At 47.0% G+C, this 69,239-nt stretch overlaps 6 protein-coding genes, 1 long non-coding RNA gene and 1 other non-coding gene across 8 annotated transcripts; 5 read left to right on the forward strand and 3 right to left on the reverse strand.

Annotated features, from left to right (window-relative positions):
- The first annotated feature begins 7,651 nt into the window (after positions 1 to 7,651).
- On the forward strand, positions 7,652 to 20,054 carry LOC117847320 (uncharacterized). The gene is made up of 15 exons (XM_072292378.1): positions 7,652 to 8,434; positions 9,307 to 9,450; positions 9,532 to 9,684; positions 10,433 to 10,548; positions 10,663 to 10,830; positions 11,519 to 11,749; positions 11,840 to 11,988; positions 14,481 to 14,719; positions 14,884 to 15,489; positions 15,907 to 16,204; positions 16,292 to 16,571; positions 16,806 to 16,913; positions 17,560 to 17,838; positions 18,674 to 18,817; positions 19,548 to 20,054. Exons 1-15 carry the CDS (start codon positions 7,759 to 7,761, stop codon positions 19,722 to 19,724), a joined length of 3,768 nt encoding a protein of 1,255 aa, XP_072148479.1. The 5' UTR covers positions 7,652 to 7,758; the 3' UTR covers positions 19,725 to 20,054.
- A 390-nt stretch (positions 20,055 to 20,444) lies between these two features.
- LOC117847319 (uncharacterized) lies at positions 20,445 to 22,750 on the reverse strand. Its single transcript, XM_034728508.2, has 6 exons — positions 22,398 to 22,750; positions 21,859 to 21,987; positions 21,638 to 21,758; positions 21,470 to 21,551; positions 20,867 to 21,020; positions 20,445 to 20,777 (listed from the first exon to the last, which is right to left on the reverse strand). Exons 1-6 carry the CDS (start codon positions 22,677 to 22,679, stop codon positions 20,643 to 20,645), a joined length of 903 nt encoding a protein of 300 aa, XP_034584399.1. The 5' UTR covers positions 22,680 to 22,750; the 3' UTR covers positions 20,445 to 20,642.
- A 3,708-nt stretch (positions 22,751 to 26,458) lies between these two features.
- LOC117850796 (histone H4) lies at positions 26,459 to 27,137 on the reverse strand. Its single transcript, XM_034732663.1, has one exon. The coding sequence runs from the start codon at positions 27,041 to 27,043 to the stop codon at positions 26,732 to 26,734; it is 312 nt and encodes a 103-aa protein (XP_034588554.1). The 5' UTR covers positions 27,044 to 27,137; the 3' UTR covers positions 26,459 to 26,731.
- Positions 27,138 to 28,819: 1,682 nt separating this feature from the next.
- LOC117847748 (uncharacterized) lies at positions 28,820 to 34,690 on the reverse strand. Its single transcript, XR_004638695.2, has 3 exons — positions 29,967 to 34,690; positions 29,560 to 29,613; positions 28,820 to 29,393 (listed from the first exon to the last, which is right to left on the reverse strand). It is a non-coding gene; the product is annotated as an uncharacterized lncRNA (long non-coding RNA).
- A 17,301-nt stretch (positions 34,691 to 51,991) lies between these two features.
- Positions 51,992 to 55,353, forward strand: LOC117850890 (protein NETWORKED 2A). The gene is made up of 2 exons (XM_034732775.2): positions 51,992 to 52,572; positions 52,686 to 55,353. Exons 1-2 carry the CDS (start codon positions 52,479 to 52,481, stop codon positions 55,208 to 55,210), a joined length of 2,619 nt encoding a protein of 872 aa, XP_034588666.1. The 5' UTR covers positions 51,992 to 52,478; the 3' UTR covers positions 55,211 to 55,353.
- A 2,454-nt stretch (positions 55,354 to 57,807) lies between these two features.
- On the forward strand, positions 57,808 to 59,303 carry LOC117850315 (uncharacterized). Its single transcript, XM_034732143.2, has 3 exons — positions 57,808 to 58,282; positions 58,374 to 58,550; positions 58,656 to 59,303. The coding sequence occupies exons 1-3, from the start codon at positions 57,869 to 57,871 to the stop codon at positions 59,022 to 59,024; spliced, it is 960 nt and encodes a 319-aa protein (XP_034588034.1). The 5' UTR covers positions 57,808 to 57,868; the 3' UTR covers positions 59,025 to 59,303.
- Positions 59,304 to 63,518: 4,215 nt separating this feature from the next.
- On the forward strand, positions 63,519 to 63,591 carry TRNAE-CUC (transfer RNA glutamic acid (anticodon CUC)). Its single transcript has one exon. It is a non-coding gene; the product is annotated as a tRNA-Glu (tRNA).
- A 530-nt stretch (positions 63,592 to 64,121) lies between these two features.
- LOC117846841 (uncharacterized) lies at positions 64,122 to 65,182 on the forward strand. Its single transcript, XM_034727940.2, has 3 exons — positions 64,122 to 64,370; positions 64,467 to 64,681; positions 64,779 to 65,182. The coding sequence occupies exons 1-3, from the start codon at positions 64,278 to 64,280 to the stop codon at positions 65,041 to 65,043; spliced, it is 573 nt and encodes a 190-aa protein (XP_034583831.1). The 5' UTR covers positions 64,122 to 64,277; the 3' UTR covers positions 65,044 to 65,182.
- Positions 65,183 to 69,239: the final 4,057 nt, after the last annotated feature.

Genomic DNA, 69,239 nt, shown 5'->3' on the forward strand with positions numbered 1-69,239 from the left:
TCCTGAGCCTCTTGCGCGCTGATGTGGTTGACGCGGGCGCGTCCAAACGACTGCTGGGACTGCCTCATCTGCTGGCTGTTGTTGTTGTTGTTGTTGTTGCCAGGGTTGTTGCTGCGGACGGGAACACAATTGGCTCCTGACACTGCTGCCCTTGGCCCAGTCACTGCGTTGGAGAAGGCTGATGCGGCTGGCTTGTTGGCGTAGGGGCAGTTGGCAATGAAGTGCCCTGGCTCCCGGCAGTTGAAGCATGCCCTGCCGTTGTTGGTGACCTGACTGGCGCTGTTCTGTGGGGCCTTGATAGGGTTCTGGCTTCTGAATGGGGCATTGGTCTGATGGGAACCGGAGGCTTGAGACTGGGTCCGGTACTGCATGGGAGCTTGGGACCTGGGCATGGGGTAACCAAAGCTTCTTGGTTTCTGGAACCTATCCTGCTGGTGGGTCTTGCTGTCCAGGAACCGGCGCTTGTTGTCCCTCCTTTCATCTGCCTTGGCTCTCTCAGTCAGAATGGCCATGTTCATCAGGGTGTTGAAGTCAGGGTAAATCTGAGGGGTGAGCAGGGTCCTCAGTTCTGCGTTCAAGCCCTTCTTGAACATGTCTTGCTTCTTCTCATCCTTGTCTACTTCTTCTGGAGCATAGCGGGCCAACTCCATGAACTGATAGGTGTACTCTTCCACTGACTTGTTGCCCTGGCGCAGTTCACGGAATTCATCCGCCTTGCGCTTCATGGTAGCCGCAGGAATGTGATAGCGGCGGAATTCTGTCACAAACTCATCCCAGGTGATAGTGGAGGCATCCTGGGCGGCCGTGCAGTAGTTCTCCCACCAAGCTAAGGCAGTCCCAGTGAGCTGGTGTGCAGCCAGGAGAACTTTGTCCCTGCTCTCACAGCCGAATGGTTCTAGCTTCCTCTTAATGACCCGCAGCCAGTCATCTGCGTCCAGGGGGTTGATGGACCCGCCAAAAGTGGGTGGCTTGGTGCGGAGGAAGTCTGTCAGCTTCTCATTCATACCCTGTCCGCGGGGCCTCTGGCGAGTGATGGCATTGGCCAAGGCTTCCAGCAGAAGGGTCTGGTTGTTCATGACTTGTACCAGGTCAATGACCGGTGGGGGCGGTGGCTCCTGTGCTCCCACTTGACTCTCTCCCCTGCCCTCGGGCTGATTCACCTCCTGCTCCTCATGGTGTACTATTGGTGGTGGTCCCTGCCTTTCCTGTTGTCTGTCTGCACTGGGAGTGGCACGTGCTTGACTCGGGGAGGTCCTGGTGGCACGCTTGGGAGGCATCTGCAGATTGAGCGAACTTTCATGAGACTTGGATTTGGATATTAAGGTGATGTTTGGTTAATTATTTCGAATTTTCGAAGAGACAGAATCCACCTCCTGTCGACAAGCACACAGACTAACAAACAACAAGCACAAATGATTTTATTATTTTGCCGGGGCGGTTACAACACTTGGGGTAGGGCCAAAACACGTGCTACACGACCGGTACAACGGCACAACTGGGGGGTACAAGTCTAGACTCGGGACAGCTTCTGGAGTACAACTCTGGACCACGGACCATGACGACTCCACTCCCTCGGGCAAACTCTGGGCTGGGCACTCTACTCGCGGGACGAATCTGCACACTGCGCGGAGTGGTCTTCTGGCGGAATCAGGAGGGCCAGCACCTCATCTCTCAAGGTCCCACCTGCGGGAGGGAGCTCATTGGCCACCTCAGAGTCCCTTTCCGAAGGCGGTGGTGCTGGTGTGGCATCGGGGCTCTTCCGCTTCCCGGACCCCTGGGCAACAGGGACTCCATCCAATACTGGGGCCTCGTCATCCTCCACGATCCGCATCTTCCTCCGTGTGCGGTCCGAGCGGTGGGCTTCCTTCAGGGCCTGCGCGTGCCGGTCCTCGACCTCTTTGAGGGCCTCGATGGCGAGGGCCTCATTGCTTTGGGCGGCCGCGGCTCGGGCCTCAGCTGCTGCCAATCTCACCTGGAGCCTCCTCACCATAATCTCGGCGTCCTCGGCTCTGCGGATCTGCTGCTTCAAATGAGCGGCCTGCTCATCGCAGAGTTCATCCAAGGTGAGGAGGTAGGCAGCCATATGGAGCACGGTGGGGTCATCCTCGCGCTGTCCACGTCCTTCCAAAGTCCTCACCCGGGCCAGCCAAACCGGGCGGTTCTTCTTGACAGGCGGGTAGAACCTCATCGGTGTGCGTCCGATGTGCCGCTCATAGATCTGGCACAGGTAGCGCAGGGCTTTCCGAGCTGCTGCCTGGTAAGTGTCTTTCCGCCGGAAACCAGTGGCAGACACATTCCAAGGCTGAATGTCGGGGAAGCGGCTGCTCCTGCCCACAAAGATGGTCATCTCGCACCGGAGAGTCCCACGGTCCTCATACTCCCTGCTGGAGTACTCTGGGCGCTCGTAAATTCCGAGGCGGTCCATGCAGGCGAACAGCAACCTGGGAAAACCGGGCTCCTCCAGGCAGTGGCTGTTGGTCCATCCTTCTTCGGCCATCTGGAAAGAATCGGGGTGTAAATCAGTTTTGCAATTGAGCAGGGGTAGCAAGAAATTTTGTAAATCATTTAATTTGGTCAAAAAGGCTTTTCCGGTCCTAATGGTTACATCCTACGGCCAACGACGGCTCTGATACCACCTGAAGCGTCCCCACATAAGTAGAGACTAAATGTGATCCCAATTATCAGTCCCAGGAGGCTGATAACACATTTATTCAACAGATAGTTCAGAAACCGTACAGCTCCCGAAGGAGCGGGCGGGCAAGCCACACCCAAAGCAAGACTAAAGCGATAACAACACAAATCCAAGTTGCAATCCAGTCGGACTCCGGGCTGCAATCGGAGCTAAGCGTCAGCGGAAGCATCCTGCAAAAGGGCCAACACCACAGGCAGCGTTGGGTGCAGACGCAACCTCCTACTCGAAGTCCTCGGCGACGAAGTCCGGATCCTCCTCTGGAGTAACAACACAAGGGTGAGTACAAAGGTACTCAGCAAGTCCAACCCCATCCACGGAGGGGGATACAACAGAGTATGCACAAGAATAATCAAGGGAATAAGCTATGGTTTATTTGCAGTAAAGCTAAATTTTTGACACATGCAGGATTCCATTTCAAAGAAGTTTCATGAAAACATTTTAATAAACAATATATATCAAGTGGGGTTGATCCTACACAAAGGATCCAAGTTTTATCGCTACCGGACTCCCCGTCCGCCGTAGCGCACGGCACATCTGCCGGACACTTCCAAAATTCCACGCACCCACACACGCAGTACAAAACCAGTCATCCCCAAAAGCTAGTTGTGTGACCGAGCCGTAACTCGTCCAATGCCGTGGACACGGCTACCCGGATAGGTTTTAACTCTGCAGAGGTTGTACACTTTCCCCACAAGTAGGGTACCGTATCGCGATCACCTTAGTGTCGGTACGGATCCTGACAAAGCCATTACCCACCTTAGCCAACACTGACTAGTCCACACAAGAGCGCTCAAGGGGTTAGCAACCCATCCACGGGGCCGTAACCGGGACCTAAGTCACCAAGAGCTTAGTCCTTTTCCAAGGCCTCCTGTTGCTCACCAGCACACCTGAAGCCTAGCAGTTTAGCTAGTGGGGTTTATGCTAAGCCGTTGCCCATACAACGGTCGAGTGGTTGTACAATGATGGAATTAGGCAGGATGACACATCAACTCGGTCCTTAGTCATGACAAGATGGATATCTCCCACACTGCTAAACCACTGAGGTACGAGCCTATCAACCCGGCGTTCCACACAAGAAACACCCATCCATCTCATCCACCACCTCTCTTAACACCCGAAAACCCAACTCCTCAATTAAACATACTCACACATTAATTTTCGAGTAATCAAGTGTAGTCAAGTTGAGTTTGGATAATGAGTTCCTAAGCGTTCTAGCAGTATTTATCATCTAAACAGAGCAACTCATATTTAGAGATAAATATGGGACAATCAAGGAATAGTCATAACAATCAAGGGGTGGCTATCCAACCATGTCTTGCGATAAAACAATATGCATGTTATAAAACAGGCCAATAGGTTGTGTCTGAAAAACTGGGTATTAAATATGCATCAAAGGGTGAGATTGGACTTGCCGTTCTCAAAGCCTTCCGGGAGCTCCTGCTCGCGGTACTGGTCCTCGGGCTCGGGCTCGCGGTCGAACTCCTCCTCGCGCTCCTCCTCGGGTACTCCGTGATCTACGGCACACACAAACGAGCACACAATAAATAAAAAGGAAAAAGGGTTTTACCCGATGAGCTCCGAACAGGAAACATGAACGGAAAATAGGTAGGAAGGGTATTTTCGTGGGATTTCGATATGCCTCGGCAGAAATATATGAGAGGAGGCCGTGGTCGAGTTTGGGGTTAATCGGAGGAGGTTTGGCGCATGAAATGACGGGTTAAAGGAGTATTAGGAGCTTTAAAACGGGGTTTAGGACTGAACCGTGAGAGTAGGGGCCTATCTGTAATTATTTTTGGAATGGTGGAAGGACTGGTTCGCGAATCAGGGAAATTTGTGGGTTGGGTCGCGAGGAGAGGGATTTACCCCTTCTTCTTTCTGGAGACAATCAGGAGCTTGAGAGGAAGATGGTCGTCGGCGTTCTGGTGGTGGGAGTGGAGGAAGGCAAGGTGCTCGTGGTGAGGGTGTGGAGGTGAAGGCTCGGCTCCCTCCTTTTATAGGCGGCGCGCGGGCGGGCGAGGGCCGAGGTAATGATGGCGGCCGGACTTTTGACCGGTGGCGTGCCGGAGTGGTGGAGCTCGTGGATGGCGTGGCGGCGTGGTCGACGAGGCCACAGGGGCGGCGACCGGTGACCGGCGACACGACGCGACGCACCGAGCCAAGCGCTAAACGCCAAGGCGTGAGCGGGCGCGGTACGGGCGACGTGACGCGGTGCGGGCGCGGGCGCGGGGCGGCGCGGCGCGGCGCGGCCCAGCGCGCGTGCTGCGTGGGGAGGGGCGCCTGGCGCCTGGCGCAAGTGGGGGGCTGCCAGGGGAGTAAAAGAAGAGAGAGAAGAAAAGGAAAAGGGAGGGGAGGAAGAAAGAGAAGGAAAAAGAGAAGGGAAAGAAAGGGGAGGAAAAAGAAAGAAGAAAGGGAAAGAGAGGGAAGGGAGGGGAAAAAGATGGCGGAAATTTCGGGATTCGACTGCGCGTGGTGACGGATTTGACGGGCACGCGGCGAAAAATACGGGGAGTGGAAATTGGAGAATTGACGGGCCGGGGCCAGGACGGCGGGTCCGACGGAAGAGAAAGGACTTGACGGAGCTCGGCGGGCGGAAAAAATTTTTGGAGAGCGTTTTTAGCGGGTGATTTAACTGGGTGTATTTTACGGGCGTTACAGTGGAGTAGTTACCACCTGTCGGTTAAGTCTTGTTGAGCATAGTTGCTCAGCCTTGCTTGTGGCACATCTTTCAGGTGATGTTGAAGCCCCTGAGTTTGCTACTTGTGGCACTTGGCCTCCCCAGTTTCCTCTTGGGTGGACGGTTGAGTGGGATCCCTCCTCGGACAGCGAGGACAAGGACCATTGATGTCATGATCGGCCTCGTCGTGATGTCTGACTTCGGCGCTAGCTTCCGTTTGTTTATTTCCGCTGCTTAAGAACTCTGCAAGCTATGTTTAAATTTCGAACTTGAGGTTGTAAGAAATTAATGTACTGTTTAATTTTGGATGATCTATTGTATTCTCTGAAACCACTCATCTTCGTGTGAGCTCTGCTTTCTCGGTCCTGTGTAGTGGTTTATCGGATGAAATTCAACGGACTGCCGGGTTAACTTGATTAAAGCATATGATCGTGTGTCAGGCGACTTAAGTGTGCTTTAGCTAAGTTAATTAGGGCGGTTCCGCTACATCTCTGAGGCCCGAACCTGTCTAAACCTTCGTGTTCTTGTAATTATCTTCGAGTTCTTGGTCTCGCAATCCTCCTTGCCTACAAATCTACCACTTGGGTAGCCCCTGGTGGACTGTCGAGCTACTAAATCCGACACTTTTGATATGGATCTAGATGTATGTATGTCTAGATACGTAGCAAAAGCTATATATTTACAAAAGTTAAAACAAATAGTAATTTGGAACGGAGGAAGTAGTACGTAGTACGTGCAGTCAAAGCCGTTTGTGACCAGTGTAAAGTGGTGGTGCTGGTCTTGTCATCTAGGAGGGGCAAGGTTGTATTTTGCCTTTTTTTTTATCAAGACTCATAGTTAACCTTACTAGCTCGCGAACTGAGCGTAGCTCATCAGGTAAGGTTTCTTGTGGTGGAACCTGTCCACCAAAGTTCGAATCCTCGACTTGGCACTGATGCTCGCATTTTCCTAGATTTATTACAGGATTTAACTAGCGCTATTCTTTCAGTGGTAGGCGACATGCTCGTCGACATCGATGCGCCAATGGTGACTTCGTCAATCTTGAGGATTTGCCGGAGTCTTTCAGAGGTGCTCATAGGGGTAGGGTTGCGTGCGTGTGTTCGTAGGGGTGAGTATGTGTGCTTATACGTGAGCACTTGCATTTGTACATTTTTGGAGGTGTATGTGCACCAGTATACATACCCAGAATCATCATGCAGAATATTATCATTAATACGATGGATGACTGGAAAATGATCGTGCAGATCTTTTCACGTTTGGAGCGCGTGGTTTTGGAGGAGGAAACAGGTCAGGCAAGAAGATCCCGAGGAATTCTTCAGCCTCACGCTTACCGCATTTTTCAACAACTCTTACCAACCCCTCTGATTTGACATATTTTTAGCGAGAAACAAAGAGAATAAAGAGAAGGATTACAGCTTGCGTTCGCGTGGTATTTCAAAAGGGAATAAGTGGCTTCACCACGGTGGTTAGGGGAAACCGACGAAGCGAACCCTGGTCTATGTTGAGTTTAACAGACCTTTGCCAGCTGATTAGCGTGGAAAATCAGGAGCGAAAGTGTGTGTAACTGGAAGCATCTGACTCGGTCACAAAGAGATGAAGGTAACTACGGAATCACAAGAGTTTAGGGCAAGAAAAGGCACTTTCAGTCTTTTAAGGTTATTCTCATGAAGAACATTTCAGAAAACCATCCAAATCTAAACCTCAGAGTCACAGGACACTAGCCTGCAAATGCAAACAACACTAGCTCGACATTCCAAGCCCCAACAAATTAATTCCTGACACCCACAGGTCTTCATCTTGGAATCTTTCAGGTTAAACAAATCCCTAATCACCAATACACTCGAGCGCATGTTTTTTAAATCTCGGCAGATTATCCGATTCCTCTGTCCACTCCACGGCCTGTCTGACTGTCGAGTCGAACGAAACCAGAGGTCCGTCCCGGGAGGCCGGGACCCAGTCAAACACTCATCAAACTCCCCGGCGACCGCGGGGCCCACCACGCCCGAACCCCCCGCAAGACCCCATTCCGGGCCCGCTCTCCAGTGACCCCTCGGGCTCTCGAGAGGAGTGAGAACAGCACGACGTGGAGACCTCCTCTGGCCCCACACTGCCGCGCTACGCGTACCTCAAAACCCATCCCCCACGTTTCGTCCTTACCGTTATACCCGACACAGGTCTCGCTGGTACCCTGGCCTCCGTCTCGTCCCGTCTCGGCCTCGCCTCGGCTCCCCCCCCCCCCTCTCTCTCTCTCTCTAGCTGCTTCTCTCTCTAGCCCCCCCCCCCCCTCCCCCACCTCCCCCTCCGCCCTCGGCCCTCCCCTCCTCCCCCACTCGCACAGCGCCCAATGCCGCGCAAACCCTAGTGCCCCCACTCCCGATCTCGCGCGGCAGCCATGGGCAACTGCTGCCGCTCGCCGGCCGCCGCGGCGCGGGAGGACGTCAAGTCGTCGCACTTCCCGGCCTCGGCCGGCGGGAAGAAGAAGCCCCACCAGGCGCGGAACGGCGGCGGGGCCGGCGGGGGCGGCGGCGGCGGCGGGGAGAAGAAGCGGCTGTCGGTGCTCGGGGAGGAGGGGTGCGACGTGGGCGCCGGGATCGAGGATAAGTACGCGCTGGACCGGGAGCTGGGACGCGGTGAGTTCGGGGTGACGTACCTGTGCATGGACCGGGGCACGCGGGAGCTGCTGGCCTGCAAGTCGATCTCGAAGCGGAAGCTGCGGACGCCCGTGGACGTGGAGGACGTGCGGCGGGAGGTGGCCATCATGCGGCACCTGCCCAAGAGCCCCAGCATCGTGTCGCTGCGGGAGGCGTGCGAGGACGACGGCGCCGTGCACCTCGTCATGGAGCTCTGCGAGGGCGGGGAGCTGTTCGACCGCATCGTCGCCAGGGGCCACTACACGGAGCGCGCGGCGGCCGCGGTCACGCGCACCATCGTCGAGGTCGTGCAGCTCTGCCACCGCCACGGCGTGATCCACCGGGACCTCAAGCCCGAGAACTTCCTCTTCGCCAATAAGAAGGAGAACTCGCCGCTCAAGGCCATCGACTTCGGCCTCTCCATCTTCTTCAAGCCCGGTAAGCTCCCGCCACCGAGATCCGCCCCTGATTTGGGGGAACTGCTGGCCGCAATTTTGGACTTCTTTTCGTGGATTCTGGCTGGATCCGTGGGTTTGGTCGCCGGTAGTGGTCGTTGCTGTAGCTAATTGCTTTTCTCGTGCTTGCGTAATCTGAGGCGGAATTGATTTTTCTCTTCTAGTACTGTATAAGCCTGTAACGTTAGCACTTCTTTAGATTTACTTTTTGGGAACAAGTTGTGATATTGGACATGACAGCACTTAGCAGTTCAATGTAACTTGTTGCTGTTGCTTCTGAAGGCATTCTGGATAGCTTTATTGCAGACTGTGTGGTGAGCTCAGAGATTCGAATCTAGGAGCTAGGTTCGCCTGTTGGCTCATTGCCTCACTGCTATTTTTAGAATTTGGAAATAATTAGTGGGAGCATACGTCGCATAGCTGTTGCCCGACATAGCTGACTTGTCTCTCAACCAGTACATAACCTTGTATGCTTATTCAGTTGCAACTGAGTTCAGTTATTTTGGGAAACTAGATTCTGTACAACAATAATACTAATTTGGATATATGTTTCAAGCAACTTCTATTAGACTTAGAAGTAAACATATGTAGCTTCTTATCTCCTAAACAAATGATCCCTTACTTTGGCTGCAATGCAATAATTGTCTTGGCAAATTTTTATAAATTATCATCCACATATAGTCAAAAAAACCATTTTGGTACAAACTTTCCACTGCACTATGTGGGTGTGGTGGAATTTGGTTATGGTTTAATGATCTAAATTACAAGCCTTGTGCTGTGTGCCTTTGTTTTCCTTTGTCAAATGTCTGTGTGCTATTTGTCTCAATTCATAAAGGCATTGTTTTCCTTTTTCAGGTGAAAAGTTTTCCGAAATTGTGGGAAGTCCCTACTACATGGCTCCTGAAGTCCTGAAGAGGAACTATGGACCTGAAATAGACATATGGAGTGCTGGTGTTATCTTGTATATTTTGCTATGTGGTGTTCCTCCATTTTGGGCTGGTAAAGGGCTTTCGTTTGTGAGAAACTTTTGTCCTTCAGAGTTACTCTTGTGCAAATGATCTTACCAGACAAAAATTGCAGAGACTGAACAAGGAGTTGCACAAGCTATACTTCGGGGAAATATAGATTTTAAGCGAGAACCCTGGCCCAATGTTTCAGATAATGCTAAAGATCTCGTTCGGCAGATGCTTCAGCCTGATCCAAAACTCAGGCTAACGGCAAAACAAGTTCTTGGTAAGTTGTAAATCGTGCTTTTACCTTTTCCTTTGTCAAATTGCTACATTGGCACGTTGCATAAGATGTGCTGAGGGCTCAAAACATCTGATAAAACTTCTGCATGATCTAGTCTGAATCCTTGTTCCTGTAATTGGTCCAGCTATAGTTTCTGCCATCTTTCTGGCTTCGAAGTTTGTTAACTACCTGCTTACTGCTTAGATAATCTGGCTAGGTACAGTGTGTAATTCCGTGATTTGTACAAGCGATTAATGACAGTAAAAAAGTGAAAATTGACGGATCAAAGTTGAGTAAACAGATACTGTAAATGTTTTACTGTTTTGGTGTAGCTCCTAATTCAAGACAGTGTTTGGAGGTAGATGTATTTTGTTATCGTGCCTTATGGCTAGTGCCAGATTGCAGTTACTTGTAGGTTTTGGTTTTCAAAAGAAAAGATGGTAAAAAACGGTCGCTGTTTATCTAAGAAAAGAGGGCTAACACCAATTTCTAAATGTTATTTGTTCCACGCACGGCAAATACCCAAATGAATTAGGTGCCACCACGTTTGTTCATTTTTTGCTGTTATTTCTTACACTCATAACCAAACTGTGAGTTATTTAAATTTTCAGTGTATAGATCTTAAATAATGTTGGAAGTCCATCTGGCACGTGTTACTAGGCATCATCCCATTTTGTCCCCCCTTTTTCTGTTCAGGCATTTTCTACTTCTTTCGATATAGCGCTCAGGTTCTTTATTTCTGTTATTGCAGAGCATCCCTGGCTTCAAAATGCTAAGAAAGCTCCAAATGTTCCTCTTGGAGATATCGTGAAGTCAAGGCTGAAACAGTTTTCAAGGATGAACAGATTCAAAAGAAGAGCTCTAAGGGTTCGAAACCTTCCTTTCTCATGAAACTGATTGGGTGTGCTTTACTGCATTCTTTCGCAAGCTACTATGGAAACATTTGCTTTACTGACAAACACCAGTATGGTACTTCACTAGGTTATTGCTGATCACTTGTCTGCTGAAGAGGTTGAGGACATAAAAGAGATGTTCAAAGTGATGGATACTGATAATGATGGTAAAGTTTCTTATGAAGAGTTGAAGAACGGGATCGCAAAATTTGGTTCCCATCTTGCAGAATCTGAAGTGCAAATGCTTATCGAAGCTGTAAGTACTTTCCGTCTAATGGGTTGAGTCACCATTTTCAGTTTTAGTTGATCTGAATTACACGGTTTCTGCTACCTTTGATTTCTAATATGCTGGATCGTAAGTTTCCCATGAAACCAGCAAAGTTAGCTAAAGTTGTACCAGGTGGGCAGGTGGTGCAAATGGTTTGCCTTTTCTCCTGTTCTTTGTCCTAGGGACTGTGGAGGCTAACAATATGGCATTAAGGACATGATGAAACATTTAATCCCATTTCCCTGAAGGACCTGTTTGTTATACTTGTTCTGTATGATTGTTGAAAGCTGTTAGAACCAGGGCCCCGTAGCTGACATGTCACTGAACTAATTTATTTTGTCTAGGTTGAGTATATTGCTTTAATTTAATTTGACCTTTATTTTTTCCCTTGATTGCTTGGATCCATATAAGACCATTTTTTGCAATTTGAGTGCCGACTTGAGAACTTAAGTACCCAGTTGGCTTACTCTAGTACTCCCTCCGTCCCAAATTGTAGGTCGTTTTGTCTTTTCTAGATTCATAGCTTTTGCTATGCATCTAGACATAGCGTATATCTAAGTGCATAGCAAAATCTATGAATCTTAAAAAGTCAAAACAACCTATAATTTGGGACGGAGGGAATATTAGTGAGAAGAAGATGTTTATTTGTATCTAATCTTTGTGGTTGGAATAATAGGTGGATACAAATGGTAGAGGAGCACTAGATTATGGTGAATTTTTGGCTGTCTCGCTTCACTTACAAAGGATGGCAAATGATGAGCACCTTCGGCGGGCCTTCCTATTTTTCGACAAGGATGGCAATGGTTTCATTGAGCCTGAGGAGCTTCAGGAAGCCCTGGTGGAGGATGGAGGAGCCGATAGCATGGACGTGGTCAATGACATATTGCATGAGGTTGACACGGATAAGGTGATGATTTGCAGAAGCCTTCTGAAATAGCTACTGCCTTTGAATCTTATTCATCTGTTAAAGATGCAAAAACTTTTATTGTCTCTGCAGGATGGTAAAATTAGCTATGAAGAATTTGTCGCAATGATGAAGACTGGCACAGACTGGAGAAAGGCGTCAAGGCATTATTCAAGAGGGCGCTTCAATAGCCTTAGCATAAAGCTTATAAAAGATGGGTCTCTAAAACTGGGTAATGAGTGAGGTTCCTGCTTGCAGCCGGCGCGGCTTCCTGCATTGTAGTCTGCCCCTCTGGCCCACTAAGCAGAAACCCTCTTCCATTTGCTAATGATTATTTTGTCTGGGGTTTAGTTAGGCGGAGCCTCCCTGATTGGTTCACTTGTGTAATTAGTAGCCCTTTCAGTATTGCTGAGGAGCATGTACTGAATGATGTGCGCCTGCTTGCTTGCCCATCTCCGGTGTACCTGACACTCAAGTGTTGTAAAATGTTTTGCTGTTGACCTCAAATGCAATTTGCTGCTTTGGTGTACTGGAGTTGTAGGTTCATTTGCAGCGGTAAAGAACTAGTAGTACATATCAAACAGAAGTGCTGAAGAGGAGCTAAATACGAAATTCTTTGGTGTAATCTGTTAAGGAGAGTGAAGTTCTTTGAGTTGTCGGTTCCTGTTCAGTTGTAGGCCTGACTTTCAAATTGCCAGGCATTTGCTGATACTTCAAACTGAAACTCGATTACATGGTGCTGGGAGCCTGGGACGTCAGCTTGGATGCACTGTTCTCTGCAGAAGAGCCTGGGACATCTGCTTTGGTGTAAGCAGTAGTGATTACTTGCAGCTTCAACTATACAATAACAGCATGCCGTCAGAAGAAAAGAACGTGATTCAATTTGCAAGTCCACAATCCATATACAGTGCTACGCTATGGATGCTGTTCTCTCTGCACTAGCTTACATGTACGGCAAATTGTCTGACGATATTTTGTCATATTCCAGCAGTCTGATACCGGTGGTACCAGAACTGGACGAAGTCTTCAGAAACAGGAAAGAAGATCTGGATCAGGATTCCTGTAGTTTGGTGAGGAGGTGCTCGTGAGAGGAGCCTGTCTGATCGCATTGGCTTTTCAGGCCAATGGCTTTGGCAAGATACAGCAATGCTACACGAGAATCAGACATACTTCTGCCACTACCCTTTTCCTTTCCATTTCCAATGTGTTTGGGGATTGTGGAGTAGCACCTGACGCCTGCCAGATCTACCAGACTACCATTAATTGCTTTGATCAAGAGATGAAGAAATCACCTGATAAAAAGAGAAGATCAAGAACCGGCTGGAAATGCAGCAGGGTGGACTGTTTGCATGTTCTTCCATCTTAGAGCATGTTTGGTCGCATGGCTAATATATGAAAGCGCTAAAGTTTAGCACCTTTATATATTAGCTCACCCAAAACCAAAAAAGTAAAAAATATTAGCTGGTGGGGAGAAGCTAATGATGCTAATGGCTTGTGAAAAGACAAAAGGGGGAGAGAAAGGGAGGAAGTGAGGAGATAAAAGTGACTTTCATAGACTTTAGCTGTATTCATTAGTCATGTCTCCAAACGTAAGTGCTAATAGGTGGAAGTGCTAAACTTTAGATAGGTTAAATTTTAACCCTTGCTAAACTTTAACGGTAGCACATGCAAACATGTCTTTATTCTAATATCTTTTCCGGCATGATCCTACGGAGCCCTGTACGCTGCCGACTAAATACCATTCGCATTAAATTTATAATCGCGACGCGTGCATAATTAAGCGTCAATCTAGTAGTTAAGTTAGCAGTCGATGACAGAGAAAGGAGCTGCTTTATCCCCTGTAGTCTCCAACCACCGTGACAACGAAATTCTCTAGTCCAGCGTCAGGGTGCGCCTAATCCTTTTTTGTGGTGCTTTCACACGGCGACCCGATTTGTAGTTCCAATCTTTCCCTCCAACAAATCAAACCTGAAGTATGAAAGGAGCATCCATGATTGAACACAATAGCTTAACATGAAATTGAAACTCGATCACTTCTAGTGTTTTGTCAGAATCAATTACAAATGCAGCAACTGAAGTCATTTGAAATTTCGAATGTATTTGTTTACAGAATCACAGAGGGTGATGCGTCGAGTACGAAGCCGCCTGCGCCTCGGCGGATCTGGTGTCCCCTTCTGCTGTTGGGATCCGACGCCAGCGCCAGCCACCAGCCCGTAGCGTTTGGCTGTCGCGGTGCACTCACGGGACACGCCGCCGGCCCGGCAGGCGCAGAGGATCCCATCCCCCACCTCCCCAGCGAAGCAGCGCGAGGAGAACGGCGTCCAGGTATGTTGCGGGCCCGCGCGGCAGCGACCGACAATAATGGCGGCACTCCACATCGGAGACTCCACTCCCCACCTCCCCGACCACCCACCGCATCGCCACGCGACAGCGACGCCCCGCCCCGCCCCCGGATCCCCGCGGACGCCGACGGCTGGGCCTGCCGCCTGTCTCGTCGGGGGCGGCGGGTCCCAGCACCCAGAGGCCAGAGCTACTCGCTCGCTCGCTCTAGAAGAGTTGTTGCGCGGACGCCGGGCGCGGCGGCCGTTGGATCCCGTGCCGTGCCGCCCGCCGCCTCGCCCAGCGTCTCCCTCATTGCCGCTGCCTCGTCCGCCCGCCCGCCCGCTTGCTTCGCGCTCGCTTCGCTTCAAATGGCAGCGGCGGTGCGGGCTGAGCGGCCGCGAGCTTGACCCGGGCGCGCGTGGGCTCCGAACCCAGCCATGTCGGCGCCTGGCGCGGAGGGGGCCGTGGCGGGCTTCCGCGGGGAGCACGGCCTCGTGCGCGCAGCCTCCGCCACTGAGTTCTCCGGGTTCGATGACCCCCAGCTCCCGCCGCTGCGGCTGCGCGCCTCGTGCGGCGGCGGCGTCGCGATCGCCAGCCCGTGCTCCAGCTCCTCCTCTGATACCTTCGTCAGCATGAGCTCTACGCCCTCAGGTACCGCATGCTTGCGATGGTGTTTATCCACTCTAATGCGTCCAAGCACTCACTGACACCGCTGCCAATCTCGATTCCTCTCGTGATCGGATGGTGCTTGCTCTAAGTTTGTTTACTAATTTTGGTCGGTTTTGCTGGGCTCGGTTGCTCCCCGTGGGGATCAGAAACGCTGAACTCGTGCGGGCTGTGGTCGCCGCCGCGCGCTCCGTCGGAGGCCTCCTCGTCCGAGATGGAGTTCGGCACGGCGCGTGAGTACGACACCACCGATCCCTTCTTCGGTGACAACTGGCTCCGCGACAACCACCTGCCCCACAGCAAGCCGGAGAGCGACGGCAGCGAAGGGGAGGACAAGTTCATTGTTGGTCCTGACGTCAGCTTGCGGCGGAGTGAGATGCGGGAGCTTGACGATGGCTTCGGCCGCAGGCACGTACACAGAGACCACATTGCGGATTCTGATGGGTGCGCAGAGGTGAATGTGTGCTCGTCACCGCCCTGTGGCTGCTGTTACAGGGAAAAGAAGAATGGTGAGGAGTTGGTGAGAGATTCTTGCTATGCTGTCTATGGGAGGTATCAGATCATGGACGACCATACGGAGGTGCTTGATGAGTGCGTCGCAGAAGCGTTCCGGTTCAGGCTGAATGCCTTTGTTGGCGCTGGTGATCCATTAGTGGATTTCAAGAAAGGAGAGGGCGATGGGTTGGATCTTAGTGCTCTGGAGAAGGAGCTTCAAATGCTTAGTCCGTACTTGGCTGATGCAGATGCTCTTGAGAGTAAGTAGTTCTGACCTCTTTCCTTTTGTTAAGTTCCATTTCTTGCATTTCGCAAAAAAATCAAGCAAATGTAGAAGGAACTCACTTCACGACGTTGTAATTGGATCACCTTTTCTTTTAAGCGATTGGAATTTTCATTCCTGTCTACCGTTCTGCTTTGCACATCTCAAAATATTCCAACTTTGTTTGGCGTCAAGTTCAGGATTCATGATGGTGCATTGAATTTAAAATCACTGCTCAAATTCCACACCAGTGGATATAATTGCAAAGCAAGCTGGAATCTAGTTCTACATGTCCATGATGCAATTGATTCTCATTCCAGATTTGTATGCCTTTGTAACTCTGAAATTCATCGTTCCCAATGATTTTTTTTATGGACTAAATGATTTTCTTTTTAACTGTAATTATCTCTTGCAGATGTTGGGCTTGAACATGACTTCAGAGGCAATGAAAAACTTGATGTTTGCGTGGTAACAAATGAGGAAAATGCTGATGGCGAAGAATTTCTAAAAGATAGCTACAGCATACATCCTTTTCCTGAGAACACTGACCCTTTAGATGTTTATGGGGTGGAAGATTTTGTTACAGCAGATACAAATGTTCGAAACTCTACCACTCACAAATTTCAGGAAGATCCAAAAGTGGATCCTGCACTCTCTAAGTTTCATCAGGAGTATGAGGTATTTGGCTTGAAAATTTTCCACCGGAAGAACAGGTGTGCATCAGATATTTTTCTTATTTTCTTCTGCTGCCAAATAATTCTAGGGATATTGTATGCTCATGCTATAGGTGTTCACTGCAGGACTGGCTTTGAGGAAAACAAAGAATTTCCTATTGTCATGGATTCAGTTATAACCGGAAGATATCGTGTCACCGAGTATCTTGGTTCTGCTGCATTTAGCAAGGTTGTACGTGCACACGATCTTCAAACTGGAGTTGATGTATGCCTTAAAATAATAAAAAATGACAAGGATTTCTTTGACCAGAGCTTGGATGAGATAAAGCTCCTTAAGTTTGTCAATAAGTATGATCCAGATGATGACCATCACATACTTCGTCTCTATGATTACTTCTACTTTCAGGTGTGTGATGCATAGACTCAGTGAAACTAAGTCTTTTGCTTTGTTTTACATTGAATTCAGTGTACAATCATATTGCTCTTAAGGATGCTGTTCATTCAAAGTTCTAAGGATACATTAACAATACAAGTTTTTTTTCCCTGTTCGTGATGTATACTTCAATATTTTCCCTGTTTGATATTATCCAAGCTTTTTTTTTTGAACACGCAAAATGCTAACAGTGAAACAATTCAACAGGAGCATCTCTTCATTGTCACTGAATTATTACGCGCAAATCTGTATGAGTTTCAGAAATATAATCAAGAGTCTGGTGATGAGCTATACTTTTCATTGCCCAGAATACAGGTATGTGTGACTATTTTGTGATCAAATAACTGCGTATAACTGTTATATGGAACCGTTAATTATTCTGTGAACTCTGATCGTTAAAATTCAAATAATCAGAAAAAGCATTTATAGCTAACCATGTAATATCCTACTCTCTCTGTTCCAAAATGTGAGAGGTTTTAGTTTTATCTGAAGTCAAACTTTAATTTTGACCAAGTTTATAGGAAAAATATATTAACATCTACAATATCAAATAAATGCACTACCAAGACATTCTTTGTGGTGAATTTAATGAAACTGATTTGATGTTGTAGATATTGGTTTATTTTCTATAAACTTGGTCAAATTTAGAGAAGTTTGACTTAGGAGAAAACTTTACATTTTGGAACAGAGGGAGTACTTCGTTTGGTCTTTGTTCATCAACTATCTGAGTATATATTTTTAAAAATGATTGAATAAATAGTCTAAGTGTGGTTAAATTTTATTAGGTGGAAACAATCTCTGTACTTCTGTAAAAGAAAGTTTTTTTTCGATCTTTGTTGATCAACTATCTGAGTATATTTTTTAAAAAATGTTTGGATAAATACTGTAAGCGTGATTAAATTTTATTAGGTGTAAAGAAAAAATTGTCTACTGAAATATGAGCCTTTTGTCTTGCTTTCAGGCTATTGCTCGGCAATGCTTGGAGGCTTTGGTGTTCTTGCATCATTTAAACATTGTTCACTGTGACCTGAAACCAGAGAATATCCTTCTGAAGAGCTACAGCAGATGTGAAATCAAGGTTATTGATCTTGGAAGCAGCTGCTTTTTGTCAGACAACTTAAACTTATACATTCAATCACGCTCGTACCGATCTCCTGAGGTCATCCTGGGTTTGCCATATGATCAGAAAATTGACATTTGGTCCCTTGGCTGCATCTTGGCTGAACTGTACACGGGTGAAGTAAGTTTTCATCTTGACTTCCTATTCTATGTTTTGTTTGGTATTATACTAAACTCTCAACACATTGAAATCTTGTATGCAGCGAAAGAAAATGATTCTTAGAAAAAGCCTATTGAAATTACAAATATGATCGTGCCGACAGTTAAATCCTTACGTGTCTTTTAAGCTTATCTTGCAACTGTTGGCAATTTTTTATAACAGCCCCTACTGTGGTAAATAACTGTCAGCACAACCTAATTTGTCATTGTGTTGGCATTTACTGTGGCAAATAACTTTTGGCATTTGATGTTCTCATTGTGTTATGTTACCTTGTTTTGTTACTCTCTTAATCCAGAGAAGACCAATATACAGGAACTCCACAGGTGCTTGACTCGTTTAAAAAGAACCTTAGGTGGCATTGCATTAAGAAGAAATAGGCACCCAAATTCAATTGAAGAAGACACTAACCTGGGTGGTGGCTTCATTCCTGTGGTTCCTAAAGCTTATGATTAAACATCTGAAAATTACTTGCAGTTTAGAATGCATATAATGGGGAATCATTATGTTGATATGATCTTTACTGAGTCTATTTGAACTAAAAATAGTAGTAGAGACTGAAAGCAATGAGATTGCATGGAATAATATATTGGATTGATAGAGGGATAGGTGTACATATATATAGGGGTGAGGAGATCTTGAGGTTTATGGAAACAGAACCAATCAAGATCTCCCCGTATCCCTCTAGCTATCCAGGGCCGGCCTAGCGCATACAGCACATATACATTGTCTAACAGAGACTATGTTCTGCTTTTTGAAAGAAGTCATATGTGATTGCAACCCCTTCAACATGTCACAGGTGCTCTTTCCTAATGAGTCAGTACCAATCATTCTTGCTCGCATGATCGGGACAATTGGTCCAATTGATACGGAAATGCTTGCGTTGGGACAGGAGACACAGAAGTACTTCACAGATGACCATGACCTTTTCCACAAAAATGAGGTAACCATTGGATTATATGCCAATATTATCAACATAACTTAGTTTGCACATATAGTTCAAACCAAATCTGTGATGTTATATGTGCCAATTTTTGCATTATGACCTGAAAATCCTAGTCTTTGTTTAGTTTTAAGGACCCCTTGTACCACATGAGTGGCATGGTAAATGCCACCAGCAGTACAGTTACTTTGTATTTTTGCAATAGAGGCTTATTTATGCTGCAGCACTTTTTTTAATTTTTTTATGCCATATACAAAACCTCAAATAGTGTAGAAGTAAAAGCTGATAGCTCAAATACCTGTGCCTGCGAAAATAATGTTGTACCAAGTAACATAACCAATAGCAACAAGATACTGTTTGGAAGAAGTCTCAACTCGCAAAGAAAAAGAGGTCTTCTCATTCTGCTTCATCGCTAAAGAAAGTAAGAATCTGATCTGCAGGTGCAGGCTCGATGGTTAACACCCAATCAAATAGGTTGCTGTTTACTTCGATCTGGCTCCCCTGTCAATATGTATTAGTATCCCAGTTAGTTGTACACCATCCCCGCGCATCGTTTTTAGGGGCACAAGAACCCAACAGTTTAACCCTGCACTTATACTAAAAGGCATAATTTGTTTGTTTTCACTATGAAGATCTTTGGCATAGGAAGTTAAGTTGTTTGTTCTTTGCTTAGTTTCATTCAGCACACAGTACTTGTTTTTCTTATTCCATTTCCTGTTAAAAAAATCAGGAGACAGGTCAGTTGGAGTATCTGATCCCAGAGAAATCATCTTTGAAGCGCCACTTGCAATGCCCCGACAAGAAGTTTGTTGATTTTCTCTCTTACCTGCTGCAAATAAATCCCAAAAAGAGACCAACGGCCATTGAAGCATTGCAACACCGATGGCTTTCAGTAGTATATAGTTGAGCTTGCCAATCAAGCTCTTTTCTCACAAATAGGGTTACAGTTTCTGAAGTTACTCATCTATCCTCACAAGTAGGGTCAGTTTCTGAAGTTACTCGGCTCATGGAACAACACGTTTCCTTTTGGAGCATGATTTGGCTTCGTGGGATTTTTTTTTTCAAGGTCAATCCTTGGCAATGAAACCCTGTTTTGCGACGTGAATGGATGGTGTATACACGCTAGTTGGTGCATGTAAATATGAGAAAAGTTACCTGTTGTATCTGTACAGTTGCCATGTACTACGATGTAATTGGTCCAACTCATGATATAGCCAATAAAATTGTTGTTTCAGTATTCCTTGATTTACCTTTGACGTTACTCTTATGTAATTTATGTATTCTGAGTTAACTGAATTTTGTGGTTTTTTAGTGTTGACCTACGATTTATTTCATCTCATCAGCAAATAATCAACCAAATTCTTGTGTTTAAGTTTCAATTATGGACGTGCTACGTTCACTAGGTGACAAATTGCTAAGATGCAATGAAGATAAGAGACCTGCCATGAAAGTTACTTGAGGAAGATGACGAGACGTGCAAAAAAAATTCTCATGTCACAAATATGTATGTATATGCTTGTACATCATTATAAGACCATCTAGAACTTTACTGCCTCAGGTTCGTGGAACTATTTGTTAGATCATCGAGCTGTCAATGACAGAAACAGAAAGAAGTGCTATACAAGGATAAAGTAAGAAGCACATCACAAATAAAGGTCTATAATTGTGCTGAATTACAATTCATTTTTATCCCTTACCCTCCCCTTGAACATGGTTACTCCGCATTGAACAAAATCTTCATGCATCTATACATATTGTACAAACATTCTCACATGTTGCCTAGCTGGCTTAGCCTTCCAGTAATCCTATGTGTCAGTTGTAATTCCTAAACTGCTTGTTCAATTTGTGGGATTCCTTGTCCTTGGAACCACTCTGGCATGTGAAACGTTTCATACAATGCGGGCCTAACATCTTTTTGCAGAGAAAGGTGCTTGAGAAGCGGGAATATCGTTCCCATAAGCTAAAATTCAAGAACATATTAACGGATCAGTAACATTAGAAATTATAAGTGTAGAGCCAGAGAATTATTGAAGTACCGAGTCAGTATACCTGATCATCAATAGGTTGTCCAGCTGAAAATGTAATACAAGGTATTCCATTCAATGGTTGAAGTAAGAAACTGTACGGATTGTTATCAACAAGGACAATTCTCTGGAAATCTTTGGACAAACAAGAAAGATCTTTTACATGATCTCTGTATTCCCTGAAATTGTAAACATACAACATCAGAAGACTGAACCAGTTCACTTAATGCAACAAAGAACTTAAACTCACTGAATAAGTACTTTTCCCAATCAGACTGGTACAAAAGCCAAAAGTACACAAGCAAATTACAATCAGCAAGACATGACGGATAATGGAACCATCAGTAAAGCCAGATTAGTGAGTGGTTCACAGGAAGTGATTCAATAACTACATAAGGTAGCGAAGTCAGCAGCAAATCGGAAGAAAAGGTGAATCTCCACCAGCATGAACAGAATGTTCTCAAGCTGTTGCAGAATCACTTGTGAGTTGTAAATTTCTACTTGAAACTTACCATACAATTGAATGCAGTTGAGGCCACATTTTACTATTTTATGAGCAAGAAACCTCAAGAACAGAACAGCCCATCAATAACAGTAACAGCTTATGGAAATGCGAATGATAACTTACGTAGTAACAGTTGATGGACGATAGAGACGGTGAATGAATCTGTTATGAGCATCTATCCTGTCAACTAGAGGTTTTGCATAACCTGGGTAAGAGCACAGATCAGTGGCGTGAGGTGGAATCAACTTGGCTCTTGCTGTAAAAAAATACAAATAGTTGAGAAGATCAAACCTTCCAAACCAGCTGTAAAGAGAACAAGGTCAGCAAATTCGCTAGTTCGCTGCAAAAACTCGTGCAAACCAGGACGCTCAAAGACAGTTACACGATTTACCCTCTGCCTTCCTTCAGCATCCTGTAAACATGAAGCACTTCCTGTAAGTCCCTTTCTAAGAAGTATACTGAAAACACAAATAGATAAGCAAGAGGCACAAACAACACTGCAGTATACTTGCCTTTTCAGCCGATGTGCACTCCATGTCAAAGCAACGCAATCCTGCTTCAACAGCCTGGGTGCGCAGAGTAGCAGGAAGGCTCGATGACTCGTATGCAGAAACTAGAGTTTCATCCAAGTCAAGCACCACCTGGAAATTATGCAAGTATCATAGGAAGTTCATTCAAGCAGGCTTGATGATGATAACTAAAACAGGCAAATACGTGGACACTATAAAAAATTATAGCCTAGAATCATGTTAGTACCAATCAATTAGTCAGAAGTCTTGCCAAACAAATCATAACACACACCAAATCTCAAAATTGAACTTGCTGAAAAGCTGTGTAGCGTGTAGGTAATAATCACAACTTTTCAGTTTTTACCATTCCACTCGATAGTGCCCTGCGCCCGCACGATTCCAGCTCCAAAACCATATCCATTTAGCCCGCGGTTCATTATTACGAATAATATCATAATCCCAACTGATACTTGACCTTCCCCAAACTACCAAAGTCACCATCATTTCGCGTGCCCAGCAGGCCAAAGCAGGGAGGTCCGTACCGTGAGACGCCGGAGCGGCGGAGGCGAGGCGTCAGCGGGTGCCTCGGAGGGGAGCTGCACGAAGGCCACCTCAGGCGAGGGCTGCGCCTGGGCGGCGACTGGGAGAAGCGGGTGGCGCAGGCCCACGAAGGAGAGGAGCTGCGCCCACGAGGAGGGCGTGCCGCGGACGATCCGGAGCAGGATCTGGAAGAGCAGGCCGAGCCACCCCGCCACCGCCCGCCAAACCGCCGCCGCCGCATGGCCGCGCTGCTGAACTGGCGCCACCTCCGTCGCCGCCGACATCTTTCTGGAGGCGGAGACTAGCCGGGAGGACGGAGCGGGGAGGAAGCAATCATGGAGTGGTCGACTGCTCCGTATTTCCTTTTTGTGGGGCCCGCTTCCCTGGCCGGAACGGTGAAATCCGTGACAGCCGCGTTCGAGCCGACAAAATACCCTGCCTCGTCCGAATTGGTGTTGTTTTACACGGCTGAAAAATCAAAAAAAAATGGCACGCTATAAAAAAAAGTCATTTATTCTACGAGAATAATACATTCATATGTTGATGAAAAAGAATTAACACGGGAATAGTCAGATCTGAACGCCAGGGGATAAAAATTGTTACGAATCAACACGACGGTCGACGGGATCTCATCCAATTCACAGACCTCTTATAAGGATTAACAACTTAGGAGGTGTTTGGATCCCCGAGCTAAACTTTAGTCCCTGTCACATCGAATATTTGGACAAGTATTAAACATAGGCTAATTACAAAACCAATTTCACAACCCCTAGGCTAAATCGCGAGACGAATCTATTAAGCCTAATTAGTCCATGATTTGACAATATGGTGCTACAGTAAACATTCACTAATGATGGATTAATTAGGCTTAATAGATTCGTCTTGTGATTTAGCCTAGGGGTTCTGCAATTAGTTTTATAATTAGCTCATGTTTAGTTCTCCTAATTAGCATCCGAATATCCGATGTGACACGGACTAAACTTTAGCTCCAGGATCTAAACACTCCCTTATTCAGTAGTATCAGACAGTCGATACTATCAGCAATGGAAGAGCAGTTGCCCCTCATCATAGAGATGAATTATATGCAAGTCAGGTGAAAGGATACGGGGCTCACGTGTCAGCGACTTTCAATTCATAGTAGAGGATCTCCCCCAACGCCTACGCCATTGTAAGCTTGGGATAGCAGAGGAAAAAAATCATCGTCATGGTCCTCATCCTCGTTACATGAACTAACAACGGCGCTGACGTTCGATGGGATATTTCTCGTCGGACGCTCCGACAAAATATTAAAAATTATCTAATACAACATCAGCGATTACTGTTTACAACATAAAAAATAATAAAAAATAATGTGTAAAAATAATTCCGTCGGATGGAAAATTCTTGCCGTAACATGAACACTATGTTTCATGCAATATTTACTATGAAACATGCAGAAATAATAGTTTAACTGATTTTTTTTAATTTCGGACGTCCCTTTTTTTTTGCATTACCGAACTAACAGTCGCGTGATCACATCAAAGTGGGGGCCATTTGCCGTCCACCTCATCTAGCCGTGCTCTATGATCAATCTGATGCATCCATGATGGAGCCACACGTGTCCTCGGCACGCTGAACCGCATGACAAAAACACCGCTCCTGCGTGCAGATGTTCGGTTCACTTCAGCGTCAGGAATGAACAAGCGCGGCCCCATTGCCTCTCTCAAGAACACGTGCAGCGAACGAGTTTGCCATCACCATCGATCGCAATCACGTACGGCGCAGAAATCACGGCACCGCCGCGATGGTCAACACAAGACCAGCGAGCAGGGAGGCCCCCGCCTGATTGTTTCATGCCTGCCCGTCTCCTTTTTCTAGCTGCGCGGTGGCAGAAAGGAAAGCCGAGCCAGCGCGGCGCCCGCGGACGTCCCAACCCCGCCTTGACCGTTGGCGGCTCCGCATCCCAAATCAGACGCCTCCTCCCTACCCCTCGGCAAGCGGAGCAATCGAGGGTGGTTGGTCCGCCGAGGCGGGGGAGAGCGAGCATGGTGAGGGCCCTCGACAGCTATTCCTCCATCAAGGACGTCGCCTACAGGTTCGTCCCCCGGCTGCTCCATGGGCTAGTTAGTTGGATCGAGAACCGAACCCTAGGCTTGCAGGATAGTTTTCCGAGATCTCTGTAGTTCATTTCCCTTTCTTTTTTCCAAGGAAAACGGGCCCTTTTCACTCCGCTGGTATTTGTTTCTTCACCTGGTTTGTGGCCCCAAAGCATAGTTTTTGTCTGAGTGTTCTTGGGGATTCAATCTGGGAATCAAGTTGTTCGGTTCAGGTGGTGATAGTTAGATGTTTACTCCTTTGGTTTTAGTTAGTTTTGCTTGCCTGTTATTAGTGGCCTTCTTACGAATTAAACTGGATCGATCAGATAAACGTGTTTGGTTTGCAGTATATTATGACCTGTGAATGTGACACTGAGTGGAAATCAGTGTGCGCTCATGAAAACTGGCTCCTGATGTTTACTCTAGTAGAGAGAAACAGATGATAGGCCATAATTTAGATATACTGTAGTATGGTAGTTTCAGTTGTGAAATATTGTAGCTCAATTTTGGTGACATCTTGAATTTGTTTCTTGCTGGCAGCTGTGGATACTGCGGCTATGCATTAAATTTGAGCTCCTCCACACGGAACACGGCCAACATCGGATCCAAGTATGGCAAGCAGATCAGGAAAGGTGTTGTCTCATTCTTTGCAATTGATGAGAACCGTTTTACACAAACCGATGAGGTGAGCTGCATGCCATACTTCCATTCAAGCCGTTCATGGGGCTTCTTCAGAAACAGGACACGGTTGCTCTGTCGGAAATGCAGTGGTCATATTGGTAATGCTTATGAAGATGAGGATTTCACTTTGTGCGAAGCCTCAGATGATCTGGACATGAGCTCCAAGAGCAGCAGCACATCCACTCGGAAGAAATATGTTATCAAGATCAATGCACTACAGCCCTCATCGGACGATGACTCTGGTGCTCTCTTCTCCCGTGATGGCAATCTGAATTCTGAACTGCAGCCATGTGTGCCTTGTCATGTTAACTGAACTGCAAACGGAGTCAATTGAGAACCAAGAAATGCTCAGTATTGTCAAGAACTTTTTATAGGGGAATTTGCTATCTTTGTTCTGTTTCAGACTTTCAGTCCATCTTCCTGCTCATATTCTATAGCTCCATTTCCCTTCTGCAGCAGTGTAAAGTGTATATCTTGGCAGGACTAGTGAATTTTGATTGTGTGAATACTAATGTAAAATGATAGGGTTTTTGCGTCTATTCTGTAACTTGCCTCCAGACTCCAGAGTGTTTGCACTGTGTTCTTAAAGTTGGCTGCAGTTACAATTTTGAGACTTCTAGTATCAGGTATCAATTCAATATACATGTGTTGTTGTGTCTGAATGCGCATGGGCGTGGCATGCAATTGTAGATTTCAAAGAGTAAACAATGTATCAGGATATTGTAATATGTCTTTTGAATTTTGTCCATTTGAAGGTTAAGGATATGGTGGTTTTCGCATATTTTGTGGGCAGATTTTTGGTTTATAGAAGCTATGCCAATGAACAGATTAATCCTAATGGATGTTATTTGATTTGATTATTTGATTTGATATACTCGTTTCATTCATTTTCTGATAAGTTGTGGTTGCCAAATGGATTATTCAATAGGTCTTGGAGACAATAAACATTTAAACTTATCCTGTTCATCACCACTGATGTTCCTTTTTGCTTGAGGCTGTCCGTCATCAGGCCTCAATTCCAACATTTTAAGCCCAACCCATTGTGATACTCTACTGGTAGGCACAGATCCTGAACATGTTTTTGCTAGGAAGAATAGCATGTAAACTAAATCTACATTTCTTGTTCAAAGGTGGCTCACTGCAAATCAATTATTGAACAAGGTGCAAATCTAAATGAAATTTACCTCACTCAACGAAAGTAATCGCAGGAAACAAACCAGACTTATTGCAAAACGGCAAATAAACCCCACTGAATAATTCAACTTCACAAGAAACAGAACCAGCATGCACAATTAACAACCACAGGATTCACAGAACTACTTTTGTTTGTAACTGCAAATAAGAATCACATATATCACAGAACAAGCTACATTTGCATTGAAAACGACACATTGCACAACAAGCTTGATTTCTAATATCAGATCATTTCATTACTGTCTCATGATTCAGATAAACCTACTACAGCCAGATGTGAGCTAAACAAGCGAGTCTGAAACTTTCTTAACCGCAAGACTTGTGAGCACGGCCAGACAACGTCGGAGCTGCAGGAGGGAGACAGCAGGGGACGGGCGCATCAGCCTCTAGCCGCCGAAGCCGTAGAGGGTGCGGCCCTGGCGCTTGAGCGCGTAGACGACGTCCATGGCGGTGACGGTCTTGCGGCGGGCGTGCTCGGTGTAGGTGACGGCGTCGCGGATGACGTTCTCGAGGAAGATCTTGAGTACGCCGCGGGTCTCCTCGTAGATGAGCCCGGAGATGCGCTTCACGCCGCCCCTCCTCGCCAGCCGCCGGATCGCCGGCTTGGTGATGCCCTGGATGTTGTCGCGGAGCACCTTCCGGTGGCGCTTCGCGCCGCCCTTGCCGAGCCCCTTACCGCCCTTGCCGCGCCCAGACATGCTTGCCAACGGAGCTGGATTCCTCGGAGGAGTGGATCGAAGTGAAGATGGGGATTCAAGGTGTGATTGGTGCTTGGAGTGGGGGATTGGTGGAAGAGTGGGGAGGGGTTTAAAAGGAGGCGAGGGGAGGAAGGAGGGCGGTGGCTGCCGTTCGATGCGGAGGGGATGGACGGGTGGGATGGGGGCGCGGGAGGGATGCCGCGGATCCGTGACGTGGCGCGAGGGCGGATCGGTGAGTTGGCGTGGCGGGTCTGAAATTTCGTACGAAGAGGCGGGCTTGTGAAGGTTGGGGACGAAAATTTCAACGCAGGGCCCGCAGGGGTCGTGGTTTCGTGGGCTTTTTTTCTGGAACTGCATTTGGATTTGGCATCGTTGCACAAACGAGGAACTATTACTATAAATTTACATCCTCCCAAAAAATCATATAAATTTACAGATTTCCTATCTTACCCCTTTTTTTTAACTTACAGGTTGAGAAATTTCTGATATGTTTATCCTGCTTTTACGGAAATTGCACTATTTTGTTACCGTTCGTTAAAAAGGTCAGATGTCCATTTTTTTTCTGAAGTAATGTTTTCAATGAAAAATATCTTAATAATCACAGGCTCTAGTTTGCAAACTAATTGTGTTTATGTTTATTTTAATATTATCTTGATTGGGTGCTTGCACTTTTCTAAATTTATTTTAGTATTCAACAGCATGTTATTCTTTCAGTAGGTGACATGTCGGTCAAAAGTGAGACACCTGCGCGGTGACTTCATTGATCTTGAGATTTGAGAGTCAATCTTCCAGAGATGCTCATACGCTAGATTTGTGTGCATATATTTTACATGAATGAAGGATGAGTGTCATGTGTGCTTGTAATGGTCCGAGTATGTTTCGCAAAAAATATATACAATACTAGTTTGTATCTTTATGGGCATGTAACATCAAAACAAATACACTTTTTATGAATATTATGCACACCGGAAACGGATCCAACGTGGAGACTATGGTTTGGAGCCCCTTTACCCCATGAATTTCATGCAGCCCTCAAAGCACTTATAAATTTTATAAATTTTAGCGGGCACTTATAAATTTTATAAATTTTAGCTATAGATGAAGAAGGGGAAGGAAGAAGAAGGGAAATATTAGCCCTGTAGTTTGTGGCATTGGATCTGCGTCTAATTGCATATAAATATGGATAAGGTTAAAAATGATTATGATTATCAAATTTTATAAAAAAAAAACTTGAACTGAGGATGGATGCGTGTTGATCAATCGAGGTGTCTGCGTGCTAAAAAAAAGTTATAGGCAGCAACTCTGGAGACACCTGCCATGTTCTACTCCCTCCGTTTTAATTTATAAAGCGCACATGCATATCAAAATTCAGACTTTGCAATCTTTCACTAATAATTTAACTATTAATTTTTTATTTTTATAATATACACTTTATATGGTTGGACTTGTAATCAATATTCTCTACCATGACTATAAATATATAACCATAAGTAATATAATATAAGATAAATGAATAGTCAAGGTGTTACTTGGAAGACCGTGCTAAGTCATATTATGCCTAATAAAAATAGATGGAGGAAGTAATTGCTAATTCATATTGATTTGCAAAATACAGACATTTCTTATGAAATTTGTAAAGGTTGTTAGACTTTTCGATCAAATCATTAGGAATTTACCCTTTACTAAATTGAATTAAAGAATTCTGATTATTAGTTTGGAATATTTTAGAGTAACGGCTAGTCTGAGTAAAATGCATCACTAAACTAGTACCAAATTCTCACATGAAGCACTAACTTGCAAATGCTACACGGCACGTCATCAAACTTGCATATTTGTTCAACGGAGTTTTCCAATGTGAGAATCTGGTACTAGTTTACTGATTTAAGTATCTTGCCCTTCACGCCATCCACTTAAGGTATGTTTGTTTGACCTGCAGTTTTTGGAGCTTTCTACAAACTTGTTGCTAGCCTTTTTAATTTTTAGAAAATACGTTTACCTTTTATGGACTTCTACCTTTTCGAAAGTTGCACGAGAGTTTGTTGTTTGTTCAATCTTCTAACTTTTCACGCTAAGAAGCTGCTAGAAAGCTCAAACAAATAAACCCTTTGGTACCGCTGAACATAACTTGAGGAAAGCACATTCAAAAGCAACTCTAGCTCCACAATTCCCTTAAGCTCAATGATAACAAGTAAAGTTTTGTGAGTTTGGGTGAGAGATTGGAGATTGAGTGCATCCGAGTCTTGTTCCCGTCATCTTTTAAGTTTTATAAGCACTTGAGTTACTAGGATGGCACACGCGCTTCGCCGCGTGCGGAGGAAGTCCCACAAACTGTCGAAGACCCACGCTCATCCTGCATCAAATGGAAGTCATAAACATGAACCTCTTCTTCTTTTTTTTTTGGCAAAAACATGGGCCTCTTCAATGGTTTGAGAGATTGATCTCACAGTTTCCATTTCACTTACAGCTTTAACATTATGAGAGGGTAGGATCAACCTAGGTAAAAGGGAAAATTGTACCTGAGGTGGGGATGACAGATATATCTGAAACCTTTCCGACAGAAAAAGATATATCTGAAATGTGGTCAAAGGATAACATACATTTAGTAGGCAAATAAGGTTTTAAGATACCATATTTTTGTTGTGACCAATTTGGTGTGGCAGGGGCTGTAAAACATATTATGGCAAGATAAGAAGTAAAAGTGAACCAGAGGCATGTATCAACCTTACATTAATCCAAGCCCAAAGAGAATTATGATTGCCCAACATCAAAAGCATTATTGTCTAAAGCATTCATCGGACAGCTTACATTATTTTAGCTTCATACAGTAAATGATCATAGAAAAAAATAGTTAGGTGAATATAATGTTTTAATCCCAAATTTCCACTAAACGAAAAGGAGTGAGAGAAAAGAATGAAGAATAAACCTGCTGAAATCATCTAGCAAAATATGACATGCAGGTGGATGAGCATGTTTGAGTTGCTAGGTAAGACTAAGCTGAATAAACATAGCCTTCTTGGTCCAGACACAGAGGTGGCAGGATATGTTCCTGTTTGCAGTAGAATACAAAACAATAGTTCACAGTATGAGATTTAGAAGAAACTTGGATGCATAAAAAGACTTTTGACCATTTGGAAAAGCACAGTGGTTGCTTTGACTATTAATTTGGCGCAAAAAAAAAAACAGAAGTGCGTATCCTCACTAAATTGGCGCCAAAAAAACCAGAAGTGAGTATCCTCACTGAACACTCAAATATGGTGCAACAGGAATAACTGTCGCCTCGTCTATATAAACCAACATGTTTCTCCAGGCTACCAAACCGTATAACCGGACCAGCGATGCCCTCTGTGAAATCAAGCAATTACACAGCACCATCTTGAAATTTGAAGTGAAAATCAAAGAACAATACCAGATGAAAAATCGGCATCCGTGTTATCTTAGTCATTGCTTTTTTATCCCGATGGCATACGCAATAACTAATAACGCTTCGAAGCAATAACATTAATATAGCTATAGACTTTGCAGCAGAGATACCGATAGTTTAGTTCTGCTATCTACACATAACGGCTAATTTAGTAAATTAACCTCATAGATCATATTGGCAGCAGTTATCTTAGATATAGGTAGTTGATTACGATGGCACACGCATTAAACTAATAATGCTTCAAAGCAATGGCATTAAGATAGATATAGACTTTGCAGCAGAGGTATCAATTGTTTAATATATTCTGCTATCTCCATATAAAATGATAATTTATCCATTTATCCTCTAAATCAGATACCAGGGTGCACATTTAAAATTTCCAAAGAAGAATAAAAGTCCACGCCTGCAAATTGAAGTACACGAAGCATATGAAATTAACATGAACTCATATTAAGGCTCGTTTGGTAGGGTTACGGCTGTGGCTGTGACTTCTCCAGTGGAGCAGCTTTTTTAGCTCCGACTTGTGTGGTTGAGAAAATGTTTGGTAAAACGACTTCTTCAAATGGACAGAACAGTGAAATATCCGTAACACCCCTATTTTTTTACTTTTTTTCTCTTCCCTTCTTTTATTTCCCTTTTTCCCTTTTCCCTTCCTATTCTTTTTTCTCTCTCCTTTATTTCCATCTTCCTTATCCATTCACCGGCTTCCTTATCCATTCAGCAGCCCTCCCCGTTCTTTTCTTCGCGGTCCACGCGTCGACCGTTGTCGCACTACCGTGACCGTTGTCGCACTACCGTTGCCCCCCACCTTACCTGCCACCGGCCAGCCCCAACCTCTCGGTGCCACACCACCGTCGCCCCCTACCTTAGCCGTCGTTGGCCAGCCCCAGCCGGCGCACCCCATCCTCCCGCCAGCCCCGTCGGCTGCCCGACTTTCGCGGTCACTGCCGCACAGCTCGCGCCCGTCGGCCGTCGCTGACTGCCTTCACCCCTTACACCCATCGCCGGCCATCTTCACCCTCGCCCCCTGCCGCAGGCCGCCTTTGCCCATCTCCAGCCGCGGTCGGCCGCTTGGTGTTGCCTGCTGCAGCCTCCGCCTGCTCGCAGGCCCTCCACCAAGGGCAAGGATGGGAAACGAGGAAGAGGAGCCATGGGGAGCTGGTTTTTTGGACTCCTCCTTCCTCTTCCGGCTCCTCTCAGCACAAAATGCGGGGTTCCGATGATGAAGCTGTTTCGCATCCTCCCGTTTGGCAGGGCTTCAGGAGAAGCCGGTGGAAAAGCCGCTTAAGAAGCCCTGCCAAAAAGGGCCTAAGGGCCCCTTTGGCACAGCTTCTCCAGGGGCTTCTCCATCAGCTTCTGAATAAGCCGTGCCAAACACTTCTTCTGAAAATAGCTTCACTCCTGAGGCTCCGTCAAAACCCGCTGAGCCATTCGAGGGAGCGGGAGCCAAAAAAAATTGGCTCCCCGCGGCTTCTCCCCATCAGTTGCCATCTTTGTCCACGGGAGATAGAGATGATGGCGGCGCGGGTGAGGTGCTCGAGTGGAGCTAGGCCGGGGCGGAGGGCGACGATGGCGTGGATGAGGCTGACTGACGTGGGGCGGATGGCGACACCGGCATTGACGAGGCTGACCGGCCTAAAACGTATGGTAACGGCGGCGTGGACGAGGCTGCAGGATGGAGGTGCGAGCCGCCTGGGGCGTGAGGTGGAGGAGGCGACGTTGGGGCCGTGGGACGTGAGGCGGTGCTAGGGGCCAGCGGACCGCGGCGCCGGGAGCGAAAGCAGTGGGGGGCTGGTGGAGGGACGAAACTCTGGAGGTGGCGGTGGAGCAGAGACGCTAGCGGCGGAGGCGCTTGGACCGGCGGTGGAGCTGCGGCGGCGCTGTGGATAAGGAGAGAACAGGGGCGAGGAAAGAAAAATAAAAAAAAGAAGGAAAGAGAAATAAAAAAGAAGGGAGAAAAAAGAAATATGGAGAAAAGTGAAAAAAAGTGAAAGAAAATAATGAAGGGCATTGTGGACATTTCACATTTCTATCATTTTAAATAGCACGAAGAAGTCGTTTTGCCAAACGTTTTTCTAACCAATCAAGCCAGAGAAAAAAAATTACTCCGCCAGAGAGAAAAATTACTCTACCAGAGAAGTCACAGCTAGAGCTGTTTCAGCTACGACCAAACGAGCCCCAATGTAATATACAGAGCGTCATCAGATAGAAGGATATGGACCCATATATGAAATTATGCTACATGGATAAAGTGTGCTTTAACAAATGGCTGCACAAGCTAGTGATGATTAAACTCCCCTTTGGGAGGGCTTCTTGGTCTGCTTCTACAGCGGCTTATGCTGAAGCCCTCCCAAATGGGAGAAATCAAAACAGTTTCACCTTGAAAGCTACGGAGAAGCTCTCCAATAGCTTGTCCCGGCTTCTCCATCTCCATTGCAATCATTTCGTGAAATTACCTCTGTTGCTCGATGGGGATGGTGCCACCGGTGAGAATGGTGGCCTGGCAATGAGGATGCTTACCTGTGGGCGTAGCTCGACTTGTGGAGCATGGAGCGGTGGGGGAGCACCAACCTGCTGGCCGGGGCAGACTGCAGCCGCCGCCGCATGCTGGTGAAGGTGGGTAGCAAGATCCGGTGGCACCATGACTGGACGGCGCAAGCCAAAAGGAACAGCAGGAGCGGTGCGGTGATCCGGTGGCAAGGAAGCGGGTCGGTGAGCCGGTGGCAAGAGAGCGGTGCGGCCGGAGCGTGTGGCTCGTGAGGATGGTGAAGAAAAGAACGGTGGGAATGGATAAGGTAGACCGACCAGAAAGGAAGAAACAAGGAGAAAAAAGAAGGAAAAAAAAATAGGGAGAAAAAAAGGAAAAAAAAGAGAAAAGATATAAAAGAAGGAAGTAAGAGAAATTCTTGATATTGTATTGTTGGCTATGTATGTGTAATCCTAAATGCTTATTATTTTGTTAACATGACTATGTAATGAGTACCTAATTATTAGCTTAAATATATTTTATATTATTATTATCTTTTTTCATGCAAATCACATTATCAACGGAGCTAACACATAAAACTATCCGCAACCAATGTAATTCTGTACATTCTAAAAAGCTAAAAAGCTAAAAAGTTGGGAGAAACTATTTTCCTAAATATTTTTCTAATTCTGTATATTCTAAAAAGTTAGGAGAAGCTATTTTACTGAATATTTTTCTATGAGAAAAGTCAGAGCTCTAGGAGAAGCTATTTTACCAAATATTTTTCTACGAGACAAGTCCGAGCTAGAAAAAAAAGCTGCCTAAGCTGAGCTACCGTGCCAAATGGGGGCTCAAGTATGCACGGTGAAATAATTAAGAAAAATATATAAATCAGGGAGAGGGGGCACCACGAGCAAACTCTAGCGCTGGGAACAACATTGGATTGCACGGACATGTAGGCAGGAGGGGGACAGGGAGAACGAAGAGACGGGAGGATAGAAGTGAATGGACCCTGATGTGGCTGGGGTGGAGACGGCAAATTAACCCATCCCTGTGTGATCCTGAGCAATAATTTTGCAGCACGAATGCACGATGTAGATGGAGGAAATTTGTCAGCATCGAATTGACGGAACTTTACCCCATCCGTGGTTGGTCCTCCACTCCAAGACTCGCCTGTTTTCACTTGACGCTCAAGTACGGAGCGGCAACGCTCCTTCCCTCGTCGGAGCCTTCGTGGTTCAGGTTACGTCGTCGCGGTCGCCGATGTTGGCCACGACAGAGGTGGCGGAGGAGGATGCAGTGGAGCTAGATTCAGAGACGGAGCCGTCCATGAAGTCGTCGCCACGTTGGGGCAATTGGAAAGTGGAGGCCATGGCTGCCGTCTTGGACGATTCCGTGGTGAGGGACTGGGAGGAGACGAATTTGACGGTGGGTTGGCCGCGCCACTGTTCACTGCTGGCCGTGCCGCCATCACCGTTGGCGGAGTGCCGGCGCTGACGCGGTGGAGCGGTAGCCGTCGTTGGGGTTGGGGTCGACATGCGGAGGAGGAGGACGGCCGTGGCCCATGAGCTGGAGCAGGGCGATGGGTTGGAAGAAGCCATCGACGGCATCGAAGGTGAGCGGAGGAGGCGAGGCTTTGGTCAGCGCTTGATTTCTTTGCGAGTCAAGGACGACACCCTTGGTCGGCGGCCGTTGTCCACCACGCGGAGGCGTGAAGGAAACGCGACGTCGATCGCAATCCGTGGCGATAGGTGCCGGTCATCTGTTGGCCAACAGTAAGCGGTAACTTTTAACTAAGCGGTAACAGTGAATGAAGCCCTGGGAGGCCAGCGATTCTTACCGCGATGTATCTCTACTTATTTGTCAGGCTGCATCAACATCGTATCACCCGATTTTACAGGCAAAACCAGATGATTATTATATGTGTGTCAGGATCAAGTTTCACACATACGATGATTTCAGTAAATATCAAATACAGTATTAAAGCATAAAGAGAGAGAGAGAGAGAGAGAGTTACATAGATTACGTAATCAGGAATGAGATAAAAATCTCTAGTATAGGCAAGGATCACCAACAACTCCACAGGCAGCTAACTGGGGGACTCGCCTAGAACTCCTCCAAAAACTCCGGTAGTATCCTCAAAGTTCTCTGGATCTGAGCAACAATCTGGTTGTTGTAGATGCAACATATAAAACACAAGTGTGAGCACATGCCATACTCAGCAAGAGAGAAAATATATAACATGCAAGGCTTTATATGGTGGAAGGCTAGGTTAACTGCGATTAGCACTTCTAGTTGGTCAAGTTTTATTCAATAGCTAATTACTAGCAAATGTAAGTTTATACCATCCCACAATTAATATAGAGCATTGATATACCGAAATCATATAACAAATAACACAAGTTGTTTCATCTTCAAGTGAATTAATCATGTGAGAGTCCAGACCGCTCTTGACCGTGAGCACGGCTAATATATCAGCTTCACACTTTGCATATGTTGTACACTTTCACCACAAGTCGTGTAAAAGTTTAGAAGAACTTTGGATCCAACCATGCTGTGCAAAATTAGGCACTTATCACACTACCGACGTGTGATTGTATAGGGACGCTACAAGCCTTTACAAAGATTCCCTAAGTGATAACCCGCTAAGGTTTCCTAATAAGGGGATGAACCTTCCCCCAAGTGGTGCGAACATCCCTTGGCTGGACAAGCCATTGCACAACCTATGAGCCCATCTTGCCCTTTTAGTAAGACTATCACAAACTAGAGTCTCTAATTAATTAGCTAAGATTAGAACCATGTAGTTCTTATGGTTGTACTGTTTTCCTGGGTGGTCGCTCCATGTTCCGATTAACAGATATGGTCTTGTAATTAAATCAACATAGAGGAACATAAAGTGAATAAATAAATTTATCCATGTTGTTTAGTTACCAACCTAGTTGAGCAAAATAAGCATCATCTACCATCAAGTTTAATTAAACAACCTGGCTGCAAGGTATGATCAAAAGAAACTAGGCATCGTCCTCAAGCGATAAATAAATATTGTGAATCAATTACATGTCATTTAGGTGTAAACAGGAATGATCAAGGATACTTGCCTTCCTTGAAACCCTGCTACTGCCTAGAGTCTCCAGTCTTCTACTTGTTCAGATTCCTCGAACTATGCTCCTTCTACACGCGTCACACGAGAACATACAAGCAAATAAATGCATAAATGAGAAAACAGTACACTAATCAATATAAACAGAAGAAAACAAGCTTACAAAACTATTCTACGCGTCGAAACGAACTCGTGGACATAAAGAACGCTAAAAACGGAGCTATAATGCAAAAGATACGCTTAAAACAACCTACAGGGGTCTATTGAGAAAACTAGACTTTCAGGGATCTAACTGCAAGAAACCGAGGGCCTAAACATAATTATACGGATAAACCAAAGGTTTAATGCGCAAAAGAGCAGCTCTGGACTGCGGATGCTATTGTGCTGAAGTCCAGGGTCCTGCGCGAAAGAAAATAGGACTTAATTGGAAGGATTCTTGAACTGCGGTGGACCGCGGAGCAAAATGCGGGAAATGCAGGGGTTCTTATGCAAAAGTGGCATGACTGACTGGTATTCACCCGGTTTGACTCGATCCTGGCCAGATCAGAGCGCTGCGCGGCGGCAGAGCAGGGGCGAACGGTGGTGCTTCGCCTGTGAGCTCGCCGGCGATGCTCGAAAATGAGCTTCTGGTCATGGTTTCGCATGAGGATTTGTGGCGGATCCACCTCGGATTACCTTGATTAAAGCATAGTTGAGTCACTTGACACGCGACACTCATGCCTTAGTCAAGTTAACTCGAAGTGCCGTCAGATTTCATCCGATTAAACCACTTAACAGGACCGAGTTTAGCAAACTCACACGAAGGTGAGTGGTTCCAGAGAATACAACAGGTCCACTGAGTTAAACCAATTTGACCATTTAGTTCAACATCGAAACGAAAAATCAGAGTTTTACAAGGTTCAAAAGCAGTGGAAAGATAAAATAGTGGAAGCTAGCGCCGGGGTCGGATGTCCCTGATGAGGCCGATCAGGACATGAGTGATCCCTTTCCTCGCCGTCCGAGGAGGGATCCCACTCGACCGTCCAACCCGGAGGGAGCTGGGGTGGCCAAGTGCCAACAGGAGCAAACTCAGGAGCGGCGACATCACCTGAAAAGAGAGCCACAAACAAGGCTGAGCTTCTAAGCTCAACAAGACTTAACCGACCGGTGGTAAACTACTCCACCACTTTTAGACATGCAAGGCTCTTTGGCTGAGGGGTTTTGTTTGCCAACAGCGACTACAGTGGGTCCTTGCTTTCAAGTTTTAGCTCAAGTTCTAAGTTCATTAACCAGTCTATGTTGGCGACTTATGCTAAACAACCATAGTTTCCAACAACAAAGCATAGAACAAGCATCGAGTTCATATCACCATCATGTTCCATCTTTACTCAGTGTAGCATAGCGATCAAGCAGTCTCAAACTATGAGAGGCAGACGAATCGATTCGAGTTTCTTAACCATGCATGGCGAACCTAATCTCACGACATCCGCGCACCGCAAGGGTCGCTTCCTGTGTCGGCCGTCCCCATCAATTCCCAGGCGCGTGTCAGGTCCAAACTTCCCTTGGCATGCAATGCTCCACAGTCCCAGTCTCTACCGTACTGTGACCGCACTTGCACCCACATGATGCACTATAGGAACCCCGTTCCAGGGACAGCAGGGGTATAAGCCACGCCCTAGTTCAATCAGGTACTAGGCTTCCCCATCCCATACTAGGTATGAGATTAGTATTTTCAAACACTTGATCACGAACACCAACACTTTTCGACCTTAAGCAACTTCATATAGACAGACAGGGCAATCCACCGACCACCAAAAGAGTTCACCAGGCCCTGCCCCATCCATCGTCCTTATAGTTGTAACCAGAAGGAGAACAACCAACTCCTATAACTCGCGAGTGACAGGACATCACTCGAGTTTTACCGAGTCCTATTAAGCAATGCAACTACTCGGACTCAACAACTAGTGTGCAGATCAAAGGAACTATGTCATGCATCTAAGGTTTCAAACAACTCCTGTAACGTAAATGCACATACAAACAAAGGAAGGCATATGTAAGTTTAGAGGAAATGGGTTCATGCTCCGGGGCTTGCCTTCAAGCGGAGGAGAGGGAAACTGGTCCTCTGAGGGTTCTGCTGCAGCTCCTGCGGTCGACGGCTCAGCTACTGCTCCGTCTTCTGGCATCGGATGCAGTTCGTAGACGCCGTCGGCGAGATTTAGCTCTACACGAATGCAAATGCAGGAGTTAGCACTTAGACGGTTATTTCAACAGCAACACTTGTAAGTTTTAGCCTAGAAACTTGTAGCAAAAGCTACGAAAAAAGTGTGGAGGTTCAAGCGTCAGTGGATAGAGAACAAGACCAAGGGTCGGATTGGAAGAAACTTATGATCTGACCCTTAGACTAGAGGAATAGCTATGCTGGGGGTCCTCAGACTTAACGCAGAGAAGTCCCCAATTTTTACACGTATACCCTCGGGTCAAGGAAAAGGATACAGCCGAGTCCTCGGGCGAGGCGGAAAAGGGTCGGCGAAACAGACAGGGTTGGACGAGACGGAGAAGGGGTCAGGCGAACAGACAGGGTCGGGCGAGACGGAAAAAGGGGTCGGGCGAACATAGAGGGTCGGGCAAGACGGAAAAAGGGGTCGGACGAACAGAGAGGGTCGGGCGAGACGGAAAAGGGGTCGGGCGCGATGGAAGATGGTCGGGTGAGACGGAAAAAGTTTTCGGGCGAACAGACAGGGTTGGGCGAGATGGAAAAGGGGTCGGTCGAACATACAGGGTCGGGCGAGACGGAAAAGGGGTCGGCAGCTTACCTTCGGTTTATAGATGAAGCTTTGGGATCGGGAAGGAGCAGACTTGGGTGGAAGGACTGAAGCACTAAGACTTAGGCAGCGGCGATGTACGGCGGTGCTCCGGCGGCGGCGGTGCTTCTTGTGGACAACAAGCAAGCTCTAGCACAGCGGGGAGGAGCAAGCGGCTGGGTGGATTGGGAAAGGCGGGTGTTGAGCGCAGAGGAGAGTTCCTCAGGAGCTTAGGTGGCAGCGCTCGAGCACGAAACAGAGAAACAAGGCGGTAAGGCAGCGATGGCGAAGGGAACTCCGGTAGGACTCGGGCATTCCCTTTCATAGCTGCGCGGGGGAGAGAGGGTTGGAGCAGCACGAAGACCGGGAAGAAAAAAAAGAGATGGAGTGCGCTGCCATAGCGGTGATTGAGCAGCGATGGGCGGCGGAACAGGACTTCGGAGATGACGCCTTGGGCCATTGGGCACTGGAGATAGGGCGGCGCAGGCGCGGTTTTGCCGGTGGTTGAGGTTTGGCGGAGGCGGGCGTCGTCGAGCGGTGGATCTGATGGGTGTGATAGGGGAAACGGCGCTACAAACGAGGTTGCAACTGGTGAAAAGACAGGTGGGCTGCGGCTGCGTGGGCGAGCGCGAAATAGCGGTTTGCCGGGGCACAGCTCTGGCAAGGCGGAAAAGGAGCTGTCACGGCCGGGGTCGGGGTTGGCGATGGAGGAATCATCACGCAGCGCAGTCGGGGCGGCGCGACTGTGGAGAGGCGGCAGAAAAGCCGGAAGGCATTGGGCCTGGCAGCCGGGGGTCCGGTGAGGTGATGATGGGCGTGAGCCGCGAGGTGGTCTGATGCAGCAGGCGGCAAGACTCTGCCACGGCGGCGACGGAGCACCAAGGCGCGGTCGGCGAGGGTGCGAGCGAGACGGGGCGCTGCAGAAAGAGTTGCAGAGGAGCTTCCGCTGCGATTGGGGAGGAGGGCGCGGGAATCCATCCGGTCGCGGCCGGTGACTGGGCGGAGCGGCGGGGGTCGGAGGAGTTGAGCCACGCGGCGGGGGAGCTCTAAAGGGGTGCAGGCCGCTCGAGTGCGTCTGCCTCAGGAGATCTGGGAAAAGATTTGCGGGTCCACCCGTCAGTCTCGGTGTCTCCTCTGCCCAAGATTGAAAGGGACACTGTTGTTGAGACTTAGAAGGAACCGACGGGGTGGGTTGGGGGTCTTCAGGGGTCGGAGCTGGGAACCGGCGGAAAGGGATCGAGTTCTCAGGGGTCGGGATCGGAACTGGAGGTTGAGCACTTAAGCTCGGGGGAGCTGAGTCAGCGGGATTAGGGACTCGGATTAAGATTAACTCGAAAGGTTTGACCATGGTCGTCACAGGATTCCTCCAGGGGGTAGAGGAGGGTGCGGCGAACCGGTTTAAAGTGTCGACGGTTGGCTTTTTGTGGCGGTGGTGGCGGAGCGAAGCCCGGTGGAAGACGGTGGCTCTAGCGAGCGTGGGCATACGGAAGAAGAGCACGGGGCGCATAGGAACTACTCCGGCAGCTTCGTCGACTCCTAGCAGCGCTCCGGGCGATGCTGCTGGAAGAGGCGTCGGCGGAGGAGATCAGCACGATGGTGGCACACGGAAGCTTGCGAGCGGCGGTGCTATTCCAGGAAAGTGGAGGCTAGGGCTTGCGAAGGGAAAAAAAGTGGCAGCAGCGGCGCCTTTTAAAGGGAGCCTCAGTGTGCGGGCCCGAGCCGGGTCAGGGTCGGACAGGGCGCGTCGCGTCGCGTGCGCAACCCGAAGTCAAGTCTGATGCGGAGCCGGGTGCAGCGCTGTGCGGAAGAAGCGGAGGAGAAGCGGGCAGCCGGTTGGATGGAAGGGATGACGCATGGGCCCTACACGTCAGCGAGTGGAGGAGGGTGTGCGGGCTGGGCCGGTTGGCGCGCTTCTGGGCTGGAAGGGAGGGGGTTTTGGGCTGGCGCAACTGGGCTAGTGCAGGGGGGTAGAGCAGGCCAAGTGAGGTAAAGGAACAGGCGGCAGTTGGGCTGAAAAGAAGGGAAGAAAAGGAAACGGCCCAGAGAGAAGAAAGGAAAAAAAAAGGAAAAGGAAACTAGAGTTGAGCAGCAAATTCAAATTTGAATTCAAACACATATTTGAATTCAACACTCCAAAAACAATGCACCGGCATGAATGCAACAATGAACTCCTAAGATGAATTAATTTATTTTCGATAAAGGTTAAATGCCTAGGAAATTTAAATGCAACCTTATAGTCCATAAACACATGGGATTAAATTCTAGCAAATTTTATTAACTTGCAAAATTTGAGAGATTTTTTTTTGGGTGTTACATGTGGAAAGTTTGCAAAGGTCCTCCTGGCCTCCGTAAAGAAAAAGGAGGGTCGAGTAAGTGGGGAAAGAGCTGGGAACGTCCTGATTTCTTTGGAAGCACAAGCACTTAATTTGAACTTCAATAACATAAAGAAATATTGTATTATACTAGCCCTTTTTTCTGGTATTTTTCATTTCCTTTCGTGGGCTAAAGGAAAATGAGAAAAACGAAACAAACATGTGAAGGATAGTGGGCTGAAGGAAATAGAAAGCCCAAAGGTTATAGCCCACAAGTAAGCTCGACTGTCACAGCCGCGCAACATCTGACGCCGCCCGCCCCTCACGCCGTCTGCTGAGCCGCCGCACCGCACCATCAGGAATTTTTATTTATATATATATATATATATATATATATATATATATATATATATATATTACAAATTTGCAGAAATAAATAGGTGATCCAAAAATTTGCAGAAATGGACCCCTGCTGCCGGATCAAATGGCTACCACCGTCTCAACCGGCGGTAAGAGAAGTTACTGTCGGGTGAAACAACAGTAGCTTCACGCGTGCGCCACGTTAGCTGCCAAATCCGCTTACCGCCATATGATTCGGCGTGCGGACATGGATTGCTGGGGCGTGTGGGACGAGGCTGTTTCCGCCGTATGGCACGGCGATATCCGATTTTCGCCGGATCAGGGGGCGGTAACAGGCGCCACCGATTCAAACAGTGGGAGCGGGATTGTTACCGTCGCCTGATTCGGCGGTAGCTAGCCCGCGCCTTTAAAAGCTGCGGAGCGGCCGGGGCGAGGTGTGCATGTGCGCTGCTGTTTTTGGAGGAAAACTGAGAGGAAGGGAGGGAGCCGAGAGACACCGAGAGAGAAGAGGAAGAAAGGGATGGAGGAGAAGAGAAAGAAAGGGAGGGAGGGGAGTAGGGTTGAGATTGAAGCACGGATCTTGACTTCGCTTGAGGTATTATTACAAATCTTCCAGTTGGACACACGACCCGGGAGAATCTGCTTAGCTCCTGTTCGGGTAATCGCCCTGGTGCAGTTCGCGCGGCGTGTCAGCCAATCTGACCTGTTGATTGGCAAGGAGAAAAATGTGTCAAATTCTAGGGGTTGCGATCGGCTAAGGTTCCGATCTCAAGGAAGCGTATCAGTGGATCGACCGATTTGCTATAACAAGATAATCGGTTATGGTACAGCTGACAACTAGACAGTGATTATGAAGAAAACTACTGGAGTAGACTAGATAACGCTACAGGAGCAACACTTAAAATAGATCTAATCGGCTATGCAAAAATAATAGATGGAAATACCGATAAACAAGCCGAAAGTTCTAATCTCAAGCTGGATAACTAGTGATAAAACTAGAACAACAGGTAAAACCTAGAATTCTAGTAAATATCGATAACTGATGAATAAATCTAAACGAAACGACAGCGATGCGCCCGAAGTTAAAGCTTAGATATTACTCAATAAACGGAACTTACAGAATCGGCCCGAGGTCGTGTCGATGCAGCCCTGCCAACCCGTACGAACTCGTGAAAGAGGAAAAGTATTGGCGAAGTCGCCGACTTGAAAGTAAAGTAAGAGGAAATAGTAGATTGTTGTATTGATTTGATGTGTGTTTTACAGATCTCTAAAGATGGGTATTTATAGCCTATTACAACCAATTTCTTAACCGACTAGGATTCTATCTCTAATTTTAAATAAAAACAAATATTTACAAGTACAACTCGTATCGGAGTTGGTTGTTGCACTTCTGCGGGCCAATTCCCCTCCATCTTCTCTTTGCGACTCACTTTAAGCCCATATTGGCCCAACTGCTCCAGCCTCTTAATCGGCTGATCTCTACCAATTTCGTCCGTCAAAATACTGCAGTGCCAATCGGCCGATCTCCAACTGTAGCACCAATCGGTCGATTCCCCATCGTGACCTTTCAACTTATCGTATCAGCCAATCCTTCCCCCTTTTTGGCACCAATTTCATACGTGTCAAAATCTGGTGTCAACAACCGCTGATATTGTTTGTTGAAGTGTTCTAGAAGATTGGGTCTAGCAGTTAGTTGCAAGAAGAAGTGGGAGGTGGGGAAGTTAGAGGCGAGGAAGGTGTGGAGATTACTGATGGGCAAACTAAATAAGGTAATGAAGATGGGGTAGAAGAAGGAGATGCAGCAGATGAAGAGACACCCCGTGAGCCAAATGGTGAGGCTGATGACGGGGAAGACATCCCTGAGTTAGTTGAGCAAGTAGTGAGGGAAGGAGAAGAGGACCTTCGTGCCATGGATGATGACTCATCGAATAAGGATGATGGTAATCCTATCCTGCGGAACTGGTCAACTTATGACCATTCCAACCTACAGGTCAATGAAGGGGAAAATGTCCCTTGGGAGTACAGGGAGAATGAGGTTTGTGTGGGTGCTTTGTACCCTAGTGGGGATAAGGTGAAGGTAGCTGTGACGCGATGGTCCACTTTATCTTTGCAACAGTAGTTCAGGATGGTGAAGAGCAACCCGATAGTGTATGATGTGTGTTGTGTGAGATGCAATTACCCGTTTAGGGTTCACGCATACAAGGGGAAGTGGAAGGATTACTAGGAGGTGACTAGAGTGGTGGAGCACCAATGCTTGTTGGATGAACTGGAAGGACAACACCGCAACCTCACTGCTGATTTTGTTGCTCAATACATGTATCCTCAAATAGTGGAGAATCCTAGGTACGAGCCCAGATCAATTGTTTGTGCCATAGAGGAGAAGTTCAAGTACAAGATTAGTTACCACAAAGCTTACCGAGCCAAGCAAAAGGTGTTAGAGATGAAGTGGGGCATATACAAAGCATCGTATGATAACCTCCCTGCCCTATTGCACACCATATGCCAGAGGAATCCTAAAGGCACAATCTTGATAGCTATTGGGTCCGACGGTAACAACCAGGTGTTGCCACTGGCGATCGCCTTTGTGGAGAAAGAGTCTGGAGATAGTTGATATTGGTTCCTGGAGAGGGTTAAGCAGATGATTGTGAAGGACGTGGAGAGTGTTTGTCTAATTCATGATCAGCACAAAGGCATTCTACAAGCAATCGAAGACCAACAGAATGGTAGTGTGTAGCGTTGCAGGATGGCGTAGTGGCCGGACTTGAAGAGTAGGTGGTGCATGAGGTATATGGGGGCAAACTTCCAAAGTCAATTAAAAAACAAGACCCTTATGAAAATATTTAAATGGCTATGTAGCAAGAATCAGGAGAGAAAATTCCATCTACTGTGGATGAAACTTGATGAGCTTACAAAGAAACAATCTGAAGACTTGGCAAGAGGCTGGTAAACAGCGAGGCCGACCACTCTGTGTCTCTTGAGGACATCGGACTAGATGGTCCAAATATCAGGCGAAGACGGGGTAGGTTCATTAAGACATTCTCATAGTGGATTGAGCATGAGCTGAAGGAAAAGTGGGTATTACTCTATGACGAGGGAGGTGCTAGGTGGGTTACAATGACTACAAACCTAGCTGAGGTGTACAAATGGATCTTGCGTGATGTTAGGGGATTGCCCCTAATTGGTATCGTGTGTTGGTGTTTTATACCGGCAACCTACCGAGGGGGTACCCGATGTGGTAGATTGGTTGGTAAGGAATCGCCGGACTTAGAATTTGAAGGTAAAAGCGAGGACACAAGACACGAATTTATACAGGTTCGGGCTGCCTGAGTAGTGTAATACCTTACGTCCTGTTTGGAGTGTTGTATATTGTGCCCTGCTGTGGCGGATCCACTTTGGATTTGCTTGATTAGTCATGATTAAGCCACCTAATATGCGACTCTCATGCCTTAACCAAGTAAACACGAAGTGCCGTTGGATTTCATCCGATTTAACCACTTGAACAGGACTGAATAGCAAACTCGCACGAAGGTGAGCGGTTCCAGAGAAAACAACAAGTCCACCGAGTTAACAAATTAACCATTTATTTTGGCCATAAAACAACATCAGAGTTTACAAGGTTCAGAAGAAAAACAGCAGAAGGTAAAACAACTAGCGGAAGCTAACTCATCGGGGTCGGACATCCCTGGTGTGGCCAACCGGGACATCAGTGATCCCTCTCCTCGCCGTCCGAGGAGGGATCCCACTCAACCGTCCAATCCGGAGGGAGTTGGGGTGGCCAAGTGCCAGCAGAGGAAGGCTCAGGGGCAGCAACTTCACCTGAAAAAGAAGAGCCACAACAAGGTTGAGCTACTAAGCTCAACAAGACTTAACCGACAGGGAGTACGCTACTCCACCACTTCTAGACATGCAAGACTTTTTGGCTGAGGGGTTTGTTTGCCAAAAGCGCTAGGCGTATCTCTACTTTCAAGTTTTAGCTCAGGTTCTAAGTTCATTATCCGGTCTAAGTTTGCAACCTACTCTAAACAGACATAGAACCAACCAAGGGTATATACATCATCATCAAGACCATGTCATCATCAGATTCCTTTATTACTCAGGGTGACATAGTGATCAAGCAGTCTCAAACTGTGAGAGGCAGACGAATCGATTCGAGTTTCTTAACCATGCATGGCGAACCTAATCTCACGACATCCGCGCACCGCAAGGGTCGCTTCCTGTGTCGGCCGTCCCCATCAATTCCCAGGCGCGTGTCAGGTCCAAACTTCCCTTGGCATGCAATGCTCCACAGTACCGGTCTCTACCGTACTGTGACCGTACTTGCACCCACATGATGCACCATGGGAACCTCGTTCCAGGGACAGCAGGGGTATAAGCCACGCCCTAGTTCAATCAGGTACTAGGCTTCCCCATCCCATACTAGGTATGAGATTAGTACTTTCAAACACTTGATCATGAACACAACCACTGTCGGGCCTTAGCAAGTTTCATAGACAGACGGGGTGATCAACCAACCACCAAAAAGTTACCCAACACCTTGCCCCGTCCATCGTCCTTATAGTTGCAACAGAAGAGGAAACAACCAAATCCTACAACTCGCGAGTGACAGGGAATCACTCGGCTTTTACCGTTTCCTAGTTAAGCAAGGCATCTACTCGGTCCAACAGCTAGTATTCAGATCAAGGGAGCTAAGTTATGCATCTATGGTTCCAAACAACTCCTATACGTAAATGCACAAGCATGTTAAAGAAGGCATGCGCAAGTTTGGTAAAACATAGGGGATTCATGCATCCGGGGCTTGCCTTCGAACAAGGAGGAGGGAAGCTGCTCTTCTGCTTGGGCGGCTTCAGCTTCTGGAGGCAGGAGCTCGGCTACACCTTCGTCTTCTGGCGCCGGGTGCAGCTCGTAGAAGCCGTCGGCGAGACGCAGCTCTACATGAATGCAATGCATTGGTTAGCATTTAGACGGTTATTTCAACAGCAACACTTGCAAGTTTGAGCCCAGAAACTTGCGGCAAGTTACAGGAGGGTGGGGAGGTTCGCTTGAGTTGGTGGGGATCAAGATATAAGGGTCGGATAGGAAGGAACTTATGATCTGACCCTTAATCTAGAGGAATACATGTGCTAGGGGTCCTCAGACTTAACGCTGAAAAGTCCCCAAGTTTTACACATACACCCTCGGTTCAAGGAAAAAGATTCAGCTGAGCCCTCGGGCGAGGCGGAGAAAGGTCAGCGAAACAGACAAGGTCGGGCGAGACGGAACCGGGGTCGGGCGGATAGGAGGGGTCGGACGAGGCGAACAAAGGGTCGGTAGCTTACCTTCGTCTTACAGATGAGGCATGGGGTCGGGAAAGAACAGGCTTGGGCGGAAAGACTAAGGCTTGGGACAGCGGCGAGGATGTCCGATGGTACTCCGGCGGCGGTGACGCTTCTTGTGGATCACAAGTAAGCTCTTGTGCAGCACGGGGAGCAGTGGCTGGTGGATTGGGGAAGGTGGTGTTTGAGCGGAGAGGAGAGTTCCTCAGACTTAGGCGGTGGCGCTGTGAGCACAAACAGGGAGCAAACGGGAGGGCAGCGATGGCAAAGGGGGACTCCGGCGGGGCTCCGGCATTCCCTTTTTATAGCTGCGCGGAAGAGAGAAGGGGGAGCGGTGCGAAGGTCGGGGAAGAAGCGATGGAGTGCTCTGCCGGGGCGGCGATTGAGCGACGAGGGTGGTGGAGCAGGACTTCGGGGAGGACACCGGCGGTCATTGGGCACCGATGACAGGGTGGCGCAGGCGCGGGTTTGCCGGTGGTTGAGATTTGGCGGAGGCGGGCGTCGTCGTGCGGTGGATCTGATGGAAGTGACCGCGGAAACGGCGCTAGAAACGAGGGCGCACAGGTGAGAAGACAGGCGGCTGCGGTCGCGCGGGCAAGCGCGGAGCAACAGATTGTCGGGGCGGAGCTCTGACAGGGCGGGAAAAGGAGCTGTCGCTGCCGTGGTCTGGGTTGGCGGAGGAGGAATCGTCGCGTAGCGAGGACTGGGGCGGCACGACTGTGGAGGGGCGACGGAAAAGACGGGCGGCATCGGGCTCTGCAGCCGGGATCTGGCAATGTGATGATGGGCGCGGGTGGCGAGGTGCTGCAGAAAGAGTAGCAGAGGAGCTTCCGCTGCGATTGGGGAAGAGGGCGCGAGAATCCATCCGGTCGTGGCCGGCGACGAGGCGGAGCGGCGGGCGTCGGAGGAGTTGAGCCACGCGGCTAGGGAACTCTGAAGCGGGCATGCAACTCGAGTGCACCTGTCGCGGGAGATCTGGGAAAAAGATCTCATGGGTCCACCGGTCAGTCTCGGTGGTCCACGACTCAGATTGAAGGGAGGCGTTGCGGGAGGACTTAGAAAGATCCGGCGGTGGGTTGGGGTCGGCGGGGTCGGAACTGGGGGAAACGGCAAGGGGTCGGATTACAGGGGGTCGGGACCGAGCTGGAGGTTGAGCACTTAGACTTGGTAAACTGAGACAGGGGATTAGGGACTCGTATTAAGATTAACGCGAAGGATTTTTATCCGAGGCCGTTACACCTGCGCTTGGGTGTTGAGGTATGAGGATGTGGTCCTCTGTTGTCTCTGCTGATTTAGGTATCCCTGCCCTCCTTTATATACTCCAGGCGGCAGGATAACTAGTCGGTTACAAAGAGAAGTCCTAGTAGGATTACGTGGTATGAATCCTAGTAGGATTGCATAGAAATCCTAGTAGGAGTCCATCTTTTTTTTTCCTAGCAGGTATTGGGGATCCATCTCCGACACCGTGGAATTCTTCTTATACCACACCATGAAGTACTTAAGGGAATGGTACACGGTGGCCAATAACCCAATGGCCGATAATCACAACATTTATGGATACAAGATGACAGAGTACATGGCGTACCAGATGTCAGTGTTTTATACCCGGCAACCTATCGAGGGGTATCCTAAGGTAGTAGATTTGTTGGCGGGGGATCGTCGGACCTAGAACTTGAAGGTAAAAGCGAGGACACGCGATTTAGACAGGTTTGGGCCGCCAGAGTAGCGTAATACCCTACGTCCTATTTGGGGTGTTATATATTGAGCAACGTTCAAACACACTACTAACACTTTGCAACTCGAATCCAACGCTTGTAGTGGGATTGTGTCTCCCTTTAAGAAATATCGTCGTGGAGGGATGAACAAAATGGGATTCCACCTTGGAATGAGCGTCCCAAATGCCATTGCGGCTTCCGTGCGTGGTTGCAAGTATGGGAGGATCGAGTACCTAGGGGGAAGAAGGGGTGTAGGTACTTTAAGTGTCCCGACATTAACAATGATTTCAAGATCAGTCCGTTCATAAATATTTTAAATATTTTTTCTACGTATCGGTACCTTGAACTAATCTGGAATGAACATGCAGGTATGCACATTTATGGAATGGATCGACACCAGGTCTTTAGGGGAGGTGCCCATAATCCCAGTGGTGCTAGAGACCAAAGCCTAATACTATGGTAGGCTTGAAGCGGCTCGAGACGCGGCACGTGCTGCTCGGCTCGAGCAAGAGCAACACATCCGCCAACAACAGATCCGTTTGAAGGGCAAGAAGGATGAACTACAGAGGTGGCGCGACCAGTTAGGTGCTCGAGAGCCAGCACTTGAACGGCAGGAGGAAGAATTCGAAGCTCGTCAGGCGTAACTCCTCCAGGAAGAAGAGCGACATAAGAAGATAAAGAAGCAGGAAATAGAATGTTCCTCCAAAACAACAAGGAAGGGGAAACTTCCCCGTTTCACCCAGTAGAACATTAGTTGTGCTCCACCAATTTACATTACCTAATCGGATGTGAACTAGCTTGCTCTGCTTGCGGAGAAAAACCAACCAAGAGGCGATGGAACCCTCAGAAAACTTCTAATATTGCCCCGGGCAGTACTGGCCATAGACTTGAAATTTAAGTAGAAGTGATTTCTTCCTCATTAGCTCCATTTTTCTTATCATTTGCATCTTGTGATGAATGAAGTGAACTTGAGCTCACCACCTTTTTTCAAAGCAAAGGCGCGCTGCGTTTAATTAAATAATGGGCAAATCGGGAGTTTGCAAGCTACGAACTTACTTGTGGTAGTGTAGAAGAAGGTCCGGAATCATTCGAGGCTCCTGGAAGTTACCAGCGAGTGCCGGATGAATTGAAGGCTCGACGACTCCCTCGAATCCAGCAGGGTTAAGGGAGGCTACCCGAAGCTGCTGGAAGGCGAGAATCGTTTAATAAACAATACGATACGATACGATCTCATTAGCAGGGTTAAGGCTAGAATTTTTATTTACCTTATCGCTAGTGCAACCCAAAATACAATACGATCTCATGTACTCTTAGAAAAATTATATGGTTGCAAATAGACAACAGCTAGACTAGTGGTAGTAGTAGCAAAAGTAATGGGTTGCTTTGAATGAAGAAAATAATATGAAGCTAGGCCTCGGGAGATGGGAGTTATTAAGAAGAGAACGGATGACACAATCACCACCACTGGCTTTACCCAAATCCCCCCCTTTGCCCTCGAGAACCACTACAAGAATACCGCATCTTATGAAAAAAAAAGAAGATAATTACCCACACCCCAATCATGATTGAATCGTTTCATCATATCATGTCTTGAATGCTACGCTGGGATCAGCAGCTTCCAGTGAAGACAAAATGAGTCGGGCAGGAAGAGGAAGATCGTGCGGGGAAAACGGGGTTCGAACCCGCGACTGGCATTTTATCCTAGAGAAGGTGCTCTTTAAGTTTGTCATGTTGGATGCCTCAGATGCTATTATACTGTTGTTTGTACTGTGATAACATTTTATCTCCATGCTTCGAGTATTCATATTCCACACTATTCCTATTATACTGCTCTGCTGCCAGTATAGTACTCAAATAGTGCTAAACCACTATTGACGCGAACCGTCACTGAAAAACCTCCACTATAGACTGCAAGGACCCTAAACATGAGCCTTCTCAGGCAGATGGGACTCGACACTGAGCCATACGTCCCTGCACCTACGAAACCTATATTTAGCATTTTTCAGGATGATTGAACACGGCGGGATACTGAGCACATGGAGGCACAGTGCATCTCCATCTCAACACTCCTTATATTGGACCTCCCTCTCTCGTATCCTTTCACACCACTGAGCAGGAGGAAGGACAATGGCATCCGCAAGAGGGAGAGGCCGTGGGAGGAGGGGAAGAGGAGGGGATGCTCCTATTCCCACTGTCACTTGGCCAGATTCTTTTGGCCCAAAGGAGTATGAGGCACCCCTCGATGACTTCCCTCTGTATGATAGGACTAACTACGTCCCTCCAAACTCCCTTGGGCCTTATGATGACCGCCATGATGCGTGGCCAATGTGTCACCATGGCGTGGCTTGTGTCGTCCAGCTATTTGATGGCTACGGTGATAGGAGCCGACATTTCTTTCGATGCTCGTGTAGCTTGGTGAGTCAAGTTATTGCTTACTTACTTTTCCTAAACTTTTTGTGATACAAACTAACATCATATTCAATCTTATCTTGATGAAGGAAACTGCCGCTATGTGAAGTGGGTCGATCCTCCACTTGCTGAGCCAACCCAAGAGTACATCTACTATCTCAAGTGCAAGATCTTTGACCTTGAGCGTAAGATGGAGGATTTTTAATCGGAAGTTGATGCAAATCCTTAGGCGGTTAACATCATAGGTGACTTGATTTGACCGATCAATGGTACAAGTGCCCCTACCACCATAATAAGGATTGCCCCCCCATCTCCGCCATCCTTTAGGGGTGTTGGCTACTATGAGGCTGGGCCCTCCCAGCTCTCGCAAAGCTAGTTCTACTGGAAAGTATAGATGGCTCTATCCCTGGCTATTTCAATTACCTAAGGCATGCTAGTTTTAGCAACGACACATGTTTAGGATAGCATCCGTGCCGCACATGCCACTGCAATCTATAATTAATTATTCACTCTAGAGTCATTGGTGTTTGTATTTTGTGCACGAATTTCGTTTCTATCTGTTGTAATTTCGCTGGAAACGGCTATGTATCTAATGATCGGGAGTTAATTCATTTTCAATTATTTTCTCGAAGTGTTCTACCTCTCTCAAATTAGGAAGTTTCATATTGCAACTACTAATGACATATCCGAATATTTAGTGTCTCCAATGTAACTTGATATTTTTTTTAACTCAAAGAAAAAATTATATAAAAATAAAATAAACAAACCAAGTTATAGCCGGTTCAAACAACTATGGCTATAGCTGACTCCACACAACGCAATAGGCGATTGGAGCGGAGTGGCGGTAGCTAGGCACTCCGCTCCAACCGCCGTTTCAATACGCTACTGCCGTTTGATCCGGCGGCAGGATACATTTCTGCAAATTTTTAGATTGCCTATTTATTTCTAAAAAAAAAATATAAAAATGAAAAAATTCGCACCATCAGAGCGGGCGGCGAGGAAAACACCACCAGTCCACCACCATGCAGGCCCGCCTCTCGCCGTCTGGGCCATGTTGCACCGGCATTCCGTCACGTGCGTCGCGCGGCCGACCTCACCCAGGCCAGGCGCCCCGCGACACGCGCGGAGACCCCCACCTACCAACCCAGCCGCGCCGCTCGCCTCTCGCGCCCGGCCGTCCACGCTCACCGGCCGCGCGCGTCGCGGCGAGCCACCACCCACCCGCGACGCGAACCACCTCCAGCTCGGCCCGGCCGGGGCAGCCGCACGAAAGGAAAACCGCCCCGCGTCCCCGCCCTATTTCGCCATGCCGCTCCCCGCCACCGACCCACCTATCCCCCCTCTCTTCTCTGCCCGGGGCCCCGCCGCGGCTCGGCCCGACGCCACCGCCACCACAACCCCTCGCTGCACGGGCGCACCTTCACCACGTCCGCGGCGCGGGGCGACCCACCCACCCACCACGTAGCGGCAAAGGCGAGCGCGGCCGGCGACGCGGAGTAGGAAGAGGAGGGGTGAGCGGGCGGGCGGGCGGCCTCGCCGCGGCGTGAACCCGGCCGGCTATGCTGCAGCGCGCGGCGAGCAACGCCTACTCCTGGTGGTGGGCGTCGCACATCCGCACCACCCAGTCCAAGTGGCTCGAAACCACCGTCGGCGGTAAGCAGCCTGCAGCCCCGTTTGTTCACCTGGCATCCTCCCGTCGCAGGACGATTGACGAGTTCATATCGCACATTATTCAATGGGTTTTCCTTTATCTTTTTGCTGAGCAGAGATGGAGGACAGGGTACAGGCCATGCTCAAGCTCATTGGGGCCGACGCCGATTCGTTCGGCAAGAAGGCGGAGCTCTACTTCAGGAGCCGGCCGGAGCTCATCAATCACGTGGAGGAGATGTTCAGATCATACCAGGCCCTCGCCGACAGGTTTGACCGGATATCCAGTGAGCTGCACAAGGCCAACCACACCATCGCCACCGTGTTCCCGGACCAGGTGCAGTTCTCAATGCAAGAGGGGGACGGTGAGGGGTTCCCGAAGGCAATCGGCGGGATTGATCTCAGCAACTTCAAATTCCCTGCGCTGGAAGGCTTGTCCATGGGCTCGCAGAGCGCGAGCAGGGGCACCAGTCCAGTCCCCAAGAGGGGGACCCAATCACATCGGAGGGCCATCTCCAATATGACCAAGGAGAAGGCGCAGGAGGAGATAGACAAGCTGCAGAAACAAATCCTGGCGCTACAGACTGAGAAAGAGTTCTTGAAGACCTCTTACGACAGCGCGTTAGGCAAGTATCTGGAGATTGAGAAACAGGTGTCTGAGTTGCAGGAGGAAGTCTGCAGTTTGCAAGATGCTTTTAGCACTGGTGCGGCCATTGAAGACAACGAAGCTCGGGCGTTAATGGCTGCACAAGCCATTGTGTCGTGTGAGGATACGTTGGTGAACTTGCAGGACCAACAAAAGAGATCAACTGACGAGGCAAAGGTGGAGTTTCGACGAGCCAATGAAGCAATTGAAAAGCTGAAAACCTTCAAGAATGAATGTGGGCTTCCTCATGCTCAAATGGATGGGCATGATCACCATGACACAGAACTGAGCCATGCACTGCTGTCCGAGAATGCTGATGATTCAGCTGTGAATGAGAGCAAGCTTGACCTCCAGGAAATATGTCAAAATGTCAAAGAAATAATTGAACGTTACCCGGAGTTATCAGTTGCAGAATTAGCGGATAAGGTTGATCGACTTGTGGAGAAGGTGATCAACCTTGAACTTGCTACTACTTCACAGAATGCTCAGATTGATAGAATGAGGACAGAGATAGATGGCCTTCAAGAGCGTCTGCATGCTTTGGAGCAAGAGAAGGCAGCTTTGGTTGTTGATTCCAGTAACTTGGCTGACAGGTTGAAGAAAGTTGAAGAAATGCTGCAAGAAGTACAACAAATTTGGAAGTCTGTACAAAATGGGACAGAGAACATTTGTAAACAAATGACTGAAGCCTCCCATGAACTTACTGAATTTGTTGAAACATTACATGCTCCTGAGCCAGAAATCAGTGATTTCGTGGATTCAATGCGAGACTCCAAAGACATAGCTTCTCTGGAAGACGATTCAGGACTAGCAAGTCTGTCCATCAAAAAGGGCCAATCTAGTGCTTTACATGGCAGTAGTGAAATTGAGAAGTGTGACGAAATCTCAGACGGTACTGTAGCCCAGAAACAGCTGGTTCCAAAAGAACCTGAAGGCGAGGAGAAGATTCTATTAGAAGATTATGCATCTGTATTTCAGAGCTACAAAGATACAGAGCAAAAGCTTTCAGAAATGGAGAGGAGAAATCAAGAGTATCATATTGAAGCAATCTCAGAACTGAAGGAACTTAAGAGTGCCAATGCAACAAAAGATGAGGAGATCCACTCTCTTAGGCGCATGCTAAGTTCTTTGCAGAAAAAGATGACTGCTTCTATTACCGAGAGCATAGAGAAATCAGAAGAAACATCCAAGATAAGCACCAGTCCTGCCACAGAAGACAAAGAGGTTGCTGAGATAGAGGAATACATTAAGCAATGCCAAGTTGATGACTCACTAGCTTGTTCGGTTGCTGAGGAGAAATTTAGAACAGAGATTGACAGGGTATTGGGGGAGAATTTGGACTTCTGGTTGAGGTTTAGCACATCATATCATCAAATACAGAATTTCCAAACATCCTTTGACAAGCTGAAAACTGAGATGCGCAAATTGACTGATGAACAGGAACAAGGGGGCACTTACGGGTTTGCTGCTAGTTATCAGGTAGCAAAGCTGGAGTCAGCAGTACTAGAAAAGAAATTTAGGGATCTGAATACAGATCTTCAAGTTTGGATGGAAAAGAACGTGCTATTAAAAGGAGAGTTAGAGAACAGATTCTCATCACTGTGCAGCATACAAGAAGATATATCTAAGATCACAACTCTGGATAAAAGTGATGAAGTTCACTTCAACCCTTTCCAAGCTGCAAAATTCCAAGGAGAGGTGCTTAATATGAAACAAGAAAATAACAAAGTTGCTAAGGAACTAGAAGCTGGGCTGGACCATGTAAGAGGTTTTCAAGTGGAGGTTGGAAGGGTGCTCTTGAAGCTCAGAGAGAACCTTGAGTTATCAATAGCAAGAAGCCACCGAGCCCAACAAAACTTCCGGAACCTGTCAACAAAAGCCGGGGTGCCCCTTAGAACTTTTCTGTTTGGCTCAAAGCCAAAGAGACCATCACTCTTTTCGTGCATGGGTCCTGGTGTGCATAAGCAACATGGTGGCTCAAAGGCTGGGCGTAGATGAGTATCGGCAATTTATTTTTTGACATTTACGCTAAAGAGATCTCAATGTACATGACAATTAATATGTTGTAAATGTGGTTTCTCTTAGGCCTTAAATGTAAAAGACCCTCATCTCTTAAATCAAATTTGGTTTGTAAGTGTCTACCCATTCCTGATTTGATAGGTTAACTGTATGATTTTAATTTCAGAACTAAATTGGATCGAAATATAATTTGAAATTGTTTAAAGTGCTCAAGGTACTGGAAGAAATTCTGCTGGTTGCCCTGTTTCTCAATATTCAGCTGGCAAAAGTACCAAACTGATGTCGATACTCTGATGAGTACTCAATTACAAAACTGGTGGTGCAACTGTTTCTAGTTGACCGACTAGGATAAAGTCAACTCTTGGCGTTTTGTACTTTTGGGATGTTTAATAATATGGTGGGAGAGAACATAACTTGCAAACTTAATCTTTTAGTAGTAATGTAGTGAAGGAACAATTGATTAAATCAAACTTTGTTTTGCTTCTTCTGGGGCAAAACCTGAACTTTTCTAAAATTAGAACTGCTGGTATGCGCAATAATTTGACTGCCAGTGTTTTCATGGAAGGAGTCTGCCAATATCTTACATCAGATGGACTTGATCAGGTATGTTTCATATCAATACTTTAGAAAGAAACAACATATAATGCTATCTCTGCTCTTTCTTAAAAAAATTATGATGATTTTAGTACCCTCTAGGAGACGACGTATGAGCTATCAGTTATCAGATATGTCCACTCCTGTTCTATCCACAGAATACTTACTGTTATCAGTTCCGTGCATAGTTTGTTTTATGAGGAACGGTTTTTTTCATTCCTGATCTGCTCATCAGCTTTCTCAAATGCTCTTCTATTTCCTGAAGTGGTTGGTTCCTATTTCTTACTTTTAAAACTCAAACTCAAATTAAAGATAGCTTGACAATTTTTTTTACGTACGTGGTACATGTCTTCTATATGGAGCTATTAGCTCTCCACAAATTTCAGAAACACTTGTCATGGCTGATGATTTCAATTTTTTTGCTACAGAACTGGAACCTTATCGTACACAATTGAAGATGATGCCTACCAGGCAACCTCCAGAGCTCTACAAGTCGAGAGTGGAGGGCTTGAGTATCCTCCTGACTAGCAGAGTATCAACATCCAACCTCTGTTTATATTCAACACCTCTCTCTTTTTCTTCTCCATGCTAGTTACTGGTCCTGTTGTCTTTGGTGAAGCCCCATGGCGGGGGCTACCTGAAAATCGCAGCCTCGTAGATGAGCACACGCATGTGCTTGAACTTCTGAGTTTACCTTTAGTGTACAAATTTGGCAATGTATGATCAGATCATGGCATAACAGCTCTTCCAGCCTGTCATGTCCATTTTTGTGCCCATCACTTTATCAAATCCCTTCCTGTTCCTTTATTTGTTCTGTGTTTCAAGAGCGACATCATTTATATGCAACTTTCTCTTATCAATCCAATCGAGACAGTTATTTTGTCATGTTTTCTGATTTCTTGCTAGCCAATTTTTTTTTCTCAAATACGCAAGAGAGCTGCGTATCATTTCATTATAGAACTATAGAAGAAGAAAAAAAGGGCACATAAAAGATAATTACCCAGTTACAAACATCACGTGCTCACATGACACACCTGATATTTGCTAGCCAAATGTTGCAAGTGGATCACGACAATGTAGATGTGAATTACACATTTGTTTTACTACTGACTATTCTTGTTCTTGGTAAGTGGCTTCATTGACAAATCCAAAATCAAATTCCATACTGCAGTCGGAAAGATAGGTCGCATGTGCAGCAAAGTCCCAAAAGCTAGTCACTTAGGTTTAGTGTGTACTTTTCTTTTTCAAAAGGAGAAAAACTGTTTTAAGAAGTGCCACATCATTCTCTTAGTGTATTTCTTTGAAAAAAAGAAAAGGAGCTTCTTATTCATCTTTTACGGAGAATTCATCTTATTGTTTTTTATTATAAAACGTTCATATATGAGCTGGGTAAGGATTGTTTGGTGTCTCCTGTATCCACACTCTCAAAAGGTTCATACATGTATAAAGATGTTCAGTAAGATGTGTTTTTATACCTTCATTTCTTATGCAGAAATGTCACTGGAATCAACTCCTTTGTGTTTATTAATGCATATATGGCTGGAGCATATTCCTAGCTGCAAGTGACACCTGTTCATTCTTGGAAGGTATTCAATTCAGCATAAACTTTTAGTCTTTCATCAAAGGCAGATATATTTTGGACTTCTTTTGCTTCCTGGAAAGGAATCTCATTTTCTATGCCTTGCTAGATAGAGGGACAACTTTTTTTATCAGCTATTTGCCTTGCTAGAAATCTCTCTATATATGAATATTTTCATAAGACAATCTGGTTGTCAAATAGGCCTGGGAACGTTTACATCGAGTAAATGAGACATTTAAATTATTCAGTAGGCATCAGATCGATGATATCTTTGACATGTTGGTTGTCAGTTGTTGTTAGCACGCTGAGCTGGTATATTAGTAATTTTCTGTCCTGTTAATGGAGTGGCCCTACAAACCTTTGGTTTATATTGGGCTATGCACCAAATCTTCGCTTTTTATACCAACCCTCCTTCACTTACACTGACTCCCCAAACACATCAAAGGGATTCACACCCAAAAGCCATGTTCCACCCTTCATCTTCGTCGGCACCCAACTACAGTGACCTCTCCATGCAGCATGCAGTGAGCTTCTCTTCTGCTGTGTCCACAGCTCCAACCGAAATTCCTCGCGGGGGTTTCTTCCACGACAACGGCGGCCTGTTAGCACTCCCCAATGTTGCTGCATCGGCGCCGCCTCCCTACCCCTCTTCCCTACCTTCCTACTACATACACAGGAACACCAGCTCACATTTCCTCCCTCTTCACCTCCAGTTGTCTGAACAACTCAGCAGCAATGCCACCTTCTCTTGCTCGTCTCCTTCGGCATGCCAGTTGCCTGCTGCACATGTTCCTTGTTCTCCTTCCTCATCCTCCGGCGACTTCTTGGAATTCAGCACTGGAGCCCTGCGGCGTGTCTTCAGCACTGGTGACCTCCAGGTAACGCAACATGCCTCAAGCTGAACTTGTAGCTGATCATAAACAAGTCCTATTCACTTCTCACCCGTGTGGCCGTGTTCATACAAAACAGGTGATGAATGTCTCGCCATCTCCGCCGCCACCACCACTTTCAGGTGACACACACGGCCAGGATGCAGGGGGCCCTTTCACTCAGAAGGTCGGGCGATATAGCGCTGAAGAACGCAAGGAGAAGATTGAGCGCTATCGTACCAAGCGTAACCAGAGGAACTTCCACAAAAAGATCACTGTAATGATTTCCCACACCACATAATTAACCTGCAAATGCATTCCATGCTCAATACATACATGTCCTCTAATGCATCTGTTGCTCACCATCTCTGGACCGCTCCAGTACGCCTGCAGGAAGACGCTGGCGGATAGCAGGCCCAGGGTGCAGGGCCGCTTCGCGAGGAACGCCGAGACGGAGGCTGAGGCTGAGGCTGTTTCAGGCCTCGAGAGGGAGGCCTCCGACAACAGCTACGAGCACTGCAACTACAGCGAACTCACCACCAACAGCAGCAGCTGCTTCGACAGCATGTGCAGGGAAAGTGGCAAGACCACAACGTCGGACGACGGCAAGTGGTGGTGGGAACCGCCGGTAGCCAATGGGCACTATGGGCACCATCACTACCAGCAGCAGCAGCTTCTTGATTTCGACGACACCGAGCTAAACGAAGAGGATCTGTGGGCCAGTCTAGCTGACATGTACTCCGGGATCTGACCTGGGCCATGCAGCGGGTGTCCTGAATCCTGATTGGCGCTGTCTGGTGCGAGGAAGGCAGGGAGCACCAAGAGGCGGCTGCCGTTGCCGAGCTGAGGCAGTGCGGGGGTCAGAGTAGCGTTGCTGACCTTCTTGTGCCGTAGTGATGCATCGCAGTCTTTAGGAGTAGTAAAAAAACTACTCGTGTAAGAACAGCTTGTTCCCTGTGTGTTCCCCAGTTACCCTATTTTGCAATGCAGTCTTCCACAAAGTTTGGCAGTGGTGTTGCTTTTCCACATACCTGAATTGTGAAGCCTGAGTGCTGCAACTTTTAGCGCCATTGTTTTTGTCTAGTGTTGAGCTGTTTTGTTTTGTCTTCCTTGTGATTTGCAGTTGGTAGTGCTGGTGCACATGTCTGGCTGCGGTTAGTGGCATTCTTGGTTTAACGAATTTTTTGCCATTGGCATGACAACTAGCTGATCTGGGAGCCCACTGAGCTATGCTGTGTGCCGACCCGAAGGTTCCGAAGAGTGGGTGGTGATTGTCACTGTCACTGATAACAGCTCCAGAACTGTGTGTGGCATGATGCAGGAGTGAGAAGGACATACAGTTCCGAGGGCTGAAAAAGTGTGGCAAGCCATGATTGTGACTATAAACCAGACGCATGCATTTTAAGTGTGTTAAAGGCAAAGGTTAGACGTTATAAAAGGTTACTAGGCTTCAAGATACAGCACCCCAAGTGTGTACTTATATACTCTCTTCAAAATCTGAAGGCTATTCTGATTGTTTACATCTTTTAATAGGGCTTGTGGAAGATTCCAATTTATTGGCACTTCTTTAATTTTCGCTATGTGCTTGTGCGCCTTGTGCTACACGGAAACTTCATAAGAATTGTACACGGAAACGTTAACCTATTATGATACTATGAAAAATTCTACATTCAGGGGAGTGGGAAAATGATTCACTGCTGACCTGCTCAGTTGTGTCAATTGAGGGCCAGTTTGATAGAGCTCCAGCTCCTCCTAAAAAAAGTCGGAGCTGGAGGAGCTATTTTTTTTTCCTCCAGCTTCTCCGTATAAAATGACTCTGGCTCCTCTAATGCTCCCAGGGTGGAGCCATTTTTTTACCAAACTATTTGGTAAGGCTTCAGCTGGAGCCGCAGGAGAAGCTGGAGCTGGTGTCCTGCCAAACCGACCCTGAATCGAGTCGGTTATTGCAGCAACGGAGTCATTTCAGCTGGAAACACTTGATTCTTCTTACTCTAATAGCCTAATATCTTGCAGGGACGTGCCTGTTCTTGGGGTGAAAGAAATTTATCGTTTCAAGAAGCATCCTTTCCTCCCCACTTCTCTCTCTCTCTAAAAAAAAGAAGAATGTTGGAAGAGGTTGGAAAAAACTGCAAACTATATATGTCATGGAATCTGGACAGGGGAACAACTTTTTGCCCTGATGTGATCGGCAAAAGTTGCAATATTACCCTAAATGCAGAACATGGATGCTGAAGGTATCTTGTTTGCTTGAAGCCATCACTCCCTAGCCTGCCGATGGTAGATTCCATGAACCCAGAAACACGCAATCAAGTCAAGAACAGTTTCACTTTCAACTTTCACCGAGAAAATCTTTCCGAAAATTCTGCACAACACTAACCCGTCCACATACTAATATCTTGATGGATCTTTCTGAAGTCACAAGTTGATTCCTTATATCCCCAAACACAAGCCAATATTCAGTTAGCTGCCCTTTTTGACCATCGCAAGCCGCTAAAAATGCGGGTACTTCTAACTGGCATAGTTCGAAGAATAAAGCAGAAAAATTGTGCCTAGAAATGTAGCTACCTCGACAGAAAATCGAAGAGGCGCGGCACAAAAACACCCAATGAACGAGAGTTCAGCAGCTTCTTTCGCTTACATTTATATTGCGTGCGTGCAGTTTGGAATCGTCAGTGGAGCAACAGACGCCAAACTGTCTGCAACTGGCAAAAGTGCAGCACCAGAGGCCAGGAGGTGAGCTGGAAGATCGGTCAAAGGGGAATAAGAACCCCAACGCGAGGTGTTGCCCAACTCAATGATGAGAGGAGCAATGAGTAAGCCCTTTTACTACCTTAGTCTGCCTCCTACAGTCCTATGCATTGCTTGATGCTTCTAGTCACTAGCTGGCCAAGTGATTCCTTGTAATGCTTACATACATTGTTATATCACCACACAAAGAAAAATCAATCCTTTGCGACGGTTAGACGCGCAAAACTGTAGTAAGTATATCGGGCAATTGGTGAACTGGAATTCAAATGCCTGAAGAAGAGATGGCTATAAATCTTTTAAATTTAGTTTTTTTAGATGATGTAGTCTTAAATTTAGGTAAAGGAAGAAAATCATAGGAAATTTTAAAAACATCTGATTCCATTAATCCGTATAGTAGGACTTGCTAGCAAAAGGGGTTAGCTGTGGAGATGTAAACAAACCAGCATTGCACCTCTCGCTCTCCCTGTGGAATTTCTAGCTTTAGCCAAAAGGCTATGCGCTGCGTTGTAGCGCGAGAGTGAAGGGACACTTGACCGCCTCTCGATCGCCTCCCCTAGAGGTGGGGGAGTGTGGCGGCCTGATTCTCTGTCGGCCGCTACTGCCAAGTACCAGACGAAGATAACTTTGTTAATCTCACCATGATTACAGTCTAACAACTATTTGGTACTGCTACAAACTTTTGTGCCGTTGAAGTTTACATTGCAACTATGTGTTTGTGATCAATGAACCTAGTGCAAAAACTGTTGGCCGGCATGCTGGTCAGAAGTTTAGATTCCAATAAGAAGTGTAAGCATTTTGATCTTCTTTTTAAGATACTGTAAATGTATTGATCTTTTCTCAGATGATGCATACGATTACACTAGTCCAGTAACAATCATGATGGTCAACATGCATTTCAGATTAGAGGGACCAATTACTTTCTGAAGTGGACTCTTTGAGAGAAGAAAGCAGGAATCATGTGAGGTGCTTCACTCACATTTCATCGCATTTACTTATCGAAGAAACCGTGCAGGAACAAAAATGATGGCCGGGCCTTTTCGCACGGTATCAGTCAGAGGGAGAAGAACACATGGCAGCGACAAAAGTGGTGTCCTGGATGCTAATTTTGACCCTGAATAGAAAATCAGACTGCCCACTAAACCCTTGGCCAATTACAAATATTGATTCTTGATGATGGGAGGGTACGGTAAGAGATTATCACAATCTTCGCGCACTCGGGAGATCTCCATGGGGAAAATTTTCACTCGATTGGCCCGGTTAAACTTTAAACGGCCAAAGAGAAATTTGCATTTCCAGACAATTAAGGTCAGAGAAAGTTGTTGCAGAAATTCCACGGAAAAAGTGGAGAACCATGTAAAAAGGACGGGATATCCGCCGATTTGCAAATTTAGTAATCTGCCCCATGACAGCATACACAAAAGGGGCGCCACTGAGGAAATGGTAAATGATGCGGGCTTTTTCAAGATACGCATTTCATTAGCACATCAAAAATGTATTCAGGCCAGGGCGTGGGAATGGGCTTTCCAAATATTCAGTACTCCACGGAACAGAATGAGGTCGGAGAATTTGGTGTGGTCAAAACACCTTTCACATGAGCAGTACATGGTACTAGATACGATTAATGTAATGTAATGGCTGTGTTGTGGTCATTGTGTTCCTTATGTGGAGGTCGTCGTCACAGACGACTGCCAAGGCCAAACAGAAAACATGCTTCGTGGTGGCCAAGTCCAAGGGACCGTGCAATCTGATCTAAGCTGATGTTTCATGTATACTGGTGCACACTATGTACAGTATACTTGAAACGGTTTCAGCACCCAAAAAGGAAAAAACAAGATGACGAAACGGTCTCAGGCCTCATCATCTGGCGCTTGGCAGCGTCGAGGAGATGCCGGCGAGTTGGTGGAGCAGGGCGCTGCCGGCCGCTCGTGCCCACCCACGGATCACGGATGAGGCGGCGCGGCGCTGAGGCACCCGTAGCGTCCCGGCACGTCACGAGTTCCTGACGCAGATGACATGAAGGTGCCCGATTCGCGACGAGAGGGTGCGGCCGCCGCCGTGATCACCGACGGCGGGGTGATTCTGGTTCGTTTCGGTTGGGTTGCTTCGGTTGCTTGGGCCACCGAGGCGACAGTGCGACACGGCCGAGGAAGTGGCCGACGGCCGACCGCAGCCCCGCGGCGGGCTGTGGACGAAGTCGGCCTGGTGGACTTGGCAACCTCGGCTGGTGCAGCGCGCAATAGCGTAGCCAGGTTCGTTCGTTCCTTCCCCGGAGACGCCGCCGATCTCGCCCCTTTTACCAGATTGGCACGCCGTCCGATTGACGAGACGGCATATAGCCCTAGGGTCCGCTCCATTCTTCAGGCAGGACCCCGAGCTGATCGTGATACCGAAGTTGAATTCATGACTAGACAGTGCCTTCATTTCCGTCGAATTGACTCAGGTTCTCGTGCCTGGAATCCTCGATACAATAATAACTTTGATTTAGGAACAGCCAACATCCATTGTAGTCTAGCTGGTTAGGATACTCGGCTCTCACCCGAGAGACCCGGGTTCGAGTCCCGGCAACGGAAGCTTTTTTGCATCTGCATCCGTTCTTCTGTGGTGTGGTCGGCCCAACCTGTGAACAGGTCATCATGAGGCTGATTTGTTTTTGCTCTAAACACTGAATAACTAACCATCTTCTTCTCAGAACAGCTGGTTCACTGGTTGCTGCTCCTGCCCAAATTCATAGACTCGTCTTGCTACTCCACAGTTTTTGCAGTTGCAACAACACCCCCAAGTTGATCCAACCATCTGTTCCATCTCCATCGATCATCAAAGATTCAGGTTCGCCGACAGGCTAATCCCGGTCCCACCTGTCATCCTCGCTGTCAATCTACCTGCGCTCAGTTGGGGACCTCACAATTCGAACCATCCTCGATGAGGTGAACCGGCAAATTAAGCACATCTTTTCTTGGTTCGTCTTTTCTTTCCCCACTCTCTTCCATTCATCCACATTGCTTCACAAACCCCTCCATTTTTTTTGTTTGCGTGATCTGTTCAACAAGCACAATAATTACCTGCAAATCACACCCAACAACCACAGAAAAAAAAAGTTCACATCCATCGCCGACCATAATATGGCATCATTGTTCTTTGCGTTGATCTCGACCCGGTTCAATCCCCAGGGACTCCAATTGACGCGGGGGACGACAAATCAAGGCAGCTGCTGGATCATCGTTCATCGAGGCAGGGGATCGATCGGCCGGTGGGTGCCATGGCTCTGAGCCAGAGCACGCAGCTCGGCCTCGCCACCGCGCTGTTCGGCGTGCTCTCCTTCGTCCTCGCCGTCCTCGCCGAGCTCAAGAAGGTAACCAACGCTCCGTTGCGTTCCTGCACAAATGCCTCCGCTCGTCGCAGGCCGGCCTGCCGGAATTAATTAACGAGAGATGCGCTCGGTGATCAGCCGCCGTACGGGACGCCGGTCCAGGGCCGGGACGTGGTCGTCTGCCGGTTCCCGAGCGACCCGACGGTGGCCCTCGGGGCGCTGTCCGCGCTCGCCGCGGCGTGCAGCGCCGCGCTGGGCGCGCTCGCCGTCTTCTTCCCCTACGGCGGCAGGCACGTCCCGCGGAAGGTCCTCCTCGGCCACACCCCGCTCTACGTCTTCCTCCATATCGCCGTGTAAGAAACCGGCCGTTGCACGAAAACACGCAGCTGCAATGCTGAATAATCACGCGCGTGTATATGCTTAAGAATCTCCTGGTTTCCTTTCGTGCAGAGGCGTGACGGTGTCCGGGGCGGGCTTGACGGTGTGGGCGACGGCGAGCGAGGCCGTGCACCACGTACGGAACGTGCACCGCGACCCAGCGTACGCCTGCCCGACGGCCGAGAGCGGGGTGCTCGGCGGCGCGGCGTTCCTCAACCTGGACGCCATGCTCTTCTGGATCGTCTGCCTCATGCTCGTCTGCAACGTCAGGGAGGACTACTTCGACGAGCACGGCGGGGATGGCGGCGGCGACGGCGGGGGCGTCGAGGAGAAGTGACTCTTACTCGTGGTTCACAACATGCACCATCGGCATATATATTTAGCACGTGCCATCGCGTATTCACGTGTATATATGTATGTCGCGGTGCCGTTTGTGCATAAAGCTTGTGATTTTGTGAAGGCATGCCGTGCGCACACAAACCAATCGACACGGTGAGAAACAATACTCCTTTCATTCCATTCCAAATTATACGATTCGTTTTAACTTTTTCATATTATTATGCACTTAGACCTACACTATATCTATATACATAATAATATCTACGAACCTAAAAAAACTAAAACGACCTACAATTTGGGATGGAGGGGTAGATAGAGTGAAATGGCATTCTGAAAACTACATTTTCTATATAATTATGCAAATAAAATTTTTCCGACCTATGACGAACCAAAAATATCATAAACGCGTTTTTTCATCATAAACTGTGATTTGTGACGTGGGAGTGATGAAAACCCTTCGTCATTAGTCGAGTGTGATAAACCGCGACTAGTGATGTTTCTTATTTCGCTGCGTCACTAAGATTATGACGCCTACAAATCATCAAATAGAAACGTCATAAATTGGTTCCTAGTGTTCTGCCACAATGGACAGAATCTGATGTGGTATCCGATGTGGCATGACAATTGTGACAAATTGTTTCATCATAAAATGAATTTAGCCTATTTGTTATTGAGTCGAGCCCAAAATTGTTCCTACAAGCTAATGTTGTTTAGATAGCCCAAAATTCCCATTTGTTATTGGGTCGAGCCAAAATTTCCCACAGACCAATGTTGTTCAGATAGCTCAATATTGATTCCGGTAGGCCCATTTGTTGTTGGATCGAGCCCAAAAATTGTGCAAATTGTTTGCGGTCCTTTTAATCCCGATTTATGAATGAAATTGACTTTTCGCCTAATTATATGTGGGTTAAGTCCACTTAAGGCAAACATAAATCTAACTAATAGGACCTGACAAATAATTGATTTCATTTCGATTTCGATCTAGTTGGCAAAATAATAAACAAAACGCACATATTTATGTATACAAGCAAATAAATTATTGTCCCCCATCGAGACAACCACCATCATATTATTCATCACATATGACAAACTATTACAAGATAACTGTCTCACAAAGAATAGAGATTAATGAAGATGCATCCAGGTCATAATCTCAAGAGATAAAGTAGAGTATTGATCTTAACCTCTTATATAGGTTAGAAGTTGACGAAGGAGTGCTTCACTATCTTGTGTTACCTTCTTCAAGTTCTCAATCTCGGCTTATTGCAATTTGAGAGCTGATTCTGATTCTTCTGTCTTCTTCTTTAAGGTAGTTAACTCTTGCTAGTGAGCAACAAACCATTGTCGAAGTTCACTAGTAGAGAACTAACTTTCGATGCGTCCCCTTTTGTCTTGGTTTAAAATAGGCCCGGGAGAAAAGGGGGTGCGCCACGGTAGGCAAGAATGGAGGGGAGATTTACTCCCGGTTGGTATTTGCAACCGGGACTGAAGGCCCCCCTTTAGTCCCGGTTGTAACGGCTAGTTCCGGGGTGTCGGTGGGTTGACCCTTTTGTCCCGGTTGGAGGCTCCAACCGGGAGTAAACTTTCAACCGGGACAAAAGGTGCTCCTTTTTGTCTCGGTTGGAGTTTTTAACCGGGATAAAAACTCATCCCCATTATATACCAAGACAGAGGCCTTTCTTCCTCCTCCAGCCTGAGCCAGTCCACCACAAAGACAGAGAGCTGAGCTTCACCTACTCTCCGGTGGTGCCGAAGCAAGGGAGGTGCTGCCCGAATTTTTTCCCTCATTTTCGTGGGAATTTCACTCATCCAACACAAGTGTTGTGAAGGTTTGCTACTTCATCCTCGTGTTATGCTTTGATTTATGATTTGGAGATGGATAGTTTATTTGCTAGAATGTGAAGTAGAAAATGGAGAGGTATTTTGAGCCAGAATGTGAGGGAGATTGATGTGTCATATATAGTATGTATCCTTGCGGTGGTTTAAGAATGATGCTACCTTGTCAAGACGGTTTATCTTGTCAAATTCAATATGGTTTTTCAAATCCATACTTGTGGAACTTGCATACTATGTTCATCTCGGCGAGAATATTTTCCGCCGAGCAGCAACGTATGTCAAGGAGGAGGTCCGATTCTATGAGAAAGAGTGGATACGGATATCGTGATCGTGTCCCCTTTTTCATAGAATCGAATCTCTTCCATGACGAAGTGTGGTGCCGCCCAGTTGAGAACATGCTCGCCAGATGATCACGGTTTTCAAGTTCAACAAGTTCTGCAGGCATACCGTGTTCATCTCGGTAAGCATGTTCTCCGTGGAGCAGCAATGGATGTCAAGGAGGAGCTTCAATTTTACGAGAAAGAGCGGCAACAGACATCGTGGAAGACTGTGTCCCCTTTCTCGTAAAATTAAAGCTCTTCCATGACGAAGTACGGTGCCGCTCAGTTGAGAACATGCTCGCCGAGATGATCACGGTCTTCAAGTTCTACAAGTTCTGCAGTGCTAAGTTAAGAATTTTTGTACATAGATGGCTTCTGCTACTTGAGGAAGTGGCGATGGTGGGGGCGATCGTCGTTCTTTTTCGGCAAGGGGAAAATCATAGTTGGCCCTCAGGATAAGCCAAAGAAAATGAGCACGTTGGAGAAAGTAATGCTTCATTATTTGCAGAAACATCATGAAGAAGCTGTTGCAGCAAGTCAGGAACCTCCTTTTGGTGGTCGTTATGCTCCATCGTCAGTCCCGAGTGTTTCACGTCCACTTAGTACTACCATTTCAGGCGGTACAAATAAACCACAGGATGAGGCTGGGTCAGTGGAACCTTCATCTTCACCCCCCAAGGATGCTTAAAGTCCTCCTAGATAATAACCAGTGGATGGCTTGTCGTATTATATCATGTTGTTTGGATCTTTAATTTAAATATGTGTATTTGTATCTATATCTAAACTTTCAGCATTATTTGCACTACAACGTTTGACATGCTTTCAATTGTGAATCCATTTTCATGTGTAATCCATTTTCAAGTGTAATCCATTTTCACGTGTAATCCATTTTTAAGTGTAATCCTTGTTTATGCGTAATCAATTTTCACGCGTAATTCATTTTCAAGTGTAATCTATTTTCATGCGTAATACGATGCAGATGGACCAGGATTGGATGTATAATGTAGACAGATGGAGCAAGGTGTTTATTTGTGGCTTGCATTATTTTCTCGAAGTGGCCAAAGCGAACAAGCCAGAGAATGGGTTTGTATGTTATCCATGCTTCCAATGCAATAACAAGAAGGACTATTCAAAGGATTCATGGGGGACTATTCATATCCACTTGTTTAGATACGGTTTCATGCCTAACTATTTGATTTGGACCAAGCACGGTGAAAAAGGGGTTGTAATGGAAGATGGCGAAGAGGAGGAGGATGATGACAACATTTCGGACTGGGTTGCAGGCCAAGCTTTTGCAGATACTACAATGGGCGAGGCTGATGAAGATGAGTTTGCAGAAAATAGCCCTACTGATGACCTTGGTCAGGTGCTACGAGATGCACACAGAGATTGCGAAACTGAGAAGGAAGCAGCAAAGTTGCAGCGCATGATAGATGATCACCAAAAATTGTTGTACCCAGATTGCCAGCAGGGCCATAAAAACTAGGTACGACACTAGAATTTGTGCAATGGAAGGCAGAAAATGGTGGGTCCGATAAGGCATTTCAAGGGATGTTGAACATTGTCAATAAGATTCTTTCCGAGAATAATGAATTACCGTCCACAACATATGAAGCTAAACAGATTAGTTGCCCTCTCGGATTGGAGGTTTAGAAGATACACGCATGCCCTTATGACTGTATCCTCTATCGTGGTAATGAATACGAGAAAATGGATGCTTGTCCCGTGTGCAAAGCGCTGTGTTATAAAATCAGGCGAGATGATCCTGGTGATGTTGAGGGGCAGTCTCCCAAGAAGAGAGTTCCCGTGAAAGTGATGTGGTATTTCCCTATAATACCACGCTTGAAGCGCTTGTTCAGGAAAAAGGCGAATGCTAAGTTGATGCAATAGCACAAAAAAGAATGTATGGAAGATGAGATGCTGAGACACCCCGCAGATGGGGCCCAGTGAAGATCAATTGATAGAGCATTCCCGGATTTTGAAAGTGAATCAAGGAACATAAGGTGTGGTTTAAGTACTGATGGATTTAATTCATTCG

Source organism: Setaria viridis, chromosome 3 (assembly GCF_005286985.2).
Source record: "Setaria viridis chromosome 3, Setaria_viridis_v4.0, whole genome shotgun sequence".
NCBI classification, from domain to species: Eukaryota; Viridiplantae; Streptophyta; class Magnoliopsida; order Poales; family Poaceae; genus Setaria; species Setaria viridis.

Excerpts from the sequence above, each read along its gene's own strand:
- LOC117847320 (XM_072292378.1), top strand. The coding sequence starts at position 7,759 with ATGGGCAACTGCTGCCGCTCGCCGGCCGCCGCGGCGCGGGAGGACGTC. Across the intron at positions 11,750-11,839 it reads ATGAGGTTGACACGGATAAG|GATGGTAAAATTAGCTATGA; the intron begins GTGATGATTTGC and ends TTGTCTCTGCAG. Across the intron at positions 14,720-14,883 it reads CATGAGCTCTACGCCCTCAG|AAACGCTGAACTCGTGCGGG; the intron begins GTACCGCATGCT and ends CGTGGGGATCAG.
- LOC117847319 (XM_034728508.2), bottom strand. The coding sequence starts at position 22,679 with ATGTCGGCGGCGACGGAGGTGGCGCCAGTTCAGCAGCGCGGCCATGCG. Across the intron at positions 21,988-22,397 it reads CGCCGCTCCGGCGTCTCACG|GTGGTGCTTGACTTGGATGA; the intron begins GTACGGACCTCC and ends CATAATTTCCAG. Across the intron at positions 21,552-21,637 it reads CTTTACAGCTGGTTTGGAAG|GTTATGCAAAACCTCTAGTT; the intron begins GTTTGATCTTCT and ends GCTCTTACCCAG.
- LOC117850315 (XM_034732143.2), top strand. The coding sequence starts at position 57,869 with ATGTTCCACCCTTCATCTTCGTCGGCACCCAACTACAGTGACCTCTCC. Across the intron at positions 58,283-58,373 it reads TCAGCACTGGTGACCTCCAG|GTGATGAATGTCTCGCCATC; the intron begins GTAACGCAACAT and ends CATACAAAACAG. Across the intron at positions 58,551-58,655 it reads ACTTCCACAAAAAGATCACT|TACGCCTGCAGGAAGACGCT; the intron begins GTAATGATTTCC and ends GGACCGCTCCAG.
- LOC117846841 (XM_034727940.2), top strand. The coding sequence starts at position 64,278 with ATGGCTCTGAGCCAGAGCACGCAGCTCGGCCTCGCCACCGCGCTGTTC. Across the intron at positions 64,371-64,466 it reads TCCTCGCCGAGCTCAAGAAG|CCGCCGTACGGGACGCCGGT; the intron begins GTAACCAACGCT and ends CTCGGTGATCAG. Across the intron at positions 64,682-64,778 it reads GTCTTCCTCCATATCGCCGT|AGGCGTGACGGTGTCCGGGG; the intron begins GTAAGAAACCGG and ends CCTTTCGTGCAG.
- LOC117850890 (XM_034732775.2), top strand. The coding sequence starts at position 52,479 with ATGCTGCAGCGCGCGGCGAGCAACGCCTACTCCTGGTGGTGGGCGTCG. Across the intron at positions 52,573-52,685 it reads GCTCGAAACCACCGTCGGCG|AGATGGAGGACAGGGTACAG; the intron begins GTAAGCAGCCTG and ends TTTGCTGAGCAG.
- LOC117850796 (XM_034732663.1), bottom strand. The coding sequence starts at position 27,043 with ATGTCTGGGCGCGGCAAGGGCGGTAAGGGGCTCGGCAAGGGCGGCGCG.